Source organism: Dipodomys spectabilis, unplaced genomic scaffold (assembly GCF_019054845.1).
Source record: "Dipodomys spectabilis isolate Male_0828 unplaced genomic scaffold, ASM1905484v1 ptg000438l, whole genome shotgun sequence".
Classification (NCBI taxonomy): domain Eukaryota; kingdom Metazoa; phylum Chordata; class Mammalia; order Rodentia; family Heteromyidae; genus Dipodomys; species Dipodomys spectabilis.
The window spans coordinates 158608-229917 of record NW_024871115.1 but is presented as its reverse complement, the minus strand read 5'-3'; the positions used below and the strand labels follow the sequence as shown (position 1 = coordinate 229917).

The 71310-nt window shown below is 45.1% G+C and overlaps 1 protein-coding gene and 1 long non-coding RNA gene across 2 annotated transcripts in view; one reads left to right on the top strand and one right to left on the bottom strand.

Annotated features, from left to right (window-relative positions):
- The first annotated feature begins 58249 nt into the window (after positions 1-58249).
- LOC122097910 (kynurenine formamidase-like) lies at positions 58250-67617 on the top strand. The gene is made up of 10 exons (XM_042668488.1): positions 58250-59498; positions 62834-62938; positions 63034-63082; positions 65107-65192; positions 65292-65364; positions 65515-65612; positions 65811-65889; positions 65975-66116; positions 66277-66381; positions 67118-67617. Exons 1-10 carry the CDS (start codon positions 59273-59275, stop codon positions 67196-67198), a joined length of 1044 nt encoding a protein of 347 aa, XP_042524422.1. The 5' UTR covers positions 58250-59272; the 3' UTR covers positions 67199-67617.
- A 2671-nt stretch (positions 67618-70288) lies between these two features.
- The window catches only part of LOC122097908, a 2333-nt gene continuing 1311 nt past the window's right edge, over positions 70289-71310 (bottom strand). Inside the window, exons 2-3 of the long non-coding RNA XR_006145609.1 lie at positions 71105-71225; positions 70289-70609 (exon numbers count right to left, since the gene is read on the bottom strand). This is a non-coding gene — a long non-coding RNA (uncharacterized LOC122097908). The remainder of the gene's footprint in view (positions 70610-71104; positions 71226-71310) is intronic.

The following is a 71310-nucleotide window of genomic DNA, read 5'->3' as shown; positions in this document are numbered from 1 at the left end:
CTCTGTGGTGGTGGGAGTTCAAGTACTGGCTCTTGGGTCTGCCCAATGCTGTGGTTTTGGTCAGGAAATCTTTTCTGTGATATGTCTCTGATCTTGAGTGACTGCTAGGAGAACTTTGGGATGTGGTGCTTTGTAAAGGTCGTTGTTCCTTTTCAGTTACTTCAGTAAGGCTGAGTATCTGGAAATTTCCTCATGTACTTGGGCTGAATTACCTATGATGATTTCCATAGGAAATAATTCTAAGAAAAAAGTGCTCAGAGCAAATAGTGGGAAAGAAACTCGCTTCTGCAGTTGTATGCTGTTCTCTCCATAGATACTTTTTTTGGAGGGGGGGTGTGATTCTTCCACATCAAGAAACTTAGAAATCCTAAGCTGTATTCCTATGCATCCTTCTGTTATATGGGAAACTGATTGTGAGATACACAGGACCCATGTTTTGAGAGGTTGAATTGTGAGTTTTTATTAGAAAGCCAGTAATGCAAATGGACCTGTGTCCTCCAAAGAACTTGCAGCCTCCAGTACATTTAATACTCTTGGGAAACTGAGATATGAGGGTATTGAGCTATGAAGGTACTAAAGAAAGAGCAGAAAACAATCTCCGCAGACCAGATGAACTCTAATGGAGTGTTGAAGCAGAGGTAGAGAGGCTTAACTAGGGTCACGGTTAGGGGGCAGTTTCCCAGGGAGGTTGAGAGTTCAGAGTCTTGCACGTTCGTGGCACAGGTCTGGCAGGTTCCAGGACCTGTTGTCCAAGTCCCCCACCCCATCTGCCTCGAGGAATTCAAGTACCAATCACCCAGGGGTGAGGGCGGGGAAGTGGAACCCACCTCCAGAGTTTTTGGAAAGTCCACATCATCCACCAAGATGGCACTGAGGATGAGCTGGCAACACTGAACCGTGTCCATACTTCTAACATTGAGCTTGTAGTTCAAACACCTTGCAAACTACCAATTTGGTAGGATTCTTCAGCCTTTTTAATGCTGACATTTTGGGGCTGGATCTTTATCATGGTAGGTGTCCTCTGTGCACACTGTAGGGCATTTATCAGCAGCTATTGACTAAACTTCCTAAGGACTAGCAGTTTATACCTCCCTGGTATGGCAAAACGAGCTTCAGAAGTTGCAGGACTTGAGTGGTGTTTCAGAGGCCTGTTTGTCTCAGTCATTATCCTTTGGGATTTTATGACTGGCACTTTGGATTCTTTTACTCATGACGATTGAGTTCGAGGCAAGTAGCACATGCAAGATGGTTCCCTCCTCAGAGCTGTTGATCTTCCTTGGAGAGTTAGTTTGGTTCATCCTCTAAGCTAGTGGTCCTAGCTTACTGGGGACTTTTTGCATACAGAGACAATGTGTACTCACTAGTCCTTCCACCAGTAACTAGCAGACTAGCTCACTCAAAGGCTAAGCACTGGCGGGTTCAGAATCTTAGCTTCAGTAGTGTGGTCGGTCTACCTGACGCATACTGAAGCTGTGGGCGTTATAGAGGCCACACCTGAATAGCTAGTACTCGGAGCAAGACATTTTTCTTCAGCCCAAATGGTTCGATCATTTCCTTGAAGTATGAGAAGACATAGGTGGAATTCTTCATTAGGATATTACCAGAGGACCAGGGATGTCAGGACATTTGTTGTAAGGACTGTCTTCATGTGATAGAGAAAGAGGCGGAGGCAGGTGATCGGATAACGGGTCAATTGCATTTATTTCTATAGAAAATGCCTATAAATTGCCTATTTTAGCCATAGAATATGAATTTGTGTTGACTTGCCTTGAAAGAGCTAGTAAACCCATAGCAGCTGGTTATCAGGAACTATCTGCCTTGTGTTAGAGCAAGTGGCATGTCTTGTCCTATGATAGGCTCAGTGGCTTTGAGTTGAGACTGAACCCCGAGACTCATCTCAGATTGGATCAAGTAGATTCTATGTAGATACAGATGACTCCAGACATTGTCCTTAAAAATCTGTTTTCTTGATAGCTGTCATATGGTATTCCCCTTATGTTGAGCTGATGTGCAGGTTTTATATGTCCATCCTAGGTCAATGAGTACCATTGGGAATAACAGGAGAGGCCAGCCTGGCTAGATGTCTATAACATTGTCTTAGTATCTAGACCCTCATTTGATCTAGAAAAATATGGATGTTTTGGGGGTACTGCTGGTATTATTGGAGCATTATCACACCTAAAATGCTCAAAGCTCAAAGTCTACGCAAGCACCAAAGAGCTCTGTGGGCTTCACTTGCTGTTAAGAAATAATCCTATAGGCTCTTGTCTCATGAAGCCATCCCTATGTGCAGCCCCAGTGGCTCTCACACATGGCCTGACCTCTATTCTTTGGTGTCGCAGGATGTCCCTGTCATCCTGAAGCTGGCTGGAAGGAGGGCTTATGTCCGCTTTGTGTCCTGTCTAGGAGTTGTCCATTGGAAAGATGGACATGCTGATTGCCATGGCTCTGTGGTGGTGGGAGTTCAAGTACTGGCTCTTGGGTCTGCCCAATGCTGTGGTTTTGGTCAGGAAATCTTTTCTGTGATATGTCTCTGATCTTGAGTGACTGCTAGGAGAACTTTGGGATGTGGTGCTTTGTAAAGGTCGTTGTTCCTTTTCAGTTACTTCAGTAAGGCTGAGTATCTGGAAATTTCCTCATGTACTTGGGCTGAATTACCTATGATGGTTTCCATAGGAAATAATTCTAAGAAAAAAGTGCTCAGAGCAAATAGTGGGAAAGAAACTCGCTTCTGCAGTTGTATGCTGTTCTCTCCATAGATACTTTTTTTGGAGGGGGGGTGTGATTCTTCCACATCAAGAAACTTAGAAATCCTAAGCTGTATTCCTATGCATCCTTCTGTTATATGGGAAACTGATTGTGAGATACACAGGACCCATGTTTTGAGAGGTTGAATTGTGAGTTTTTATTAGAAAGCCAGTAATGCAAATGGACCTGTGTCCTCCAAAGAACTTGCAGCCTCCAGTACATTTAATACTCTTGGGAAACTGAGATATGAGGGTATTGAGCTATGAAGGTACTAAAGAAAGAGCAGAAAACAATCTCCGCAGACCAGATGAACTCTAATGGAGTGTTGAAGCAGAGGTAGAGAGGCTTAACTAGGGTCACGGTTAGGGGGCAGTTTCCCAGGGAGGTTGAGAGTTCAGAGTCTTGCACGTTCGTGGCACAGGTCTGGCAGGTTCCAGGACCTGTTGTCCAAGTCCCCCACCCCATCTGCCTCGAGGAATTCAAGTACCAATCACCCAGGGGTGAGGGCGGGGAAGTGGAACCCACCTCCAGAGTTTTTGGAAAGTCCACATCATCCACCAAGATGGCACTGAGGATGAGCTGGCAACACTGAACCGTGTCCATACTTCTAACATTGAGCTTGTAGTTCAAACACCTTGCAAACTACCAATTTGGTAGGATTCTTCAGCCTTTTTAATGCTGACATTTTGGGGCTGGATCTTTATCATGGTAGGTGTCCTCTGTGCACACTGTAGGGCATTTATCAGCAGCTATTGACGAAACTTCCTAAGGACTAGCAGTTTATACCTCCCTGGTATGGCAAAACGAGCTTCAGAAGTTGCAGGACTTGAGTGGTGTTTCAGAGGCCTGTTTGTCTCAGTCATTATCCTTTGGGATTTTATGACTGGCACTTTGGATTCTTTTACTCATGACGATTGAGTTCGAGGCAAGTAGCACATGCAAGATGGTTCCCTCCTCAGAGCTGTTGATCTTCCTTGGAGAGTTAGTTTAGTTTGGTTCATCCTCTAAGCTAGTGGTCCTAGCTTACTGGGGACTTTTTGCATACAGAGACAATGTGTACTCACTAGTCCTTCCACCAGTAACTAGCAGACTAGCTCACTCAAAGGCTAAGCACTGGCGGGTTCAGAATCTAAGCTTCAGTAGTGTGGTCGGTCTACCTGACGCATACTGAAGCTGTGGGCGTTATAGAGGCCACACCTGAATAGCTAGTACTCGGAGCAAGACATTTTTCTTCAGCCCAAATGGTTCGATCATTTCCTTGAAGTATGAGAAGACATAGGTGGAATTCTTCATTAGGATATTACCAGAGGACCAGGGATGTCAGGACATTTGTTGTAAGGACTGTCTTCATGTGATAGAGAAAGAGGCGGAGGCAGGTGATCGGATAACGGGTCAATTGCATTTATTTCTATAGAAAATGCCTATAAATTGCCTATTTTAGCCATAGAATATGAATTTGTGTTGACTTGCCTTGAAAGAGCTAGTAAACCCATAGCAGCTGGTTATCAGGAACTATCTGCCTTGTGTTAGAGCAAGTGGCATGTCTTGTCCTATGATAGGCTCAGTGGCTTTGAGTTGAGACTGAACCCCGAGACTCATCTCAGATTGGATCAAGTAGATTCTATGTAGATACAGATGACTCCAGACATTGTCCTTAAAAATCTGTTTTCTTGATAGCTGTCATATGGTATTCCCCTTATGTTGAGCTGATGTGCAGGTTTTATATGTCCATCCTAGGTCAATGAGTACCATTGGGAATAACAGGAGAGGCCAGCCTGGCTAGATGTCTATAACATTGTCTTAGTATCTAGACCCTCATTTGATCTAGAAAAATATGGATGTTTTGGGGGTACTGCTGGTATTATTGGAGCATTATCACACCTAAAATGCTCAAAGCTCAAAGTCTACGCAAGCACCAAAGAGCTCTGTGGGCTTCACTTGCTGTTAAGAAATAATCCTATAGGCTCTTGTCTCATGAAGCCATCCCTATGTGCAGCCCCAGTGGCTCTCACACATGGCCTGACCTCTATTCTTTGGTGTCGCAGGATGTCCCTGTCATCCTGAAGCTGGCTGGAAGGAGGGCTTATGTCCGCTTTGTGTCCTGTCTAGGAGTTGTCCATTGGAAAGATGGACATGCTGATTGCCATGGCTCTGTGGTGGTGGGAGTTCAAGTACTGGCTCTTGGGTCTGCCCAATGCTGTGGTTTTGGTCAGGAAATCTTTTCTGTGATATGTCTCTGATCTTGAGTGACTGCTAGGAGAACTTTGGGATGTGGTGCTTTGTAAAGGTCGTTGTTCCTTTTCAGTTACTTCAGTAAGGCTGAGTATCTGGAAATTTCCTCATGTACTTGGGCTGAATTACCTATGATGATTTCCATAGGAAATAATTCTAAGAAAAAAGTGCTCAGAGCAAATAGTGGGAAAGAAACTCGCTTCTGCAGTTGTATGCTGTTCTCTCCATAGATACTTTTTTTGGAGGGGGGGTGTGATTCTTCCACATCAAGAAACTTAGAAATCCTAAGCTGTATTCCTATGCATCCTTCTGTTATATGGGAAACTGATTGTGAGATACACAGGACCCATGTTTTGAGAGGTTGAATTGTGAGTTTTTATTAGAAAGCCAGTAATGCAAATGGACCTGTGTCCTCCAAAGAACTTGCAGCCTCCAGTACATTTAATACTCTTGGGAAACTGAGATATGAGGGTATTGAGCTATGAAGGTACTAAAGAAAGAGCAGAAAACAATCTCCGCAGACCAGATGAACTCTAATGGAGTGTTGAAGCAGAGGTAGAGAGGCTTAACTAGGGTCACGGTTAGGGGGCAGTTTCCCAGGGAGGTTGAGAGTTCAGAGTCTTGCACGTTCGTGGCACAGGTCTGGCAGGTTCCAGGACCTGTTGTCCAAGTCCCCCACCCCATCTGCCTCGAGGAATTCAAGTACCAATCACCCAGGGGTGAGGGCGGGGAAGTGGAACCCACCTCCAGAGTTTTTGGAAAGTCCACATCATCCACCAAGATGGCACTGAGGATGAGCTGGCAACACTGAACCGTGTCCATACTTCTAACATTGAGCTTGTAGTTCAAACACCTTGCAAACTACCAATTTGGTAGGATTCTTCAGCCTTTTTAATGCTGACATTTTGGGGCTGGATCTTTATCATGGTAGGTGTCCTCTGTGCACACTGTAGGGCATTTATCAGCAGCTATTGACGAAACTTCCTAAGGACTAGCAGTTTATACCTCCCTGGTATGGCAAAACGAGCTTCAGAAGTTGCAGGACTTGAGTGGTGTTTCAGAGGCCTGTTTGTCTCAGTCATTATCCTTTGGGATTTTATGACTGGCACTTTGGATTCTTTTACTCATGACGATTGAGTTCGAGGCAAGTAGCACATGCAAGATGGTTCCCTCCTCAGAGCTGTTGATCTTCCTTGGAGAGTTAGTTTAGTTTGGTTCATCCTCTAAGCTAGTGGTCCTTACTGGGGACTTTTTGCATACAGAGACAATGTGTACTCACTAGTCCTTCCACCAGTAACTAGCAGACTAGCTCACTCAAAGGCTAAGCACTGGCGGGTTCAGAATCTTAGCTTCAGTAGTGTGGTCGGTCTACCTGACGCATACTGAAGCTGTGGGCGTTATAGAGGCCACACCTGAATAGCTAGTACTCGGAGCAAGACATTTTTCTTCAGCCCAAATGGTTCGATCATTTCCTTGAAGTATGAGAAGACATAGGTGGAATTCTTCATTAGGATATTACCAGAGGACCAGGGATGTCAGGACATTTGTTGTAAGGACTGTCTTCATGTGATAGAGAAAGAGGCGGAGGCAGGTGATCGGATAACGGGTCAATTGCATTTATTTCTATAGAAAATGCCTATAAATTGCCTATTTTAGCCATAGAATATGAATTTGTGTTGACTTGCCTTGAAAGAGCTAGTAAACCCATAGCAGCTGGTTATCAGGAACTATCTGCCTTGTGTTAGAGCAAGTGGCATGTCTTGTCCTATGATAGGCTCAGTGGCTTTGAGTTGAGACTGAACCCCGAGACTCATCTCAGATTGGATCTAGTAGATTCTATGTAGATACAGATGACTCCAGACATTGTCCTTAAAAATCTGTTTTCTTGATAGCTGTCATATGGTATTCCCCTTATGTTGAGCTGATGTGCAGGTTTTATATGTCCATCCTAGGTCAATGAGTACCATTGGGAATAACAGGAGAGGCCAGCCTGGCTAGATGTCTATAACATTGTCTTAGTATCTAGACCCTCATTTGATCTAGAAAAATATGGATGTTTTGGGGGTACTGCTGGTATTATTGGAGCATTATCACACCTAAAATGCTCAAAGCTCAAAGTCTACGCAAGCACCAAAGAGCTCTGTGGGCTTCACTTGCTGTTAAGAAATAATCCTATAGGCTCTTGTCTCATGAAGCCATCCCTATGTGCAGCCCCAGCGGCTCTCACACATGGCCTGACCTCTATTCTTTGGTGTCGCAGGATGTCCCTGTCATCCTGAAGCTGGCTGGAAGGAGGGCTTATGTCCGCTTTGTGTCCTGTCTAGGAGTTGTCCATTGGAAAGATGGACATGCTGATTGCCATGGCTCTGTGGTGGTGGGAGTTCAAGTACTGGCTCTTGGGTCTGCCCAATGCTGTGGTTTTGGTCAGGAAATCTTTTCTGTGATATGTCTCTGATCTTGAGTGACTGCTAGGAGAACTTTGGGATGTGGTGCTTTGTAAAGGTCGTTGTTCCTTTTCAGTTACTTCAGTAAGGCTGAGTATCTGGAAATTTCCTCATGTACTTGGGCTGAATTACCTATGATGATTTCCATAGGAAATAATTCTAAGAAAAAAGTGCTCAGAGCAAATAGTGGGAAAGAAACTCGCTTCTGCAGTTGTATGCTGTTCTCTCCATAGATACTTTTTTTGGAGGGGGGGTGTGATTCTTCCACATCAAGAAACTTAGAAATCCTAAGCTGTATTCCTATGCATCCTTCTGTTATATGGGAAACTGATTGTGAGATACACAGGACCCATGTTTTGAGAGGTTGAATTGTGAGTTTTTATTAGAAAGCCAGTAATGCAAATGGACCTGTGTCCTCCAAAGAACTTGCAGCCTCCAGTACATTTAATACTCTTGGGAAACTGAGATATGAGGGTATTGAGCTATGAAGGTACTAAAGAAAGAGCAGAAAACAATCTCCGCAGACCAGATGAACTCTAATGGAGTGTTGAAGCAGAGGTAGAGAGGCTTAACTAGGGTCACGGTTAGGGGGCAGTTTCCCAGGGAGGTTGAGAGTTCAGAGTCTTGCACGTTCGTGGCACAGGTCTGGCAGGTTCCAGGACCTGTTGTCCAAGTCCCCCACCCCATCTGCCTCGAGGAATTCAAGTACCAATCACCCAGGGGTGAGGGCGGGGAAGTGGAACCCACCTCCAGAGTTTTTGGAAAGTCCACATCATCCACCAAGATGGCACTGAGGATGAGCTGGCAACACTGAACCGTGTCCATACTTCTAACATTGAGCTTGTAGTTCAAACACCTTGCAAACTACCAATTTGGTAGGATTCTTCAGCCTTTTTAATGCTGACATTTTGGGGCTGGATCTTTATCATGGTAGGTGTCCTCTGTGCACACTGTAGGGCATTTATCAGCAGCTATTGACGAAACTTCCTAAGGACTAGCAGTTTATACCTCCCTGGTATGGCAAAACGAGCTTCAGAAGTTGCAGGACTTGAGTGGTGTTTCAGAGGCCTGTTTGTCTCAGTCATTATCCTTTGGGATTTTATGACTGGCACTTTGGATTCTTTTACTCATGACGATTGAGTTCGAGGCAAGTAGCACATGCAAGATGGTTCCCTCCTCAGAGCTGTTGATCTTCCTTGGAGAGTTAGTTTAGTTTGGTTCATCCTCTAAGCTAGTGGTCCTTACTGGGGACTTTTTGCATACAGAGACAATGTGTACTCACTAGTCCTTCCACCAGTAACTAGCAGACTAGCTCACTCAAAGGCTAAGCACTGGCGGGTTCAGAATCTTAGCTTCAGTAGTGTGGTCGGTCTACCTGACGCATACTGAAGCTGTGGGCGTTATAGAGGCCACACCTGAATAGCTAGTACTCGGAGCAAGACATTTTTCTTCAGCCCAAATGGTTCGATCATTTCCTTGAAGTATGAGAAGACATAGGTGGAATTCTTCATTAGGATATTACCAGAGGACCAGGGATGTCAGGACATTTGTTGTAAGGACTGTCTTCATGTGATAGAGAAAGAGGCGGAGGCAGGTGATCGGATAACGGGTCAATTGCATTTATTTCTATAGAAAATGCCTATAAATTGCCTATTTTAGCCATAGAATATGAATTTGTGTTGACTTGCCTTGAAAGAGCTAGTAAACCCATAGCAGCTGGTTATCAGGAACTATCTGCCTTGTGTTAGAGCAAGTGGCATGTCTTGTCCTATGATAGGCTCAGTGGCTTTGAGTTGAGACTGAACCCCGAGACTCATCTCAGATTGGATCAAGTAGATTCTATGTAGATACAGATGACTCCAGACATTGTCCTTAAAAATCTGTTTTCTTGATAGCTGTCATATGGTATTCCCCTTATGTTGAGCTGATGTGCAGGTTTTATATGTCCATCCTAGGTCAATGAGTACCATTGGGAATAACAGGAGAGGCCAGCCTGGCTAGATGTCTATAACATTGTCTTAGTATCTAGACCCTCATTTGATCTAGAAAAATATGGATGTTTTGGGGGTACTGCTGGTATTATTGGAGCATTATCACACCTAAAATGCTCAAAGCTCAAAGTCTACGCAAGCACCAAAGAGCTCTGTGGGCTTCACTTGCTGTTAAGAAATAATCCTATAGGCTCTTGTCTCATGAAGCCATCCCTATGTGCAGCCCCAGTGGCTCTCACACATGGCCTGACCTCTATTCTTTGGTGTCGCAGGATGTCCCTGTCATCCTGAAGCTGGCTGGAAGGAGGGCTTATGTCCGCTTTGTGTCCTGTCTAGGAGTTGTCCATTGGAAAGATGGACATGCTGATTGCCATGGCTCTGTGGTGGTGGGAGTTCAAGTACTGGCTCTTGGGTCTGCCCAATGCTGTGGTTTTGGTCAGGAAATCTTTTCTGTGATATGTCTCTGATCTTGAGTGACTGCTAGGAGAACTTTGGGATGTGGTGCTTTGTAAAGGTCGTTGTTCCTTTTCAGTTACTTCAATAAGGCTGAGTATCTGGAAATTTCCTCATGTACTTGGGCTGAATTACCTATGATGGTTTCCATAGGAAATAATTCTAAGAAAAAAGTGCTCAGAGCAAATAGTGGGAAAGAAACTCGCTTCTGCAGTTGTATGCTGTTCTCTCCATAGATACTTTTTTTGGAGGGGGGGTGTGATTCTTCCACATCAAGAAACTTAGAAATCCTAAGCTGTATTCCTATGCATCCTTCTGTTATATGGGAAACTGATTGTGAGATACACAGGACCCATGTTTTGAGAGGTTGAATTGTGAGTTTTTATTAGAAAGCCAGTAATGCAAATGGACCTGTGTCCTCCAAAGAACTTGCAGCCTCCAGTACATTTAATACTCTTGGGAAACTGAGATATGAGGGTATTGAGCTATGAAGGTACTAAAGAAAGAGCAGAAAACAATCTCCGCAGACCAGATGAACTCTAATGGAGTGTTGAAGCAGAGGTAGAGAGGCTTAACTAGGGTCACGGTTAGGGGGCAGTTTCCCAGGGAGGTTGAGAGTTCAGAGTCTTGCACGTTCGTGGCACAGGTCTGGCAGGTTCCAGGACCTGTTGTCCAAGTCCCCCACCCCATCTGCCTCGAGGAATTCAAGTACCAATCACCCAGGGGTGAGGGCGGGGAAGTGGAACCCACCTCCAGAGTTTTTGGAAAGTCCACATCATCCACCAAGATGGCACTGAGGATGAGCTGGCAACACTGAACCGTGTCCATACTTCTAACATTGAGCTTGTAGTTCAAACACCTTGCAAACTACCAATTTGGTAGGATTCTTCAGCCTTTTTAATGCTGACATTTTGGGGCTGGATCTTTATCATGGTAGGTGTCCTCTGTGCACACTGTAGGGCATTTATCAGCAGCTATTGACGAAACTTCCTAAGGACTAGCAGTTTATACCTCCCTGGTATGGCAAAACGAGCTTCAGAAGTTGCAGGACTTGAGTGGTGTTTCAGAGGCCTGTTTGTCTCAGTCATTATCCTTTGGGATTTTATGACTGGCACTTTGGATTCTTTTACTCATGACGATTGAGTTCGAGGCAAGTAGCACATGCAAGATGGTTCCCTCCTCAGAGCTGTTGATCTTCCTTGGAGAGTTAGTTTAGTTTGGTTCATCCTCTAAGCTAGTGGTCCTTACTGGGGACTTTTTGCATACAGAGACAATGTGTACTCACTAGTCCTTCCACCAGTAACTAGCAGACTAGCTCACTCAAAGGCTAAGCACTGGCGGGTTCAGAATCTTAGCTTCAGTAGTGTGGTCGGTCTACCTGACGCATACTGAAGCTGTGGGCGTTATAGAGGCCACACCTGAATAGCTAGTACTCGGAGCAAGACATTTTTCTTCAGCCCAAATGGTTCGATCATTTCCTTGAAGTATGAGAAGACATAGGTGGAATTCTTCATTAGGATATTACCAGAGGACCAGGGATGTCAGGACATTTGTTGTAAGGACTGTCTTCATGTGATAGAGAAAGAGGCGGAGGCAGGTGATCGGATAACGGGTCAATTGCATTTATTTCTATAGAAAATGCCTATAAATTGCCTATTTTAGCCATAGAATATGAATTTGTGTTGACTTGCCTTGAAAGAGCTAGTAAACCCATAGCAGCTGGTTATCAGGAACTATCTGCCTTGTGTTAGAGCAAGTGGCATGTCTTGTCCTATGATAGGCTCAGTGGCTTTGAGTTGAGACTGAACCCCGAGACTCATCTCAGATTGGATCAAGTAGATTCTATGTAGATACAGATGACTCCAGACATTGTCCTTAAAAATCTGTTTTCTTGATAGCTGTCATATGGTATTCCCCTTATGTTGAGCTGATGTGCAGGTTTTATATGTCCATCCTAGGTCAATGAGTACCATTGGGAATAACAGGAGAGGCCAGCCTGGCTAGATGTCTATAACATTGTCTTAGTATCTAGACCCTCATTTGATCTAGAAAAATATGGATGTTTTGGGGGTACTGCTGGTATTATTGGAGCATTATCACACCTAAAATGCTCAAAGCTCAAAGTCTACGCAAGCACCAAAGAGCTCTGTGGGCTTCACTTGCTGTTAAGAAATAATCCTATAGGCTCTTGTCTCATGAAGCCATCCCTATGTGCAGCCCCAGTGGCTCTCACACATGGCCTGACCTCTATTCTTTGGTGTCGCAGGATGTCCCTGTCATCCTGAAGCTGGCTGGAAGGAGGGCTTATGTCCGCTTTGTGTCCTGTCTAGGAGTTGTCCATTGGAAAGATGGACATGCTGATTGCCATGGCTCTGTGGTGGTGGGAGTTCAAGTACTGGCTCTTGGGTCTGCCCAATGCTGTGGTTTTGGTCAGGAAATCTTTTCTGTGATATGTCTCTGATCTTGAGTGACTGCTAGGAGAACTTTGGGATGTGGTGCTTTGTAAAGGTCGTTGTTCCTTTTCAGTTACTTCAGTAAGGCTGAGTATCTGGAAATTTCCTCATGTACTTGGGCTGAATTACCTATGATGATTTCCATAGGAAATAATTCTAAGAAAAAAGTGCTCAGAGCAAATAGTGGGAAAGAAACTCGCTTCTGCAGTTGTATGCTGTTCTCTCCATAGATACTTTTTTTGGAGGGGGGGTGTGATTCTTCCACATCAAGAAACTTAGAAATCCTAAGCTGTATTCCTATGCATCCTTCTGTTATATGGGAAACTGATTGTGAGATACACAGGACCCATGTTTTGAGAGGTTGAATTGTGAGTTTTTATTAGAAAGCCAGTAATGCAAATGGACCTGTGTCCTCCAAAGAACTTGCAGCCTCCAGTACATTTAATACTCTTGGGAAACTGAGATATGAGGGTATTGAGCTATGAAGGTACTAAAGAAAGAGCAGAAAACAATCTCCGCAGACCAGATGAACTCTAATGGAGTGTTGAAGCAGAGGTAGAGAGGCTTAACTAGGGTCACGGTTAGGGGGCAGTTTCCCAGGGAGGTTGAGAGTTCAGAGTCTTGCACGTTCGTGGCACAGGTCTGGCAGGTTCCAGGACCTGTTGTCCAAGTCCCCCACCCCATCTGCCTCGAGGAATTCAAGTACCAATCACCCAGGGGTGAGGGCGGGGAAGTGGAACCCACCTCCAGAGTTTTTGGAAAGTCCACATCATCCACCAAGATGGCACTGAGGATGAGCTGGCAACACTGAACCGTGTCCATACTTCTAACATTGAGCTTGTAGTTCAAACACCTTGCAAACTACCAATTTGGTAGGATTCTTCAGCCTTTTTAATGCTGACATTTTGGGGCTGGATCTTTATCATGGTAGGTGTCCTCTGTGCACACTGTAGGGCATTTATCAGCAGCTATTGACGAAACTTCCTAAGGACTAGCAGTTTATACCTCCCTGGTATGGCAAAACGAGCTTCAGAAGTTGCAGGACTTGAGTGGTGTTTCAGAGGCCTGTTTGTCTCAGTCATTATCCTTTGGGATTTTATGACTGGCACTTTGGATTCTTTTACTCATGACGATTGAGTTCGAGGCAAGTAGCACATGCAAGATGGTTCCCTCCTCAGAGCTGTTGATCTTCCTTGGAGAGTTAGTTTAGTTTGGTTCATCCTCTAAGCTAGTGGTCCTAGCTTACTGGGGACTTTTTGCATACAGAGACAATGTGTACTCACTAGTCCTTCCACCAGTAACTAGCAGACTAGCTCACTCAAAGGCTAAGCACTGGCGGGTTCAGAATCTAAGCTTCAGTAGTGTGGTCGGTCTACCTGACGCATACTGAAGCTGTGGGCGTTATAGAGGCCACACCTGAATAGCTAGTACTCGGAGCAAGACATTTTTCTTCAGCCCAAATGGTTCGATCATTTCCTTGAAGTATGAGAAGACATAGGTGGAATTCTTCATTAGGATATTACCAGAGGACCAGGGATGTCAGGACATTTGTTGTAAGGACTGTCTTCATGTGATAGAGAAAGAGGCGGAGGCAGGTGATCGGATAACGGGTCAATTGCATTTATTTCTATAGAAAATGCCTATAAATTGCCTATTTTAGCCATAGAATATGAATTTGTGTTGACTTGCCTTGAAAGAGCTAGTAAACCCATAGCAGCTGGTTATCAGGAACTATCTGCCTTGTGTTAGAGCAAGTGGCATGTCTTGTCCTATGATAGGCTCAGTGGCTTTGAGTTGAGACTGAACCCCGAGACTCATCTCAGATTGGATCAAGTAGATTCTATGTAGATACAGATGACTCCAGACATTGTCCTTAAAAATCTGTTTTCTTGATAGCTGTCATATGGTATTCCCCTTATGTTGAGCTGATATGCAGGTTTTATATGTCCATCCTAGGTCAATGAGTACCATTGGGAATAACAGGAGAGGCCAGCCTGGCTAGATGTCTATAACATTGTCTTAGTATCTAGACCCTCATTTGATCTAGAAAAATATGGATGTTTTGGGGGTACTGCTGGTATTATTGGAGCATTATCACACCTAAAATGCTCAAAGCTCAAAGTCTACGCAAGCACCAAAGAGCTCTGTGGGCTTCACTTGCTGTTAAGAAATAATCCTATAGGCTCTTGTCTCATGAAGCCATCCCTATGTGCAGCCCCAGTGGCTCTCACACATGGCCTGACCTCTATTCTTTGGTGTCGCAGGATGTCCCTGTCATCCTGAAGCTGGCTGGAAGGAGGGCTTATGTCCGCTTTGTGTCCTGTCTAGGAGTTGTCCATTGGAAAGATGGACATGCTGATTGCCATGGCTCTGTGGTGGTGGGAGTTCAAGTACTGGCTCTTGGGTCTGCCCAATGCTGTGGTTTTGGTCAGGAAATCTTTTCTGTGATATGTCTCTGATCTTGAGTGACTGCTAGGAGAACTTTGGGATGTGGTGCTTTGTAAAGGTCGTTGTTCCTTTTCAGTTACTTCAGTAAGGCTGAGTATCTGGAAATTTCCTCATGTACTTGGGCTGAATTACCTATGATGATTTCCATAGGAAATAATTCTAAGAAAAAAGTGCTCAGAGCAAATAGTGGGAAAGAAACTCGCTTCTGCAGTTGTATGCTGTTCTCTCCATAGATACTTTTTTTGGAGGGGGGGTGTGATTCTTCCACATCAAGAAACTTAGAAATCCTAAGCTGTATTCCTATGCATCCTTCTGTTATATGGGAAACTGATTGTGAGATACACAGGACCCATGTTTTGAGAGGTTGAATTGTGAGTTTTTATTAGAAAGCCAGTAATGCAAATGGACCTGTGTCCTCCAAAGAACTTGCAGCCTCCAGTACATTTAATACTCTTGGGAAACTGAGATATGAGGGTATTGAGCTATGAAGGTACTAAAGAAAGAGCAGAAAACAATCTCCGCAGACCAGATGAACTCTAATGGAGTGTTGAAGCAGAGGTAGAGAGGCTTAACTAGGGTCACGGTTAGGGGGCAGTTTCCCAGGGAGGTTGAGAGTTCAGAGTCTTGCACGTTCATGGCACAGGTCTGGCAGGTTCCAGGACCTGTTGTCCAAGTCCCCCACCCCATCTGCCTCGAGGAATTCAAGTACCAATCACCCAGGGGTGAGGGCGGGGAAGTGGAACCCACCTCCAGAGTTTTTGGAAAGTCCACATCATCCACCAAGATGGCACTGAGGATGAGCTGGCAACACTGAACCGTGTCCATACTTCTAACATTGAGCTTGTAGTTCAAACACCTTGCAAACTACCAATTTGGTAGGATTCTTCAGCCTTTTTAATGCTGACATTTTGGGGCTGGATCTTTATCATGGTAGGTGTCCTCTGTGCACACTGTAGGGCATTTATCAGCAGCTATTGACTAAACTTCCTAAGGACTAGCAGTTTATACCTCCCTGGTATGGCAAAACGAGCTTCAGAAGTTGCAGGACTTGAGTGGTGTTTCAGAGGCCTGTTTGTCTCAGTCATTATCCTTTGGGATTTTATGACTGGCACTTTGGATTCTTTTACTCATGACGATTGAGTTCGAGGCAAGTAGCACATGCAAGATGGTTCCCTCCTCAGAGCTGTTGATCTTCCTTGGAGAGTTAGTTTAGTTTGGTTCATCCTCTAAGCTAGTGGTCCTAGCTTACTGGGGACTTTTTGCATACAGAGACAATGTGTACTCACTAGTCCTTCCACCAGTAACTAGCAGACTAGCTCACTCAAAGGCTAAGCACTGGCGGGTTCAGAATCTTAGCTTCAGTAGTGTGGTCGGTCTACCTGACGCATACTGAAGCTGTGGGCGTTATAGAGGCCACACCTGAATAGCTAGTACTCGGAGCAAGACATTTTTCTTCAGCCCAAATGGTTCGATCATTTCCTTGAAGTATGAGAAGACATAGGTGGAATTCTTCATTAGGATATTACCAGAGGACCAGGGATGTCAGGACATTTGTTGTAAGGACTGTCTTCATGTGATAGAGAAAGAGGCGGAGGCAGGTGATCGGATAACGGGTCAATTGCATTTATTTCTATAGAAAATGCCTATAAATTGCCTATTTTAGCCATAGAATATGAATTTGTGTTGACTTGCCTTGAAAGAGCTAGTAAACCCATAGCAGCTGGTTATCAGGAACTATCTGCCTTGTGTTAGAGCAAGTGGCATGTCTTGTCCTATGATAGGCTCAGTGGCTTTGAGTTGAGACTGAACCCCGAGACTCATCTCAGATTGGATCAAGTAGATTCTATGTAGATACAGATGACTCCAGACATTGTCCTTAAAAATCTGTTTTCTTGATAGCTGTCATATGGTATTCCCCTTATGTTGAGCTGATGTGCAGGTTTTATATGTCCATCCTAGGTCAATGAGTACCATTGGGAATAACAGGAGAGGCCAGCCTGGCTAGATGTCTATAACATTGTCTTAGTATCTAGACCCTCATTTGATCTAGAAAAATATGGATGTTTTGGGGGTACTGCTGGTATTATTGCAGCATTATCACACCTAAAATGCTCAAAGCTCAAAGTCTACGCAAGCACCAAAGAGCTCTATGGGCTTCACTTGCTGTTAAGAAATAATCCTATAGGCTCTTGTCTCATGAAGCCATCCCTATGTGCAGCCCCAGTGGCTCTCACACATGGCCTGACCTCTATTCTTTGGTGTCGCAGGATGTCCCTGTCATCCTGAAGCTGGCTGGAAGGAGGGCTTATGTCCGCTTTGTGTCCTGTCTAGGAGTTGTCCATTGGAAAGATGGACATGCTGATTGCCATGGCTCTGTGGTGGTGGGAGTTCAAGTACTGGCTCTTGGGTCTGCCCAATGCTGTGGTTTTGGTCAGGAAATCTTTTCTGTGATATGTCTCTGATCTTGAGTGACTGCTAGGAGAACTTTGGGATGTGGTGCTTTGTAAAGGTCGTTGTTCCTTTTCAGTTACTTCAGTAAGGCTGAGTATCTGGAAATTTCCTCATGTACTTGGGCTGAATTACCTATGATGATTTCCATAGGAAATAATTCTAAGAAAAAAGTGCTCAGAGCAAATAGTGGGAAAGAAACTCGCTTCTGCAGTTGTATGCTGTTCTCTCCATAGATACTTTTTTTGGAGGGGGGGTGTGATTCTTCCACATCAAGAAACTTAGAAATCCTAAGCTGTATTCCTATGCATCCTTCTGTTATATGGGAAACTGATTGTGAGATACACAGGACCCATGTTTTGAGAGGTTGAATTGTGAGTTTTTATTAGAAAGCCAGTAATGCAAATGGACCTGTGTCCTCCAAAGAACTTGCAGCCTCCAGTACATTTAATACTCTTGGGAAACTGAGATATGAGGGTATTGAGCTATGAAGGTACTAAAGAAAGAGCAGAAAACAATCTCCGCAGACCAGATGAACTCTAATGGAGTGTTGAAGCAGAGGTAGAGAGGCTTAACTAGGGTCACGGTTAGGGGGCAGTTTCCCAGGGAGGTTGAGAGTTCAGAGTCTTGCACGTTCGTGGCACAGGTCTGGCAGGTTCCAGGACCTGTTGTCCAAGTCCCCCACCCCATCTGCCTCGAGGAATTCAAGTACCAATCACCCAGGGGTGAGGGCGGGGAAGTGGAACCCACCTCCAGAGTTTTTGGAAAGTCCACATCATCCACCAAGATGGCACTGAGGATGAGCTGGCAACACTGAACCGTGTCCATACTTCTAACATTGAGCTTGTAGTTCAAACACCTTGCAAACTACCAATTTGGTAGGATTCTTCAGCCTTTTTAATGCTGACATTTTGGGGCTGGATCTTTATCATGGTAGGTGTCCTCTGTGCACACTGTAGGGCATTTATCAGCAGCTATTGACGAAACTTCCTAAGGACTAGCAGTTTATACCTCCCTGGTATGGCAAAACGAGCTTCAGAAGTTGCAGGACTTGAGTGGTGTTTCAGAGGCCTGTTTGTCTCAGTCATTATCCTTTGGGATTTTATGACTGGCACTTTGGATTCTTTTACTCATGACGATTGAGTTCGAGGCAAGTAGCACATGCAAGATGGTTCCCTCCTCAGAGCTGTTGATCTTCCTTGGAGAGTTAGTTTAGTTTGGTTCATCCTCTAAGCTAGTGGTCCTTACTGGGGACTTTTTGCATACAGAGACAATGTGTACTCACTAGTCCTTCCACCAGTAACTAGCAGACTAGCTCACTCAAAGGCTAAGCACTGGCGGGTTCAGAATCTTAGCTTCAGTAGTGTGGTCGGTCTACCTGACGCATACTGAAGCTGTGGGCGTTATAGAGGCCACACCTGAATAGCTAGTACTCGGAGCAAGACATTTTTCTTCAGCCCAAATGGTTCGATCATTTCCTTGAAGTATGAGAAGACATAGGTGGAATTCTTCATTAGGATATTACCAGAGGACCAGGGATGTCAGGACATTTGTTGTAAGGACTGTCTTCATGTGATAGAGAAAGAGGCAGAGGCAGGTGATCGGATAACGGGTCAATTGCATTTATTTCTATAGAAAATGCCTATAAATTGCCTATTTTAGCCATAGAATATGAATTTGTGTTGACTTGCCTTGAAAGAGCTAGTAAACCCATAGCAGCTGGTTATCAGGAACTATCTGCCTTGTGTTAGAGCAAGTGGCATGTCTTGTCCTATGATAGGCTCAGTGGCTTTGAGTTGAGACTGAACCCCGAGACTCATCTCAGATTGGATCAAGTAGATTCTATGTAGATACAGATGACTCCAGACATTGTCCTTAAAAATCTGTTTTCTTGATAGCTGTCATATGGTATTCCCCTTATGTTGAGCTGATGTGCAGGTTTTATATGTCCATCCTAGGTCAATGAGTACCATTGGGAATAACAGGAGAGGCCAGCCTGGCTAGATGTCTATAACATTGTCTTAGTATCTAGACCCTCATTTGATCTAGAAAAATATGGATGTTTTGGGGGTACTGCTGGTATTATTGGAGCATTATCACACCTAAAATGCTCAAAGCTCAAAGTCTACGCAAGCACCAAAGAGCTCTGTGGGCTTCACTTGCTGTTAAGAAATAATCCTATAGGCTCTTGTCTCATGAAGCTATCCCTATGTGCAGCCCCAGTGGCTCTCACACATGGCCTGACCTCTATTCTTTGGTGTCGCAGGATGTCCCTGTCATCCTGAAGCTGGCTGGAAGGAGGGCTTATGTCCGCTTTGTGTCCTGTCTAGGAGTTGTCCATTGGAAAGATGGACATGCTGATTGCCATGGCTCTGTGGTGGTGGGAGTTCAAGTACTGGCTCTTGGGTCTGCCCAATGCTGTGGTTTTGGTCAGGAAATCTTTTCTGTGATATGTCTCTGATCTTGAGTGACTGCTAGGAGAACTTTGGGATGTGGTGCTTTGTAAAGGTCGTTGTTCCTTTTCAGTTACTTCAGTAAGGCTGAGTATCTGGAAATTTCCTCATGTACTTGGGCTGAATTACCTATGATGATTTCCATAGGAAATAATTCTAAGAAAAAAGTGCTCAGAGCAAATAGTGGGAAAGAAACTCGCTTCTGCAGTTGTATGCTGTTCTCTCCATAGATACTTTTTTTGGAGGGGGGGTGTGATTCTTCCACATCAAGAAACTTAGAAATCCTAAGCTGTATTCCTATGCATCCTTCTGTTATATGGGAAACTGATTGTGAGATACACAGGACCCATGTTTTGAGAGGTTGAATTGTGAGTTTTTATTAGAAAGCCAGTAATGCAAATGGACCTGTGTCCTCCAAAGAACTTGCAGCCTCCAGTACATTTAATACTCTTGGGAAACTGAGATATGAGGGTATTGAGCTATGAAGGTACTAAAGAAAGAGCAGAAAACAATCTCCGCAGACCAGATGAACTCTAATGGAGTGTTGAAGCAGAGGTAGAGAGGCTTAACTAGGGTCACGGTTAGGGGGCAGTTTCCCAGGGAGGTTGAGAGTTCAGAGTCTTGCACGTTCGTGGCACAGGTCTGGCAGGTTCCAGGACCTGTTGTCCAAGTCCCCCACCCCATCTGCCTCGAGGAATTCAAGTACCAATCACCCAGGGGTGAGGGCGGGGAAGTGGAACCCACCTCCAGAGTTTTTGGAAAGTCCACATCATCCACCAAGATGGCACTGAGGATGAGCTGGCAACACTGAACCGTGTCCATACTTCTAACATTGAGCTTGTAGTTCAAACACCTTGCAAACTACCAATTTGGTAGGATTCTTCAGCCTTTTTAATGCTGACATTTTGGGGCTGGATCTTTATCATGGTAGGTGTCCTCTGTGCACACTGTAGGGCATTTATCAGCAGCTATTGACGAAACTTCCTAAGGACTAGCAGTTTATACCTCCCTGGTATGGCAAAACGAGCTTCAGAAGTTGCAGGACTTGAGTGGTGTTTCAGAGGCCTGTTTGTCTCAGTCATTATCCTTTGGGATTTTATGACTGGCACTTTGGATTCTTTTACTCATGACGATTGAGTTCGAGGCAAGTAGCACATGCAAGATGGTTCCCTCCTCAGAGCTGTTGATCTTCCTTGGAGAGTTAGTTTAGTTTGGTTCATCCTCTAAGCTAGTGGTCCTAGCTTACTGGGGACTTTTTGCATACAGAGACAATGTGTACTCACTAGTCCTTCCACCAGTAACTAGCAGACTAGCTCACTCAAAGGCTAAGCACTGGCGGGTTCAGAATCTAAGCTTCAGTAGTGTGGTCGGTCTACCTGACGCATACTGAAGCTGTGGGCGTTATAGAGGCCACACCTGAATAGCTAGTACTCGGAGCAAGACATTTTTCTTCAGCCCAAATGGTTCGATCATTTCCTTGAAGTATGAGAAGACATAGGTGGAATTCTTCATTAGGATATTACCAGAGGACCAGGGATGTCAGGACATTTGTTGTAAGGACTGTCTTCATGTGATAGAGAAAGAGGCGGAGGCAGGTGATCGGATAACGGGTCAATTGCATTTATTTCTATAGAAAATGCCTATAAATTGCCTATTTTAGCCATAGAATATGAATTTGTGTTGACTTGCCTTGAAAGAGCTAGTAAACCCATAGCAGCTGGTTATCAGGAACTATCTGCCTTGTGTTAGAGCAAGTGGCATGTCTTGTCCTATGATAGGCTCAGTGGCTTTGAGTTGAGACTGAACCCCGAGACTCATCTCAGATTGGATCAAGTAGATTCTATGTAGATACAGATGACTCCAGACATTGTCCTTAAAAATCTGTTTTCTTGATAGCTGTCATATGGTATTCCCCTTATGTTGAGCTGATGTGCAGGTTTTATATGTCCATCCTAGGTCAATGAGTACCATTGGGAATAACAGGAGAGGCCAGCCTGGCTAGATGTCTATAACATTGTCTTAGTATCTAGACCCTCATTTGATCTAGAAAAATATGGATGTTTTGGGGGTACTGCTGGTATTATTGGAGCATTATCACACCTAAAATGCTCAAAGCTCAAAGTCTACGCAAGCACCAAAGAGCTCTGTGGGCTTCACTTGCTGTTAAGAAATAATCCTATAGGCTCTTGTCTCATGAAGCCATCCCTATGTGCAGCCCCAGTGGCTCTCACACATGGCCTGACCTCTATTCTTTGGTGTCGCAGGATGTCCCTGTCATCCTGAAGCTGGCTGGAAGGAGGGCTTATGTCCGCTTTGTGTCCTGTCTAGGAGTTGTCCATTGGAAAGATGGACATGCTGATTGCCATGGCTCTGTGGTGGTGGGAGTTCAAGTACTGGCTCTTGGGTCTGCCCAATGCTGTGGTTTTGGTCAGGAAATCTTTTCTGTGATATGTCTCTGATCTTGAGTGACTGCTAGGAGAACTTTGGGATGTGGTGCTTTGTAAAGGTCGTTGTTCCTTTTCAGTTACTTCAGTAAGGCTGAGTATCTGGAAATTTCCTCATGTACTTGGGCTGAATTACCTATGATGATTTCCATAGGAAATAATTCTAAGAAAAAAGTGCTCAGAGCAAATAGTGGGAAAGAAACTCGCTTCTGCAGTTGTATGCTGTTCTCTCCATAGATACTTTTTTTGGAGGGGGGGTGTGATTCTTCCACATCAAGAAACTTAGAAATCCTAAGCTGTATTCCTATGCATCCTTCTGTTATATGGGAAACTGATTGTGAGATACACAGGACCCATGTTTTGAGAGGTTGAATTGTGAGTTTTTATTAGAAAGCCAGTAATGCAAATGGACCTGTGTCCTCCAAAGAACTTGCAGCCTCCAGTACATTTAATACTCTTGGGAAACTGAGATATGAGGGTATTGAGCTATGAAGGTACTAAAGAAAGAGCAGAAAACAATCTCTGCAGACCAGATGAACTCTAATGGAGTGTTGAAGCAGAGGTAGAGAGGCTTAACTAGGGTCACGGTTAGGGGGCAGTTTCCCAGGGAGGTTGAGAGTTCAGAGTCTTGCACGTTCATGGCACAGGTCTGGCAGGTTCCAGGACCTGTTGTCCAAGTCCCCCACCCCATCTGCCTCGAGGAATTCAAGTACCAATCACCCAGGGGTGAGGGCGGGGAAGTGGAACCCACCTCCAGAGTTTTTGGAAAGTCCACATCATCCACCAAGATGGCACTGAGGATGAGCTGGCAACACTGAACCGTGTCCATACTTCTAACATTGAGCTTGTAGTTCAAACACCTTGCAAACTACCAATTTGGTAGGATTCTTCAGCCTTTTTAATGCTGACATTTTGGGGCTGGATCTTTATCATGGTAGGTGTCCTCTGTGCACACTGTAGGGCATTTATCAGCAGCTATTGACTAAACTTCCTAAGGACTAGCAGTTTATACCTCCCTGGTATGGCAAAACGAGCTTCAGAAGTTGCAGGACTTGAGTGGTGTTTCAGAGGCCTGTTTGTCTCAGTCATTATCCTTTGGGATTTTATGACTGGCACTTTGGATTCTTTTACTCATGACGATTGAGTTCGAGGCAAGTAGCACATGCAAGATGGTTCCCTCCTCAGAGCTGTTGATCTTCCTTGGAGAGTTAGTTTAGTTTGGTTCATCCTCTAAGCTAGTGGTCCTAGCTTACTGGGGACTTTTTGCATACAGAGACAATGTGTACTCACTAGTCCTTCCACCAGTAACTAGCAGACTAGCTCACTCAAAGGCTAAGCACTGGCGGGTTCAGAATCTTAGCTTCAGTAGTGTGGTCGGTCTACCTGACGCATACTGAAGCTGTGGGCGTTATAGAGGCCACACCTGAATAGCTAGTACTCGGAGCAAGACATTTTTCTTCAGCCCAAATGGTTCGATCATTTCCTTGAAGTATGAGAAGACATAGGTGGAATTCTTCATTAGGATATTACCAGAGGACCAGGGATGTCAGGACATTTGTTGTAAGGACTGTCTTCATGTGATAGAGAAAGAGGCGGAGGCAGGTGATCGGATAACGGGTCAATTGCATTTATTTCTATAGAAAATGCCTATAAATTGCCTATTTTAGCCATAGAATATGAATTTGTGTTGACTTGCCTTGAAAGAGCTAGTAAACCCATAGCAGCTGGTTATCAGGAACTATCTGCCTTGTGTTAGAGCAAGTGGCATGTCTTGTCCTATGATAGGCTCAGTGGCTTTGAGTTGAGACTGAACCCCGAGACTCATCTCAGATTGGATCAAGTAGATTCTATGTAGATACAGATGACTCCAGACATTGTCCTTAAAAATCTGTTTTCTTGATAGCTGTCATATGGTATTCCCCTTATGTTGAGCTGATGTGCAGGTTTTATATGTCCATCCTAGGTCAATGAGTACCATTGGGAATAACAGGAGAGGCCAGCCTGGCTAGATGTCTATAACATTGTCTTAGTATCTAGACCCTCATTTGATCTAGAAAAATATGGATGTTTTGGGGGTACTGCTGGTATTATTGCAGCATTATCACACCTAAAATGCTCAAAGCTCAAAGTCTACGCAAGCACCAAAGAGCTCTATGGGCTTCACTTGCTGTTAAGAAATAATCCTATAGGCTCTTGTCTCATGAAGCCATCCCTATGTGCAGCCCCAGTGGCTCTCACACATGGCCTGACCTCTATTCTTTGGTGTCGCAGGATGTCCCTGTCATCCTGAAGCTGGCTGGAAGGAGGGCTTATGTCCGCTTTGTGTCCTGTCTAGGAGTTGTCCATTGGAAAGATGGACATGCTGATTGCCATGGCTCTGTGGTGGTGGGAGTTCAAGTACTGGCTCTTGGGTCTGCCCAATGCTGTGGTTTTGGTCAGGAAATCTTTTCTGTGATATGTCTCTGATCTTGAGTGACTGCTAGGAGAACTTTGGGATGTGGTGCTTTGTAAAGGTCGTTGTTCCTTTTCAGTTACTTCAGTAAGGCTGAGTATCTGGAAATTTCCTCATGTACTTGGGCTGAATTACCTATGATGATTTCCATAGGAAATAATTCTAAGAAAAAAGTGCTCAGAGCAAATAGTGGGAAAGAAACTCGCTTCTGCAGTTGTATGCTGTTCTCTCCATAGATACTTTTTTTGGAGGGGGGGTGTGATTCTTCCACATCAAGAAACTTAGAAATCCTAAGCTGTATTCCTATGCATCCTTCTGTTATATGGGAAACTGATTGTGAGATACACAGGACCCATGTTTTGAGAGGTTGAATTGTGAGTTTTTATTAGAAAGCCAGTAATGCAAATGGACCTGTGTCCTCCAAAGAACTTGCAGCCTCCAGTACATTTAATACTCTTGGAAAACTGAGATATGAGGGTATTGAGCTATGAAGGTACTAAAGAAAGAGCAGAAAACAATCTCCGCAGACCAGATGAACTCTAATGGAGTGTTGAAGCAGAGGTAGAGAGGCTTAACTAGGGTCACGGTTAGGGGGCAGTTTCCCAGGGAGGTTGAGAGTTCAGAGTCTTGCACGTTCGTGGCACAGGTCTGGCAGGTTCCAGGACCTGTTGTCCAAGTCCCCCACCCCATCTGCCTCGAGGAATTCAAGTACCAATCACCCAGGGGTGAGGGCGGGGAAGTGGAACCCACCTCCAGAGTTTTTGGAAAGTCCACATCATCCACCAAGATGGCACTGAGGATGAGCTGGCAACACTGAACCGTGTCCATACTTCTAACATTGAGCTTGTAGTTCAAACACCTTGCAAACTACCAATTTGGTAGGATTCTTCAGCCTTTTTAATGCTGACATTTTGGGGCTGGATCTTTATCATGGTAGGTGTCCTCTGTGCACACTGTAGGGCATTTATCAGCAGCTATTGACGAAACTTCCTAAGGACTAGCAGTTTATACCTCCCTGGTATGGCAAAACGAGCTTCAGAAGTTGCAGGACTTGAGTGGTGTTTCAGAGGCCTGTTTGTCTCAGTCATTATCCTTTGGGATTTTATGACTGGCACTTTGGATTCTTTTACTCATGACGATTGAGTTCGAGGCAAGTAGCACATGCAAGATGGTTCCCTCCTCAGAGCTGTTGATCTTCCTTGGAGAGTTAGTTTAGTTTGGTTCATCCTCTAAGCTAGTGGTCCTTACTGGGGACTTTTTGCATACAGAGACAATGTGTACTCACTAGTCCTTCCACCAGTAACTAGCAGACTAGCTCACTCAAAGGCTAAGCACTGGCGGGTTCAGAATCTTAGCTTCAGTAGTGTGGTCGGTCTACCTGACGCATACTGAAGCTGTGGGCGTTATAGAGGCCACACCTGAATAGCTAGTACTCGGAGCAAGACATTTTTCTTCAGCCCAAATGGTTCGATCATTTCCTTGAAGTATGAGAAGACATAGGTGGAATTCTTCATTAGGATATTACCAGAGGACCAGGGATGTCAGGACATTTGTTGTAAGGACTGTCTTCATGTGATAGAGAAAGAGGCAGAGGCAGGTGATCGGATAACGGGTCAATTGCATTTATTTCTATAGAAAATGCCTATAAATTGCCTATTTTAGCCATAGAATATGAATTTGTGTTGACTTGCCTTGAAAGAGCTAGTAAACCCATAGCAGCTGGTTATCAGGAACTATCTGCCTTGTGTTAGAGCAAGTGGCATGTCTTGTCCTATGATAGGCTCAGTGGCTTTGAGTTGAGACTGAACCCCGAGACTCATCTCAGATTGGATCAAGTAGATTCTATGTAGATACAGATGACTCCAGACATTGTCCTTAAAAATCTGTTTTCTTGATAGCTGTCATATGGTATTCCCCTTATGTTGAGCTGATGTGCAGGTTTTATATGTCCATCCTAGGTCAATGAGTACCATTGGGAATAACAGGAGAGGCCAGCCTGGCTAGATGTCTATAACATTGTCTTAGTATCTAGACCCTCATTTGATCTAGAAAAATATGGATGTTTTGGGGGTACTGCTGGTATTATTGGAGCATTATCACACCTAAAATGCTCAAAGCTCAAAGTCTACGCAAGCACCAAAGAGCTCTGTGGGCTTCACTTGCTGTTAAGAAATAATCCTATAGGCTCTTGTCTCATGAAGCTATCCCTATGTGCAGCCCCAGTGGCTCTCACACATGGCCTGACCTCTATTCTTTGGTGTCGCAGGATGTCCCTGTCATCCTGAAGCTGGCTGGAAGGAGGGCTTATGTCCGCTTTGTGTCCTGTCTAGGAGTTGTCCATTGGAAAGATGGACATGCTGATTGCCATGGCTCTGTGGTGGTGGGAGTTCAAGTACTGGCTCTTGGGTCTGCCCAATGCTGTGGTTTTGGTCAGGAAATCTTTTCTGTGATATGTCTCTGATCTTGAGTGACTGCTAGGAGAACTTTGGGATGTGGTGCTTTGTAAAGGTCGTTGTTCCTTTTCAGTTACTTCAGTAAGGCTGAGTATCTGGAAATTTCCTCATGTACTTGGGCTGAATTACCTATGATGATTTCCATAGGAAATAATTCTAAGAAAAAAGTGCTCAGAGCAAATAGTGGGAAAGAAACTCGCTTCTGCAGTTGTATGCTGTTCTCTCCATAGATACTTTTTTTGGAGGGGGGGTGTGATTCTTCCACATCAAGAAACTTAGAAATCCTAAGCTGTATTCCTATGCATCCTTCTGTTATATGGGAAACTGATTGTGAGATACACAGGACCCATGTTTTGAGAGGTTGAATTGTGAGTTTTTATTAGAAAGCCAGTAATGCAAATGGACCTGTGTCCTCCAAAGAACTTGCAGCCTCCAGTACATTTAATACTCTTGGGAAACTGAGATATGAGGGTATTGAGCTATGAAGGTACTAAAGAAAGAGCAGAAAACAATCTCCGCAGACCAGATGAACTCTAATGGAGTGTTGAAGCAGAGGTAGAGAGGCTTAACTAGGGTCACGGTTAGGGGGCAGTTTCCCAGGGAGGTTGAGAGTTCAGAGTCTTGCACGTTCGTGGCACAGGTCTGGCAGGTTCCAGGACCTGTTGTCCAAGTCCCCCACCCCATCTGCCTCGAGGAATTCAAGTACCAATCACCCAGGGGTGAGGGCGGGGAAGTGGAACCCACCTCCAGAGTTTTTGGAAAGTCCACATCATCCACCAAGATGGCACTGAGGATGAGCTGGCAACACTGAACCGTGTCCATACTTCTAACATTGAGCTTGTAGTTCAAACACCTTGCAAACTACCAATTTGGTAGGATTCTTCAGCCTTTTTAATGCTGACATTTTGGGGCTGGATCTTTATCATGGTAGGTGTCCTCTGTGCACACTGTAGGGCATTTATCAGCAGCTATTGACTAAACTTCCTAAGGACTAGCAGTTTATACCTCCCTGGTATGGCAAAACGAGCTTCAGAAGTTGCAGGACTTGAGTGGTGTTTCAGAGGCCTGTTTGTCTCAGTCATTATCCTTTGGGATTTTATGACTGGCACTTTGGATTCTTTTACTCATGACGATTGAGTTCGAGGCAAGTAGCACATGCAAGATGGTTCCCTCCTCAGAGCTGTTGATCTTCCTTGGAGAGTTAGTTTAGTTTGGTTCATCCTCTAAGCTAGTGGTCCTTACTGGGGACTTTTTGCATACAGAGACAATGTGTACTCACTAGTCCTTCCACCAGTAACTAGCAGACTAGCTCACTCAAAGGCTAAGCACTGGCGGGTTCAGAATCTTAGCTTCAGTAGTGTGGTCGGTCTACCTGACGCATACTGAAGCTGTGGGCGTTATAGAGGCCACACCTGAATAGCTAGTACTCGGAGCAAGACATTTTTCTTCAGCCCAAATGGTTCGATCATTTCCTTGAAGTATGAGAAGACATAGGTGGAATTCTTCATTAGGATATTACCAGAGGACCAGGGATGTCAGGACATTTGTTGTAAGGACTGTCTTCATGTGATAGAGAAAGAGGCAGAGGCAGGTGATCGGATAACGGGTCAATTGCATTTATTTCTATAGAAAATGCCTATAAATTGCCTATTTTAGCCATAGAATATGAATTTGTGTTGACTTGCCTTGAAAGAGCTAGTAAACCCATAGCAGCTGGTTATCAGGAACTATCTGCCTTGTGTTAGAGCAAGTGGCATGTCTTGTCCTATGATAGGCTCAGTGGCTTTGAGTTGAGACTGAACCCCGAGACTCATCTCAGATTGGATCAAGTAGATTCTATGTAGATACAGATGACTCCAGACATTGTCCTTAAAAATCTGTTTTCTTGATAGCTGTCATATGGTATTCCCCTTATGTTGAGCTGATGTGCAGGTTTTATATGTCCATCCTAGGTCAATGAGTACCATTGGGAATAACAGGAGAGGCCAGCCTGGCTAGATGTCTATAACATTGTCTTAGTATCTAGACCCTCATTTGATCTAGAAAAATATGGATGTTTTGGGGGTACTGCTGGTATTATTGGAGCATTATCACACCTAAAATGCTCAAAGCTCAAAGTCTACGCAAGCACCAAAGAGCTCTGTGGGCTTCACTTGCTGTTAAGAAATAATCCTATAGGCTCTTGTCTCATGAAGCTATCCCTATGTGCAGCCCCAGTGGCTCTCACACATGGCCTGACCTCTATTCTTTGGTGTCGCAGGATGTCCCTGTCATCCTGAAGCTGGCTGGAAGGAGGGCTTATGTCCGCTTTGTGTCCTGTCTAGGAGTTGTCCATTGGAAAGATGGACATGCTGATTGCCATGGCTCTGTGGTGGTGGGAGTTCAAGTACTGGCTCTTGGGTCTGCCCAATGCTGTGGTTTTGGTCAGGAAATCTTTTCTGTGATATGTCTCTGATCTTGAGTGACTGCTAGGAGAACTTTGGGATGTGGTGCTTTGTAAAGGTCGTTGTTCCTTTTCAGTTACTTCAGTAAGGCTGAGTATCTGGAAATTTCCTCATGTACTTGGGCTGAATTACCTATGATGATTTCCATAGGAAATAATTCTAAGAAAAAAGTGCTCAGAGCAAATAGTGGGAAAGAAACTCGCTTCTGCAGTTGTATGCTGTTCTCTCCATAGATACTTTTTTTGGAGGGGGGGTGTGATTCTTCCACATCAAGAAACTTAGAAATCCTAAGCTGTATTCCTATGCATCCTTCTGTTATATGGGAAACTGATTGTGAGATACACAGGACCCATGTTTTGAGAGGTTGAATTGTGAGTTTTTATTAGAAAGCCAGTAATGCAAATGGACCTGTGTCCTCCAAAGAACTTGCAGCCTCCAGTACATTTAATACTCTTGGGAAACTGAGATATGAGGGTATTGAGCTATGAAGGTACTAAAGAAAGAGCAGAAAACAATCTCCGCAGACCAGATGAACTCTAATGGAGTGTTGAAGCAGAGGTAGAGAGGCTTAACTAGGGTCACGGTTAGGGGGCAGTTTCCCAGGGAGGTTGAGAGTTCAGAGCCTTGCACGTTCGTGGCACAGGTCTGGCAGGTTCCAGGACCTGTTGTCCAAGTCCCCCACCCCATCTGCCTCGAGGAATTCAAGTACCAATCACCCAGGGGTGAGGGCGGGGAAGTGGAACCCACCTCCAGAGTTTTTGGAAAGTCCACATCATCCACCAAGATGGCACTGAGGATGAGCTGGCAACACTGAACCGTGTCCATACTTCTAACATTGAGCTTGTAGTTCAAACACCTTGCAAACTACCAATTTGGTAGGATTCTTCAGCCTTTTTAATGCTGACATTTTGGGGCTGGATCTTTATCATGGTAGGTGTCCTCTGTGCACACTGTAGGGCATTTATCAGCAGCTATTGACGAAACTTCCTAAGGACTAGCAGTTTATACCTCCCTGGTATGGCAAAACGAGCTTCAGAAGTTGCAGGACTTGAGTGGTGTTTCAGAGGCCTGTTTGTCTCAGTCATTATCCTTTGGGATTTTATGACTGGCACTTTGGATTCTTTTACTCATGACGATTGAGTTCGAGGCAAGTAGCACATGCAAGATGGTTCCCTCCTCAGAGCTGTTGATCTTCCTTGGAGAGTTAGTTTAGTTTGGTTCATCCTCTAAGCTAGTGGTCCTTACTGGGGACTTTTTGCATACAGAGACAATGTGTACTCACTAGTCCTTCCACCAGTAACTAGCAGACTAGCTCACTCAAAGGCTAAGCACTGGCGGGTTCAGAATCTTAGCTTCAGTAGTGTGGTCGGTCTACCTGACGCATACTGAAGCTGTGGGCGTTATAGAGGCCACACCTGAATAGCTAGTACTCGGAGCAAGACATTTTTCTTCAGCCCAAATGGTTCGATCATTTCCTTGAAGTATGAGAAGACATAGGTGGAATTCTTCATTAGGATATTACCAGAGGACCAGGGATGTCAGGACATTTGTTGTAAGGACTGTCTTCATGTGATAGAGAAAGAGGCGGAGGCAGGTGATCGGATAACGGGTCAATTGCATTTATTTCTATAGAAAATGCCTATAAATTGCCTATTTTAGCCATAGAATATGAATTTGTGTTGACTTGCCTTGAAAGAGCTAGTAAACCCATAGCAGCTGGTTATCAGGAACTATCTGCCTTGTGTTAGAGCAAGTGGCATGTCTTGTCCTATGATAGGCTCAGTGGCTTTGAGTTGAGACTGAACCCCGAGACTCATCTCAGATTGGATCAAGTAGATTCTATGTAGATACAGATGACTCCAGACATTGTCCTTAAAAATCTGTTTTCTTGATAGCTGTCATATGGTATTCCCCTTATGTTGAGCTGATGTGCAGGTTTTATATGTCCATCCTAGGTCAATGAGTACCATTGGGAATAACAGGAGAGGCCAGCCTGGCTAGATGTCTATAACATTGTCTTAGTATCTAGACCCTCATTTGATCTAGAAAAATATGGATGTTTTGGGGGTACTGCTGGTATTATTGGAGCATTATCACACCTAAAATGCTCAAAGCTCAAAGTCTACGCAAGCACCAAAGAGCTCTGTGGGCTTCACTTGCTGTTAAGAAATAATCCTATAGGCTCTTGTCTCATGAAGCCATCCCTATGTGCAGCCCCAGTGGCTCTCACACATGGCCTGACCTCTATTCTTTGGTGTCGCAGGATGTCCCTGTCATCCTGAAGCTGGCTGGAAGGAGGGCTTATGTCCGCTTTGTGTCCTGTCTAGGAGTTGTCCATTGGAAAGATGGACATGCTGATTGCCATGGCTCTGTGGTGGTGGGAGTTCAAGTACTGGCTCTTGGGTCTGCCCAATGCTGTGGTTTTGGTCAGGAAATCTTTTCTGTGATATGTCTCTGATCTTGAGTGACTGCTAGGAGAACTTTGGGATGTGGTGCTTTGTAAAGGTCGTTGTTCCTTTTCAGTTACTTCAGTAAGGCTGAGTATCTGGAAATTTCCTCATGTACTTGGGCTGAATTACCTATGATGATTTCCATAGGAAATAATTCTAAGAAAAAAGTGCTCAGAGCAAATAGTGGGAAAGAAACTCGCTTCTGCAGTTGTATGCTGTTCTCTCCATAGATACTTTTTTTGGAGGGGGGGTGTGATTCTTCCACATCAAGAAACTTAGAAATCCTAAGCTGTATTCCTATGCATCCTTCTGTTATATGGGAAACTGATTGTGAGATACACAGGACCCATGTTTTGAGAGGTTGAATTGTGAGTTTTTATTAGAAAGCCAGTAATGCAAATGGACCTGTGTCCTCCAAAGAACTTGCAGCCTCCAGTACATTTAATACTCTTGGGAAACTGAGATATGAGGGTATTGAGCTATGAAGGTACTAAAGAAAGAGCAGAAAACAATCTCCGCAGACCAGATGAACTCTAATGGAGTGTTGAAGCAGAGGTAGAGAGGCTTAACTAGGGTCACGGTTAGGGGGCAGTTTCCCAGGGAGGTTGAGAGTTCAGAGCCTTGCACGTTCGTGGCACAGGTCTGGCAGGTTCCAGGACCTGTTGTCCAAGTCCCCCACCCCATCTGCCTCGAGGAATTCAAGTACCAATCACCCAGGGGTGAGGGCGGGGAAGTGGAACCCACCTCCAGAGTTTTTGGAAAGTCCACATCATCCACCAAGATGGCACTGAGGATGAGCTGGCAACACTGAACCGTGTCCATACTTCTAACATTGAGCTTGTAGTTCAAACACCTTGCAAACTACCAATTTGGTAGGATTCTTCAGCCTTTTTAATGCTGACATTTTGGGGCTGGATCTTTATCATGGTAGGTGTCCTCTGTGCACACTGTAGGGCATTTATCAGCAGCTATTGACGAAACTTCCTAAGGACTAGCAGTTTATACCTCCCTGGTATGGCAAAACGAGCTTCAGAAGTTGCAGGACTTGAGTGGTGTTTCAGAGGCCTGTTTGTCTCAGTCATTATCCTTTGGGATTTTATGACTGGCACTTTGGATTCTTTTACTCATGACGATTGAGTTCGAGGCAAGTAGCACATGCAAGATGGTTCCCTCCTCAGAGCTGTTGATCTTCCTTGGAGAGTTAGTTTAGTTTGGTTCATCCTCTAAGCTAGTGGTCCTTACTGGGGACTTTTTGCATACAGAGACAATGTGTACTCACTAGTCCTTCCACCAGTAACTAGCAGACTAGCTCACTCAAAGGCTAAGCACTGGCGGGTTCAGAATCTTAGCTTCAGTAGTGTGGTCGGTCTACCTGACGCATACTGAAGCTGTGGGCGTTATAGAGGCCACACCTGAATAGCTAGTACTCGGAGCAAGACATTTTTCTTCAGCCCAAATGGTTCGATCATTTCCTTGAAGTATGAGAAGACATAGGTGGAATTCTTCATTAGGATATTACCAGAGGACCAGGGATGTCAGGACATTTGTTGTAAGGACTGTCTTCATGTGATAGAGAAAGAGGCGGAGGCAGGTGATCGGATAACGGGTCAATTGCATTTATTTCTATAGAAAATGCCTATAAATTGCCTATTTTAGCCATAGAATATGAATTTGTGTTGACTTGCCTTGAAAGAGCTAGTAAACCCATAGCAGCTGGTTATCAGGAACTATCTGCCTTGTGTTAGAGCAAGTGGCATGTCTTGTCCTATGATAGGCTCAGTGGCTTTGAGTTGAGACTGAACCCCGAGACTCATCTCAGATTGGATCAAGTAGATTCTATGTAGATACAGATGACTCCAGACATTGTCCTTAAAAATCTGTTTTCTTGATAGCTGTCATATGGTATTCCCCTTATGTTGAGCTGATGTGCAGGTTTTATATGTCCATCCTAGGTCAATGAGTACCATTGGGAATAACAGGAGAGGCCAGCCTGGCTAGATGTCTATAACATTGTCTTAGTATCTAGACCCTCATTTGATCTAGAAAAATATGGATGTTTTGGGGGTACTGCTGGTATTATTGGAGCATTATCACACCTAAAATGCTCAAAGCTCAAAGTCTACGCAAGCACCAAAGAGCTCTGTGGGCTTCACTTGCTGTTAAGAAATAATCCTATAGGCTCTTGTCTCATGAAGCCATCCCTATGTGCAGCCCCAGTGGCTCTCACACATGGCCTGACCTCTATTCTTTGGTGTCGCAGGATGTCCCTGTCATCCTGAAGCTGGCTGGAAGGAGGGCTTATGTCCGCTTTGTGTCCTGTCTAGGAGTTGTCCATTGGAAAGATGGACATGCTGATTGCCATGGCTCTGTGGTGGTGGGAGTTCAAGTACTGGCTCTTGGGTCTGCCCAATGCTGTGGTTTTGGTCAGGAAATCTTTTCTGTGATATGTCTCTGATCTTGAGTGACTGCTAGGAGAACTTTGGGATGTGGTGCTTTGTAAAGGTCGTTGTTCCTTTTCAGTTACTTCAGTAAGGCTGAGTATCTGGAAATTTCCTCATGTACTTGGGCTGAATTACCTATGATGATTTCCATAGGAAATAATTCTAAGAAAAAAGTGCTCAGAGCAAATAGTGGGAAAGAAACTCGCTTCTGCAGTTGTATGCTGTTCTCTCCATAGATACTTTTTTTGGAGGGGGGGTGTGATTCTTCCACATCAAGAAACTTAGAAATCCTAAGCTGTATTCCTATGCATCCTTCTGTTATATGGGAAACTGATTGTGAGATACACAGGACCCATGTTTTGAGAGGTTGAATTGTGAGTTTTTATTAGAAAGCCAGTAATGCAAATGGACCTGTGTCCTCCAAAGAACTTGCAGCCTCCAGTACATTTAATACTCTTGGGAAACTGAGATATGAGGGTATTGAGCTATGAAGGTACTAAAGAAAGAGCAGAAAACAATCTCCGCAGACCAGATGAACTCTAATGGAGTGTTGAAGCAGAGGTAGAGAGGCTTAACTAGGGTCACGGTTAGGGGGCAGTTTCCCAGGGAGGTTGAGAGTTCAGAGTCTTGCACGTTCGTGGCACAGGTCTGGCAGGTTCCAGGACCTGTTGTCCAAGTCCCCCACCCCATCTGCCTCGAGGAATTCAAGTACCAATCACCCAGGGGTGAGGGCGGGGAAGTGGAACCCACCTCCAGAGTTTTTGGAAAGTCCACATCATCCACCAAGATGGCACTGAGGATGAGCTGGCAACACTGAACCGTGTCCATACTTCTAACATTGAGCTTGTAGTTCAAACACCTTGCAAACTACCAATTTGGTAGGATTCTTCAGCCTTTTTAATGCTGACATTTTGGGGCTGGATCTTTATCATGGTAGGTGTCCTCTGTGCACACTGTAGGGCATTTATCAGCAGCTATTGACGAAACTTCCTAAGGACTAGCAGTTTATACCTCCCTGGTATGGCAAAACGAGCTTCAGAAGTTGCAGGACTTGAGTGGTGTTTCAGAGGCCTGTTTGTCTCAGTCATTATCCTTTGGGATTTTATGACTGGCACTTTGGATTCTTTTACTCATGACGATTGAGTTCGAGGCAAGTAGCACATGCAAGATGGTTCCCTCCTCAGAGCTGTTGATCTTCCTTGGAGAGTTAGTTTAGTTTGGTTCATCCTCTAAGCTAGTGGTCCTAGCTTACTGGGGACTTTTTGCATACAGAGACAATGTGTACTCACTAGTCCTTCCACCAGTAACTAGCAGACTAGCTCACTCAAAGGCTAAGCACTGGCGGGTTCAGAATCTAAGCTTCAGTAGTGTGGTCGGTCTACCTGACGCATACTGAAGCTGTGGGCGTTATAGAGGCCACACCTGAATAGCTAGTACTCGGAGCAAGACATTTTTCTTCAGCCCAAATGGTTCGATCATTTCCTTGAAGTATGAGAAGACATAGGTGGAATTCTTCATTAGGATATTACCAGAGGACCAGGGATGTCAGGACATTTGTTGTAAGGACTGTCTTCATGTGATAGAGAAAGAGGCGGAGGCAGGTGATCGGATAACGGGTCAATTGCATTTATTTCTATAGAAAATGCCTATAAATTGCCTATTTTAGCCATAGAATATGAATTTGTGTTGACTTGCCTTGAAAGAGCTAGTAAACCCATAGCAGCTGGTTATCAGGAACTATCTGCCTTGTGTTAGAGCAAGTGGCATGTCTTGTCCTATGATAGGCTCAGTGGCTTTGAGTTGAGACTGAACCCCGAGACTCATCTCAGATTGGATCAAGTAGATTCTATGTAGATACAGATGACTCCACACATTGTCCTTAAAAATCTGTTTTCTTGATAGCTGTCATATGGTATTCCCCTTATGTTGAGCTGATGTGCAGGTTTTATATGTCCATCCTAGGTCAATGAGTACCATTGGGAATAACAGGAGAGGCCAGCCTGGCTAGATGTCTATAACATTGTCTTAGTATCTAGACCCTCATTTGATCTAGAAAAATATGGATGTTTTGGGGGTACTGCTGGTATTATTGGAGCATTATCACACCTAAAATGCTCAAAGCTCAAAGTCTACGCAAGCACCAAAGAGCTCTGTGGGCTTCACTTGCTGTTAAGAAATAATCCTATAGGCTCTTGTCTCATGAAGCCATCCCTATGTGCAGCCCCAGTGGCTCTCACACATGGCCTGACCTCTATTCTTTGGTGTCGCAGGATGTCCCTGTCATCCTGAAGCTGGCTGGAAGGAGGGCTTATGTCCGCTTTGTGTCCTGTCTAGGAGTTGTCCATTGGAAAGATGGACATGCTGATTGCCATGGCTCTGTGGTGGTGGGAGTTCAAGTACTGGCTCTTGGGTCTGCCCAATGCTGTGGTTTTGGTCAGGAAATCTTTTCTGTGATATGTCTCTGATCTTGAGTGACTGCTAGGAGAACTTTGGGATGTGGTGCTTTGTAAAGGTCGTTGTTCCTTTTCAGTTACTTCAGTAAGGCTGAGTATCTGGAAATTTCCTCATGTACTTGGGCTGAATTACCTATGATGATTTCCATAGGAAATAATTCTAAGAAAAAAGTGCTCAGAGCAAATAGTGGGAAAGAAACTCGCTTCTGCAGTTGTATGCTGTTCTCTCCATAGATACCTTTTTTGGAGGGGGTTGTGATTCTTCCACATCAAGAAACTTAGAAATCCTAAGCTGTATTCCTATGCATCCTTCTGTTATATGGGAAACTGATTGTGAGATACACAGGACCCATGTTTTGAGAGGTTGAATTGTGAGTTTTTATTAGAAAGCCAGTAATGCAAATGGACCTGTGTCCTCCAAAGAACTTGCAGCCTCCAGTACATTTAATACTCTTGGGAAACTGAGATATGAGGGTATTGAGCTATGAAGGTACTAAAGAAAGAGCAGAAAACAATCTCCGCAGACCAGATGAACTCTAATGGAGTGTTGAAGCAGAGGTAGAGAGGCTTAACTAGGGTCACGGTTAGGGGGCAGTTTCCCAGGGAGGTTGAGAGTTCAGAGTCTTGCACGTTCGTGGCACAGGTCTGGCAGGTTCCAGGACCTGTTGTCCAAGTCCCCCACCCCATCTGCCTCGAGGAATTCAAGTACCAATCACCCAGGGGTGAGGGCGGGGAAGTGGAACCCACCTCCAGAGTTTTTGGAAAGTCCACATCATCCACCAAGATGGCACTGAGGATGAGCTGGCAACACTGAACCGTGTCCATACTTCTAACATTGAGCTTGTAGTTCAAACACCTTGCAAACTACCAATTTGGTAGGATTCTTCAGCCTTTTTAATGCTGACATTTTGGGGCTGGATCTTTATCATGGTAGGTGTCCTCTGTGCACACTGTAGGGCATTTATCAGCAGCTATTGACGAAACTTCCTAAGGACTAGCAGTTTATACCTCCCTGGTATGGCAAAACGAGCTTCAGAAGTTGCAGGACTTGAGTGGTGTTTCAGAGGCCTGTTTGTCTCAGTCATTATCCTTTGGGATTTTATGACTGGCACTTTGGATTCTTTTACTCATGACGATTGAGTTCGAGGCAAGTAGCACATGCAAGATGGTTCCCTCCTCAGAGCTGTTGATCTTCCTTGGAGAGTTAGTTTAGTTTGGTTCATCCTCTAAGCTAGTGGTCCTTACTGGGGACTTTTTGCATACAGAGACAATGTGTACTCACTAGTCCTTCCACCAGTAACTAGCAGACTAGCTCACTCAAAGGCTAAGCACTGGTGGGTTCAGAATCTTAGCTTCAGTAGTGTGGTCGGTCTACCTGACGCATACTGAAGCTGTGGGCGTTATAGAGGCCACACCTGAATAGCTAGTACTCGGAGCAAGACATTTTTCTTCAGCCCAAATGGTTCGATCATTTCCTTGAAGTATGAGAAGACATAGGTGGAATTCTTCATTAGGATATTACCAGAGGACCAGGGATGTCAGGACATTTGTTGTAAGGACTGTCTTCATGTGATAGAGAAAGAGGCAGAGGCAGGTGATCGGATAACGGGTCAATTGCATTTATTTCTATAGAAAATGCCTATAAATTGCCTATTTTAGCCATAGAATATGAATTTGTGTTGACTTGCCTTGAAAGAGCTAGTAAACCCATAGCAGCTGGTTATCAGGAACTATCTGCCTTGTGTTAGAGCAAGTGGCATGTCTTGTCCTATGATAGGCTTAGTGGCTTTGAGTTGAGACTGAACCCCGAGACTCATCTCAGATTGGATCAAGTAGATTCTATGTAGATACAGATGACTCCAGACATTGTCCTTAAAAATCTGTTTTCTTGATAGCTGTCATATGGTATTCCCCTTATGTTGAGCTGATGTGCAGGTTTTATATGTCCATCCTAGGTCAATGAGTACCATTGGGAATAACAGGAGAGGCCAGCCTGGCTAGATGTCTATAACATTGTCTTAGTATCTAGACCCTCATTTGATCTAGAAAAATATGGATGTTTTGGGGGTACTGCTGGTATTATTGGAGCATTATCACACCTAAAATGCTCAAAGCTCAAAGTCTACGCAAGCACCAAAGAGCTCTGTGGGCTTCACTTGCTGTTAAGAAATAATCCTATAGGCTCTTGTCTCATGAAGCTATCCCTATGTGCAGCCCCAGTGGCTCTCACACATGGCCTGACCTCTATTCTTTGGTGTCGCAGGATGTCCCTGTCATCCTGAAGCTGGCTGGAAGGAGGGCTTATGTCCGCTTTGTGTCCTGTCTAGGAGTTGTCCATTGGAAAGATGGACATGCTGATTGCCATGGCTCTGTGGTGGTGGGAGTTCAAGTACTGGCTCTTGGGTCTGCCCAATGCTGTGGTTTTGGTCAGGAAATCTTTTCTGTGATATGTCTCTGATCTTGAGTGACTGCTAGGAGAACTTTGGGATGTGGTGCTTTGTAAAGGTCGTTGTTCCTTTTCAGTTACTTCAGTAAGGCTGAGTATCTGGAAATTTCCTCATGTACTTGGGCTGAATTACCTATGATGATTTCCATAGGAAATAATTCTAAGAAAAAAGTGCTCAGAGCAAATAGTGGGAAAGAAACTCGCTTCTGCAGTTGTATGCTGTTCTCTCCATAGATACTTTTTTTGGAGGGGGGGTGTGATTCTTCCACATCAAGAAACTTAGAAATCCTAAGCTGTATTCCTATGCATCCTTCTGTTATATGGGAAACTGATTGTGAGATACACAGGACCCATGTTTTGAGAGGTTGAATTGTGAGTTTTTATTAGAAAGCCAGTAATGCAAATGGACCTGTGTCCTCCAAAGAACTTGCAGCCTCCAGTACATTTAATACTCTTGGGAAACTGAGATATGAGGGTATTGAGCTATGAAGGTACTAAAGAAAGAGCAGAAAACAATCTCCGCAGACCAGATGAACTCTAATGGAGTGTTGAAGCAGAGGTAGAGAGGCTTAACTAGGGTCACGGTTAGGGGGCAGTTTCCCAGGGAGGTTGAGAGTTCAGAGTCTTGCACGTTCGTGGCACAGGTCTGGCAGGTTCCAGGACCTGTTGTCCAAGTCCCCCACCCCATCTGCCTCGAGGAATTCAAGTACCAATCACCCAGGGGTGAGGGCGGGGAAGTGGAACCCACCTCCAGAGTTTTTGGAAAGTCCACATCATCCACCAAGATGGCACTGAGGATGAGCTGGCAACACTGAACCGTGTCCATACTTCTAACATTGAGCTTGTAGTTCAAACACCTTGCAAACTACCAATTTGGTAGGATTCTTCAGCCTTTTTAATGCTGACATTTTGGGGCTGGATCTTTATCATGGTAGGTGTCCTCTGTGCACACTGTAGGGCATTTATCAGCAGCTATTGACGAAACTTCCTAAGGACTAGCAGTTTATACCTCCCTGGTATGGCAAAACGAGCTTCAGAAGTTGCAGGACTTGAGTGGTGTTTCAGAGGCCTGTTTGTCTCAGTCATTATCCTTTGGGATTTTATGACTGGCACTTTGGATTCTTTTACTCATGACGATTGAGTTCGAGGCAAGTAGCACATGCAAGATGGTTCCCTCCTCAGAGCTGTTGATCTTCCTTGGAGAGTTAGTTTAGTTTGGTTCATCCTCTAAGCTAGTGGTCCTTACTGGGGACTTTTTGCATACAGAGACAATGTGTACTCACTAGTCCTTCCACCAGTAACTAGCAGACTAGCTCACTCAAAGGCTAAGCACTGGCGGGTTCAGAATCTTAGCTTCAGTAGTGTGGTCGGTCTACCTGACGCATACTGAAGCTGTGGGCGTTATAGAGGCCACACCTGAATAGCTAGTACTCGGAGCAAGACATTTTTCTTCAGCCCAAATGGTTCGATCATTTCCTTGAAGTATGAGAAGACATAGGTGGAATTCTTCATTAGGATATTACCAGAGGACCAGGGATGTCAGGACATTTGTTGTAAGGACTGTCTTCATGTGATAGAGAAAGAGGCAGAGGCAGGTGATCGGATAACGGGTCAATTGCATTTATTTCTATAGAAAATGCCTATAAATTGCCTATTTTAGCCATAGAATATGAATTTGTGTTGACTTGCCTTGAAAGAGCTAGTAAACCCATAGCAGCTGGTTATCAGGAACTATCTGCCTTGTGTTAGAGCAAGTGGCATGTCTTGTCCTATGATAGGCTCTTTGAGTTGAGACTGAACCCCGAGACTCATCTCAGATTGGATCAAGTAGATTCTATGTAGATACAGATGACTCCAGACATTGTCCTTAAAAATCTGTTTTCTTGATAGCTGTCATATGGTATTCCCCTTATGTTGAGCTGATGTGCAGGTTTTATATGTCCATCCTAGGTCAATGAGTACCATTGGGAATAACAGGAGAGGCCAGCCTGGCTAGATGTCTATAACATTGTCTTAGTATCTAGACCCTCATTTGATCTAGAAAAATATGGATGTTTTGGGGGTACTGCTGGTATTATTGGAGCATTATCACACCTAAAATGCTCAAAGCTCAAAGTCTACGCAAGCACCAAAGAGCTCTGTGGGCTTCACTTGCTGTTAAGAAATAATCCTATAGGCTCTTGTCTCATGAAGCTATCCCTATGTGCAGCCCCAGTGGCTCTCACACATGGCCTGACCTCTATTCTTTGGTGTCGCAGGATGTCCCTGTCATCCTGAAGCTGGCTGGAAGGAGGGCTTATGTCCGCTTTGTGTCCTGTCTAGGAGTTGTCCATTGGAAAGATGGACATGCTGATTGCCATGGCTCTGTGGTGGTGGGAGTTCAAGTACTGGCTCTTGGGTCTGCCCAATGCTGTGGTTTTGGTCAGGAAATCTTTTCTGTGATATGTCTCTGATCTTGAGTGACTGCTAGGAGAACTTTGGGATGTGGTGCTTTGTAAAGGTCGTTGTTCCTTTTCAGTTACTTCAGTAAGGCTGAGTATCTGGAAATTTCCTCATGTACTTGGGCTGAATTACCTATGATGATTTCCATAGGAAATAATTCTAAGAAAAAAGTGCTCAGAGCAAATAGTGGGAAAGAAACTCGCTTCTGCAGTTGTATGCTGTTCTCTCCATAGATACTTTTTTTGGAGGGGGGGTGTGATTCTTCCACATCAAGAAACTTAGAAATCCTAAGCTGTATTCCTATGCATCCTTCTGTTATATGGGAAACTGATTGTGAGATACACAGGACCCATGTTTTGAGAGGTTGAATTGTGAGTTTTTATTAGAAAGCCAGTAATGCAAATGGACCTGTGTCCTCCAAAGAACTTGCAGCCTCCAGTACATTTAATACTCTTGGGAAACTGAGATATGAGGGTATTGAGCTATGAAGGTACTAAAGAAAGAGCAGAAAACAATCTCCGCAGACCAGATGAACTCTAATGGAGTGTTGAAGCAGAGGTAGAGAGGCTTAACTAGGGTCACGGTTAGGGGGCAGTTTCCCAGGGAGGTTGAGAGTTCAGAGCCTTGCACGTTCGTGGCACAGGTCTGGCAGGTTCCAGGACCTGTTGTCCAAGTCCCCCACCCCATCTGCCTCGAGGAATTCAAGTACCAATCACCCAGGGGTGAGGGCGGGGAAGTGGAACCCACCTCCAGAGTTTTTGGAAAGTCCACATCATCCACCAAGATGGCACTGAGGATGAGCTGGCAACACTGAACCGTGTCCATACTTCTAACATTGAGCTTGTAGTTCAAACACCTTGCAAACTACCAATTTGGTAGGATTCTTCAGCCTTTTTAATGCTGACATTTTGGGGCTGGATCTTTATCATGGTAGGTGTCCTCTGTGCACACTGTAGGGCATTTATCAGCAGCTATTGACGAAACTTCCTAAGGACTAGCAGTTTATACCTCCCTGGTATGGCAAAACGAGCTTCAGAAGTTGCAGGACTTGAGTGGTGTTTCAGAGGCCTGTTTGTCTCAGTCATTATCCTTTGGGATTTTATGACTGGCACTTTGGATTCTTTTACTCATGACGATTGAGTTCGAGGCAAGTAGCACATGCAAGATGGTTCCCTCCTCAGAGCTGTTGATCTTCCTTGGAGAGTTAGTTTAGTTTGGTTCATCCTCTAAGCTAGTGGTCCTTACTGGGGACTTTTTGCATACAGAGACAATGTGTACTCACTAGTCCTTCCACCAGTAACTAGCAGACTAGCTCACTCAAAGGCTAAGCACTGGCGGGTTCAGAATCTTAGCTTCAGTAGTGTGGTCGGTCTACCTGACGCATACTGAAGCTGTGGGCGTTATAGAGGCCACACCTGAATAGCTAGTACTCGGAGCAAGACATTTTTCTTCAGCCCAAATGGTTCGATCATTTCCTTGAAGTATGAGAAGACATAGGTGGAATTCTTCATTAGGATATTACCAGAGGACCAGGGATGTCAGGACATTTGTTGTAAGGACTGTCTTCATGTGATAGAGAAAGAGGCGGAGGCAGGTGATCGGATAACGGGTCAATTGCATTTATTTCTATAGAAAATGCCTATAAATTGCCTATTTTAGCCATAGAATATGAATTTGTGTTGACTTGCCTTGAAAGAGCTAGTAAACCCATAGCAGCTGGTTATCAGGAACTATCTGCCTTGTGTTAGAGCAAGTGGCATGTCTTGTCCTATGATAGGCTCAGTGGCTTTGAGTTGAGACTGAACCCCGAGACTCATCTCAGATTGGATCAAGTAGATTCTATGTAGATACAGATGACTCCAGACATTGTCCTTAAAAATCTGTTTTCTTGATAGCTGTCATATGGTATTCCCCTTATGTTGAGCTGATGTGCAGGTTTTATATGTCCATCCTAGGTCAATGAGTACCATTGGGAATAACAGGAGAGGCCAGCCTGGCTAGATGTCTATAACATTGTCTTAGTATCTAGACCCTCATTTGATCTAGAAAAATATGGATGTTTTGGGGGTACTGCTGGTATTATTGGAGCATTATCACACCTAAAATGCTCAAAGCTCAAAGTCTACGCAAGCACCAAAGAGCTCTGTGGGCTTCACTTGCTGTTAAGAAATAATCCTATAGGCTCTTGTCTCATGAAGCCATCCCTATGTGCAGCCCCAGTGGCTCTCACACATGGCCTGACCTCTATTCTTTGGTGTCGCAGGATGTCCCTGTCATCCTGAAGCTGGCTGGAAGGAGGGCTTATGTCCGCTTTGTGTCCTGTCTAGGAGTTGTCCATTGGAAAGATGGACATGCTGATTGCCATGGCTCTGTGGTGGTGGGAGTTCAAGTACTGGCTCTTGGGTCTGCCCAATGCTGTGGTTTTGGTCAGGAAATCTTTTCTGTGATATGTCTCTGATCTTGAGTGACTGCTAGGAGAACTTTGGGATGTGGTGCTTTGTAAAGGTCGTTGTTCCTTTTCAGTTACTTCAGTAAGGCTGAGTATCTGGAAATTTCCTCATGTACTTGGGCTGAATTACCTATGATGATTTCCATAGGAAATAATTCTAAGAAAAAAGTGCTCAGAGCAAATAGTGGGAAAGAAACTCGCTTCTGCAGTTGTATGCTGTTCTCTCCATAGATACTTTTTTTGGAGGGGGGGTGTGATTCTTCCACATCAAGAAACTTAGAAATCCTAAGCTGTATTCCTATGCATCCTTCTGTTATATGGGAAACTGATTGTGAGATACACAGGACCCATGTTTTGAGAGGTTGAATTGTGAGTTTTTATTAGAAAGCCAGTAATGCAAATGGACCTGTGTCCTCCAAAGAACTTGCAGCCTCCAGTACATTTAATACTCTTGGGAAACTGAGATATGAGGGTATTGAGCTATGAAGGTACTAAAGAAAGAGCAGAAAACAATCTCCGCAGACCAGATGAACTCTAATGGAGTGTTGAAGCAGAGGTAGAGAGGCTTAACTAGGGTCACGGTTAGGGGGCAGTTTCCCAGGGAGGTTGAGAGTTCAGAGCCTTGCACGTTCGTGGCACAGGTCTGGCAGGTTCCAGGACCTGTTGTCCAAGTCCCCCACCCCATCTGCCTCGAGGAATTCAAGTACCAATCACCCAGGGGTGAGGGCGGGGAAGTGGAACCCACCTCCAGAGTTTTTGGAAAGTCCACATCATCCACCAAGATGGCACTGAGGATGAGCTGGCAACACTGAACCGTGTCCATACTTCTAACATTGAGCTTGTAGTTCAAACACCTTGCAAACTACCAATTTGGTAGGATTCTTCAGCCTTTTTAATGCTGACATTTTGGGGCTGGATCTTTATCATGGTAGGTGTCCTCTGTGCACACTGTAGGGCATTTATCAGCAGCTATTGACGAAACTTCCTAAGGACTAGCAGTTTATACCTCCCTGGTATGGCAAAACGAGCTTCAGAAGTTGCAGGACTTGAGTGGTGTTTCAGAGGCCTGTTTGTCTCAGTCATTATCCTTTGGGATTTTATGACTGGCACTTTGGATTCTTTTACTCATGACGATTGAGTTCGAGGCAAGTAGCACATGCAAGATGGTTCCCTCCTCAGAGCTGTTGATCTTCCTTGGAGAGTTAGTTTAGTTTGGTTCATCCTCTAAGCTAGTGGTCCTTACTGGGGACTTTTTGCATACAGAGACAATGTGTACTCACTAGTCCTTCCACCAGTAACTAGCAGACTAGCTCACTCAAAGGCTAAGCACTGGCGGGTTCAGAATCTTAGCTTCAGTAGTGTGGTCGGTCTACCTGACGCATACTGAAGCTGTGGGCGTTATAGAGGCCACACCTGAATAGCTAGTACTCGGAGCAAGACATTTTTCTTCAGCCCAAATGGTTCGATCATTTCCTTGAAGTATGAGAAGACATAGGTGGAATTCTTCATTAGGATATTACCAGAGGACCAGGGATGTCAGGACATTTGTTGTAAGGACTGTCTTCATGTGATAGAGAAAGAGGCGGAGGCAGGTGATCGGATAACGGGTCAATTGCATTTATTTCTATAGAAAATGCCTATAAATTGCCTATTTTAGCCATAGAATATGAATTTGTGTTGACTTGCCTTGAAAGAGCTAGTAAACCCATAGCAGCTGGTTATCAGGAACTATCTGCCTTGTGTTAGAGCAAGTGGCATGTCTTGTCCTATGATAGGCTCAGTGGCTTTGAGTTGAGACTGAACCCCGAGACTCATCTCAGATTGGATCAAGTAGATTCTATGTAGATACAGATGACTCCAGACATTGTCCTTAAAAATCTGTTTTCTTGATAGCTGTCATATGGTATTCCCCTTATGTTGAGCTGATGTGCAGGTTTTATATGTCCATCCTAGGTCAATGAGTACCATTGGGAATAACAGGAGAGGCCAGCCTGGCTAGATGTCTATAACATTGTCTTAGTATCTAGACCCTCATTTGATCTAGAAAAATATGGATGTTTTGGGGGTACTGCTGGTATTATTGGAGCATTATCACACCTAAAATGCTCAAAGCTCAAAGTCTACGCAAGCACCAAAGAGCTCTGTGGGCTTCACTTGCTGTTAAGAAATAATCCTATAGGCTCTTGTCTCATGAAGCCATCCCTATGTGCAGCCCCAGTGGCTCTCACACATGGCCTGACCTCTATTCTTTGGTGTCGCAGGATGTCCCTGTCATCCTGAAGCTGGCTGGAAGGAGGGCTTATGTCCGCTTTGTGTCCTGTCTAGGAGTTGTCCATTGGAAAGATGGACATGCTGATTGCCATGGCTCTGTGGTGGTGGGAGTTCAAGTACTGGCTCTTGGGTCTGCCCAATGCTGTGGTTTTGGTCAGGAAATCTTTTCTGTGATATGTCTCTGATCTTGAGTGACTGCTAGGAGAACTTTGGGATGTGGTGCTTTGTAAAGGTCGTTGTTCCTTTTCAGTTACTTCAGTAAGGCTGAGTATCTGGAAATTTCCTCATGTACTTGGGCTGAATTACCTATGATGATTTCCATAGGAAATAATTCTAAGAAAAAAGTGCTCAGAGCAAATAGTGGGAAAGAAACTCGCTTCTGCAGTTGTATGCTGTTCTCTCCATAGATACTTTTTTTGGAGGGGGGGTGTGATTCTTCCACATCAAGAAACTTAGAAATCCTAAGCTGTATTCCTATGCATCCTTCTGTTATATGGGAAACTGATTGTGAGATACACAGGACCCATGTTTTGAGAGGTTGAATTGTGAGTTTTTATTAGAAAGCCAGTAATGCAAATGGACCTGTGTCCTCCAAAGAACTTGCAGCCTCCAGTACATTTAATACTCTTGGGAAACTGAGATATGAGGGTATTGAGCTATGAAGGTACTAAAGAAAGAGCAGAAAACAATCTCCGCAGACCAGATGAACTCTAATGGAGTGTTGAAGCAGAGGTAGAGAGGCTTAACTAGGGTCACGGTTAGGGGGCAGTTTCCCAGGGAGGTTGAGAGTTCAGAGTCTTGCACGTTCGTGGCACAGGTCTGGCAGGTTCCAGGACCTGTTGTCCAAGTCCCCCACCCCATCTGCCTCGAGGAATTCAAGTACCAATCACCCAGGGGTGAGGGCGGGGAAGTGGAACCCACCTCCAGAGTTTTTGGAAAGTCCACATCATCCACCAAGATGGCACTGAGGATGAGCTGGCAACACTGAACCGTGTCCATACTTCTAACATTGAGCTTGTAGTTCAAACACCTTGCAAACTACCAATTTGGTAGGATTCTTCAGCCTTTTTAATGCTGACATTTTGGGGCTGGATCTTTATCATGGTAGGTGTCCTCTGTGCACACTGTAGGGCATTTATCAGCAGCTATTGACGAAACTTCCTAAGGACTAGCAGTTTATACCTCCCTGGTATGGCAAAACGAGCTTCAGAAGTTGCAGGACTTGAGTGGTGTTTCAGAGGCCTGTTTGTCTCAGTCATTATCCTTTGGGATTTTATGACTGGCACTTTGGATTCTTTTACTCATGACGATTGAGTTCGAGGCAAGTAGCACATGCAAGATGGTTCCCTCCTCAGAGCTGTTGATCTTCCTTGGAGAGTTAGTTTAGTTTGGTTCATCCTCTAAGCTAGTGGTCCTAGCTTACTGGGGACTTTTTGCATACAGAGACAATGTGTACTCACTAGTCCTTCCACCAGTAACTAGCAGACTAGCTCACTCAAAGGCTAAGCACTGGCGGGTTCAGAATCTTAGCTTCAGTAGTGTGGTCGGTCTACCTGACTCATACTGAAGCTGTGGGCGTTATAGAGGCCACACCTGAATAGCTAGTACTCGGAGCAAGACATTTTTCTTCAGCCCAAATGGTTCGATCATTTCCTTGAAGTATGAGAAGACATAGGTGGAATTCTTCATTAGGATATTACCAGAGGACCAGGGATGTCAGGACATTTGTTGTAAGGACTGTCTTCATGTGATAGAGAAAGAGGCGGAGGCAGGTGATCGGATAACGGGTCAATTGCATTTATTTCTATAGAAAATGCCTATAAATTGCCTATTTTAGCCATAGAATATGAATTTGTGTTGACTTGCCTTGAAAGAGCTAGTAAACCCATAGCAGCTGGTTATCAGGAACTATCTGCCTTGTGTTAGAGCAAGTGGCATGTCTTGTCCTATGATAGGCTCAGTGGCTTTGAGTTGAGACTGAACCCCGAGACTCATCTCAGATTGGATCAAGTAGATTCTATGTAGATACAGATGACTCCAGACATTGTCCTTAAAAATCTGTTTTCTTGATAGCTGTCATATGGTATTCCCCTTATGTTGAGCTGATGTGCAGGTTTTATATGTCCATCCTAGGTCAATGAGTACCATTGGGAATAACAGGAGAGGCCAGCCTGGCTAGATGTCTATAACATTGTCTTAGTATCTAGACCCTCATTTGATCTAGAAAAATATGGATGTTTTGGGGGTACTGCTGGTATTATTGGAGCATTATCACACCTAAAATGCTCAAAGCTCAAAGTCTACGCAAGCACCAAAGAGCTCTGTGGGCTTCACTTGCTGTTAAGAAATAATCCTATAGGCTCTTGTCTCATGAAGCCATCCCTATGTGCAGCCCCAGTGGCTCTCACACATGGCCTGACCTCTATTCTTTGGTGTCGCAGGATGTCCCTGTCATCCTGAAGCTGGCTGGAAGGAGGGCTTATGTCCGCTTTGTGTCCTGTCTAGGAGTTGTCCATTGGAAAGATGGACATGCTGATTGCCATGGCTCTGTGGTGGTGGGAGTTCAAGTACTGGCTCTTGGGTCTGCCCAATGCTGTGGTTTTGGTCAGGAAATCTTTTCTGTGATATGTCTCTGATCTTGAGTGACTGCTAGGAGAACTTTGGGATGTGGTGCTTTGTAAAGGTCGTTGTTCCTTTTCAGTTACTTCAGTAAGGCTGAGTATCTGGAAATTTCCTCATGTACTTGGGCTGAATTACCTATGATGATTTCCATAGGAAATAATTCTAAGAAAAAAGTGCTCAGAGCAAATAGTGGGAAAGAAACTCGCTTCTGCAGTTGTATGCTGTTCTCTCCATAGATACTTTTTTTGGAGGGGGGGTGTGATTCTTCCACATCAAGAAACTTAGAAATCCTAAGCTGTATTCCTATGCATCCTTCTGTTATATGGGAAACTGATTGTGAGATACACAGGACCCATGTTTTGAGAGGTTGAATTGTGAGTTTTTATTAGAAAGCCAGTAATGCAAATGGACCTGTGTCCTCCAAAGAACTTGCAGCCTCCAGTACATTTAATACTCTTGGGAAACTGAGATATGAGGGTATTGAGCTATGAAGGTACTAAAGAAAGAGCAGAAAACAATCTCCGCAGACCAGATGAACTCTAATGGAGTGTTGAAGCAGAGGTAGAGAGGCTTAACTAGGGTCACGGTTAGGGGGCAGTTTCCCAGGGAGGTTGAGAGTTCAGAGTCTTGCACGTTCATGGCACAGGTCTGGCAGGTTCCAGGACCTGTTGTCCAAGTCCCCCACCCCATCTGCCTCGAGGAATTCAAGTACCAATCACCCAGGGGTGAGGGCGGGGAAGTGGAACCCACCTCCAGAGTTTTTGGAAAGTCACATCATCCACCAAGATGGCACTGAGGATGAGCTGGCAACACTGAACCGTGTCCATACTTCTAACATTGAGCTTGTAGTTCAAACACCTTGCAAACTACCAATTTGGTAGGATTCTTCAGCCTTTTTAATGCTGACATTTTGGGGCTGGATCTTTATCATGGTAGGTGTCCTCTGTGCACACTGTAGGGCATTTATCAGCAGCTATTGACGAAACTTCCTAAGGACTAGCAGTTTATACCTCCCTGGTATGGCAAAACGAGCTTCAGAAGTTGCAGGACTTGAGTGGTGTTTCAGAGGCCTGTTTGTCTCAGTCATTATCCTTTGGGATTTTATGACTGGCACTTTGGATTCTTTTACTCATGACGATTGAGTTCGAGGCAAGTAGCACATGCAAGATGGTTCCCTCCTCAGAGCTGTTGATCTTCCTTGGAGAGTTAGTTTAGTTTGGTTCATCCTCTAAGCTAGTGGTCCTTACTGGGGACTTTTTGCATACAGAGACAATGTGTACTCACTAGTCCTTCCACCAGTAACTAGCAGACTAGCTCACTCAAAGGCTAAGCACTGGCGGGTTCAGAATCTTAGCTTCAGTAGTGTGGTCGGTCTACCTGACGCATACTGAAGCTGTGGGCGTTATAGAGGCCACACCTGAATAGCTAGTACTCGGAGCAAGACATTTTTCTTCAGCCCAAATGGTTCGATCATTTCCTTGAAGTATGAGAAGACATAGGTGGAATTCTTCATTAGGATATTACCAGAGGACCAGGGATGTCAGGACATTTGTTGTAAGGACTGTCTTCATGTGATAGAGAAAGAGGCAGAGGCAGGTGATCGGATAACGGGTCAATTGCATTTATTTCTATAGAAAATGCCTATAAATTGCCTATTTTAGCCATAGAATATGAATTTGTGTTGACTTGCCTTGAAAGAGCTAGTAAACCCATAGCAGCTGGTTATCAGGAACTATCTGCCTTGTGTTAGAGCAAGTGGCATGTCTTGTCCTATGATAGGCTCAGTGGCTTTGAGTTGAGACTGAACCCCGAGACTCATCTCAGATTGGATCAAGTAGATTCTATGTAGATACAGATGACTCCAGACATTGTCCTTAAAAATCTGTTTTCTTGATAGCTGTCATATGGTATTCCCCTTATGTTGAGCTGATGTGCAGGTTTTATATGTCCATCCTAGGTCAATGAGTACCATTGGGAATAACAGGAGAGGCCAGCCTGGCTAGATGTCTATAACATTGTCTTAGTATCTAGACCCTCATTTGATCTAGAAAAATATGGATGTTTTGGGGGTACTGCTGGTATTATTGGAGCATTATCACACCTAAACTGCTCAAAGCTCAAAGTCTACGCAAGCACCAAAGAGCTCTGTGGGCTTCACTTGCTGTTAAGAAATAATCCTATAGGCTCTTGTCTCATGAAGCCATCCCTATGTGCAGCCCCAGTGGCTCTCACACATGGCCTGACCTCTATTCTTTGGTGTCGCAGGATGTCCCTGTCATCCTGAAGCTGGCTGGAAGGAGGGCTTATGTCCGCTTTGTGTCCTGTCTAGGAGTTGTCCATTGGAAAGATGGACATGCTGATTGCCATGGCTCTGTGGTGGTGGGAGTTCAAGTACTGGCTCTTGGGTCTGCCCAATGCTGTGGTTTTGGTCAGGAAATCTTTTCTGTGATATGTCTCTGATCTTGAGTGACTGCTAGGAGAACTTTGGGATGTGGTGCTTTGTAAAGGTCGTTGTTCCTTTTCAGTTACTTCAGTAAGGCTGAGTATCTGGAAATTTCCTCATGTACTTGGGCTGAATTACCTATGATGATTTCCATAGGAAGGTCAAGCAGGTTCTCACTAGCAAGAAGGTCAGACTAGTATTCATGTGCTGGACAGAATTAACCACATTTTTCCCTTGCTTGTAATGAACAAACTGTGCATCTCTGTCTGATGTTGCACAAAGGGAGTATTGTGAACAGCTTATGGGTTTCTTGGGTTCATGAAGAGTATCCTGTTGGTGGAACTGAGTCTCTTCAGAGAAGTGTCCCCTAGAGTTGTTCATGCTCTTACAGTGAGCAAATCCTCATGATGATGAGCTGCATTACAAGTGCCTTCTGCACTCTGAGGGCCCTACATCCACTGTGAAATGCTTACATGGGGGAAGACATCCAGTTTCCATAAAGGACTTGCTATTTCTCCATAGTCAAAGATGCGGCTGTTGACAGTCTGTTTTGTTTGGATTTTAACAAAGGTAACAGAAGTATCTTTTCAGCTTCCTGATTCCATGCAGGTGGCGAACCTGCTCTTCAGGGTCTAATGACCTCAGCTCATGTTAGCTGGCAGCAGCCTGGCTATTGTATTTTCAGGACATTATCAAGCATGTATTCTGTAATGTGCTACATTGCCAATCTTGTAACCATGTCAGCATCTTGAATTCTGCGTGAAGCGAAAGAATCATTTCACTTGCAAAGTGCCATTGAAGTATTCCTTAATTTCCTGAATGCTTGAACTATGAAAGGCAGAAGTGACCTTACTGTTCAGAAGCTCTTGAACTAAGATGTCCTACTGATTGTTGGATAAAACAGATTTGCAGAGAAAAGGCCGTTGGTTAAGACTGCAGAGCTTGCATTCCTGGGGTCTAAGACTTGTCCTAACACTAAGGAGTAGCCCAGATGGAAAGCATGATGGGAAATGGTCCCTCATCATAGCTTGTAAAGACATCACTGTTTGGTCACTGCATTGTACACATTCCTAGAAGAACACAGAACACTAAGCTCACAATTATGTGCAGTGTCCAGAGGACAGCACTCTATAGCTGAGGGAACTGTTGAAGCAACTTTTGCTCATTTTCCTTGAACTGTTATTCATCTCTCAACCCCAGAAGCATAAGCCTCAGCAAACTGAGTGGGGCTGTGTTACCTTTGTGAACTCCCTTAATGCCTCCTATTCATGCAAAGTAGCACGGCTTCAAGGAAATAACAAAAGCTGTTGCTCTGAATGACCGTGGCTTAGGAACAGATTCAAGTTAGGAATGATAGTCTTCCTTGGCAAAGGGTACTTGAGCTTTTGAAGTCATAAAAAAGTAGGTGGGCACGCCAAAGAGGGATTCTGATAATTGCCTTTACAAGGCCCGAAAATCTATAGGACTTAACAGATTTTGTCTTTACAGGGTGAAGAAATCGTTTACCTAAGTTGGATGTTCTTCAGTAGAAGATCTGGCTTTTTCCCCAGAGAACTCTGCTCACAATACTGGTAATCAGAGTTTGAAGGAGCTGCCTGTGGTCCTATGCAGCAAAGACCTCAGAGTATTTGGCCTTTCTGTGTGAAAACTGACAGCTATGTCAGGACCCTTCTACCTCATTAGTGCTGGGCTACCCTTTACCATTGGGACCTGTCCTAAGCATTAGTTTAATTCACATCTTCTGGATAATGGAGGTATATTCCATTGTGACAAAATGTCTATAGACATCTAACTGGTGGAGGGGTGAGTGTTTGCAGAGAACTGAGTGAGATACTTCTGGAGCACCTCTGTGGTAAGACATGCTGCACAGCTCTCGTATGGTGCTAGATGAGGTACTAGAATGTAAGCATTTCCTCTATAAATTAGGAAGGAAAGTCTAATATTCTAGAGAGGATGTGTCAGTTTCTCCACTGAAAATAATTTAGACCCCCTTGGAAATACTTTCTCTAGTTGGGCCTGAGAGTTATTTCCTCTTCCAGTTTCCCATTCACTGCTAATTCTTGTGGAACTTGTTACTCATGTCATGTTTTCTGGACTGGGCTATGCACAAATATACCTACTAAGGGATCTGAATGGCCATGAACTTCATAGCCTTGTGTGGGCTACTTTTGCTCATATCATCTGCCTACAGGATCTAGATAAGAGGTGCTGGGCCTTATTAATGTTTTTCTCTGCCTGAGTGACATGAGAACTGCTTCTTAACTACCTTGCCCAAGCCAGCTTCACACTTTTTCACTCCTCTCGAGTCGTGGTGCTACTTCTGTATTGTGCCAGAGGAGCAAACATCAGGCAACTTGCTTCAGGGAGCTGTTTGATAGTTGTGGGGGCTTCTTAGCACATGTTTGACATACTGGGACTGGGGGGCATTCCTTGCTGGAAAGGGCTTAATTATTGCAGTAGCTTCCCCCCTTCCCCTTACAAGATATCTGTGGCCTGAATCGATTTATTTGGACCTCAGAGTATGAGAATGAACCATGAAGTTCTAGTGTTATTAAGAGTTCCCTTCAGGTAGAGACGGATGTCTTTGGACCTGTGCCTCATTGTGAGAAGGTCGAGCATACATTCTTGGTTTGTTGTATGCCTGTAAGTGTTCCCTTGAACATTCTGGTTGGAAGAATTCCATCCTGTCTCTCACCAGGACAGGCTACTGTGGCCGGTGATAACAGAAATAGGTAACAAACTGGTTGTGTGTAGATGTGAGCTTGGGTGCATTTGTCAGACTCCTTGACTGAAATGGCACATCTCTCTAGGGTAGGATGTTTCCCTGCCCTGTAACTTCCAGAACATGGCCCAGGTGAGGGCTGCCCTGTGAGAAGGTTTGGGATTCCATGCTCCTTTTTCCACTGCCGCCTTGGTTGATTGCTATGGAGCTGAAATGTCTTCCTGTGCTAGGCTTGCTATATGTGCTGTGCTATTTTGAAGGAGAATGTCTTTTGTCAGGCATGTGATGATTTTTTAAATAAGTTTTTTTATTGTGAAAATACTGTACAGAAGGTTTACAGTTACATTAGAAGGTAATGAGTACATTTCTTATCAAGGATTTTTGCCTCCTCCTTTGTTTTTTCCCCTACCATCCTTTCCCTCCCACCTCCACAACTTGTGATGTTTTTATATTAATGCTGCTAGGTGCCTCTTGAGTTTCCTATCACAGGATTAGGGCTTCACGTGCTCATCAGGTTGTGTTGCTTTGTGAAACCATTCTCCTGTGCTCCAGTGTATCCAAACAGAACATGACTCATTCTTGGTGCTGGAAACCCAGCTTTGTATTAAGGACATCTTTTGGAGTCCTCCTTTTGCCATTCAGTATGACAGATCTGGTTCCAGGTTTGATGAAAACTTGGAACTCAGTATTCTCTCTTTTAGGATGTGTCTGATTTTTGAGCACATGGCCAGTTCAGGCTCCATTGATCTCACTCCAGCCCTCTAGACGCAGGCTTTATTTGAAACAGGGAGTAGTATAGCCAGATCGATTATCAGGCCAGCTACTTCCACCAACACAATTAGCCAGGGGGATCTATGGTCTCTGCTTGGGTGTTGTCACCTCAGCTGTGACCCTCCAAAGTCAGACTTCGCATGATGTGGATGCTACTCCAGACTTTTAGCTTCGTTGATACTTCAGGCACACGAGATGTTGTAATGGTATTGAGAGAATAAAACACAAAATGGCAACAGCCATTTTGAAGGATGGAGGACTGCTGAGGTTAGAAACTGAGGAGCCTTTTGTTCTGGGTGTTTCTAGGACCTGATCATCTACATCAAGGAAAGGGAAGACTTGGTCAGGCTTGAGGTTGTTGCTAAAGACAGCTTCTAGTGAGTACATGGGATATTTAGTGTCTTCCATACTGATCTGTTACCACTGCTATTCAAAGGGTTATGATTTACTGCATGGTAGGAGACAATTGCAGCTTCTGGAGGTGGCCCATTCAGTTCAGCTTGGCATAAAATGGTTTGAACCTTATCAGAATGAGGAGGATATTGTCACCTGACTTTGTAATTTTTGACCAATGTTGGCCAGTGAAGTTGGCCGATTGAGGCCATTTCATCTGTGCCGTCCAGCACATCTATAGGATTTGCAGGATGGCAGCTATAGAGAGGCATAAAAGATCTCTCCTTCCACCAACGTAGCAAGACCCAGTACTGCATTTGATGTTACCTTGCATGAAAGAGAATGATTTTCCAATTACAGTGGAGCATTGTGAAAACTGCAGAAGTACCCTGGTCTACTGAAGCTTAGAATTTGAATCGCCCTTAAAGAAGCCATGGTTGGAAGTGGCACTGTGGCTCAAAGCGTTAGAGTGCAAGTTTTGAGCAAAAAGAGCTCAGGGGCAGTGGACAGGTATAAGCGCTATGACTGACAAAAAAAAAATGCCTTGGTCAGTACCTGTCTGCCTCCAGTTGGGGAAGAGAGACAATAAACACAAATCTCAGCACAGAAAGGGCACCTGATTGGGTCTGGGTCTAGCCTGTGGTGGATGAGTGACTTGGTCCCCTTTGATTTCTAGATGGCATAGAGGTCTCTATAGGCTGAAGAGGGTAGCAGGGAGCACAGTTTTCATGATCAACTCTGATTTGTTTGTCAATTGTTGAAGGCAGCAGTGGATAGCACAGAAGAGTCTTCAAACTTGGTGTAGAGATAGGCAGGAGGCCTTATCTTGCTGCTCTGACCAAAACCGGTTTCGGCATTTGGTTGTAGAATTCTCTATATTACTCTCCTGATTTTTAAGTAATATTTCAAAAATCGAAAGGTTTTCTTGGTCTCTGGACAGACTGAAAAGTTGGAATTGTTTAGATTTTCTCTTAAAGAACCAGTTTGTCTATCCCACTACTGAGCTGCTCGGCCTGCCCAGTCTTGTCTTTTAGGCTCTATGGTTTCTGTGGAGATGTTACAAATGACAGGATTTTTAGCAACATGGTCCTCTTCTTCCTGATGCCATTATGTAGATGTTGTACTAAAACAATATCCCTCTGGAATCAAGACAGTCTGTGCAGTGGAGTTGATGTCAGTGCATTGTTTTAAAAGGCCATGTCGGGGCTGAGAAGGTGGCTCAGTGGTTAAAGCGCTTGCCTTGCATGCCTGAGGCCCTGGGTTCGATTCCTCAGCACCACATAAGCAAAAAGAAAAAAGCCAGAAGTGGCGCTGTGGCTCCAGTGGTAGAGCGCTAGCCTTGAGCTGAAGAGCTGAGGGACCGCGCCCAGGCCCAGAGTTCAGGCCCCACGACCGGACCCCAAAAAAAAAAAAAAAAAAAAAGGCCATGTCATGGGCAGAAGCTGGATAGAAATTTCCAATAATTTCTAGTAATGAGAAAGTCCATGTAGCTTTGGTCAGATGCCAGGGGAGTTCCCCAAGACAACAGGTTCTCCATCTCCTTTGCTGGTTTACCTAAATGTCTAAGGGCTGATTTTTCTCCCCCTTCTCAATTTGAGGGAAATCTCTGAAGCTGTTGAATGTGACTAACAACTGGAAGTCCTTATCCTCCTGCAGGTGACTTGTGCATGGTTTAAGTGCCCTGGTTTCCTTTGTTTGCATGCATATGTTCAGACACATTTGGATATCTCAGTGGCTATGTGACTCCCAGTTGGCTTTTGAGCAGAACAGATGCAAGTGTTTTCATGCAAGTCAGAACAAAGGAGTAATGGGGCTATCCTTTGTCATTGTTTAAGCATTTTGGTACACCCCTTCCCCAAATGAGATAAACGTATATACAAGACAGAGTACGGAAATCAAAGACTGATTGCCAGGGATAGGCCAATGGAAAAAGAAAAATGAAATAAAATTAAAAAAAAAAAAAACTAGATACAGCACGCTGGTTACAAGTTCAACCAAATAAAGACAAAGGAGTGGGTAACAATGTTTGACAAGAAGTATCTTACTCATGCAACTTCATGTAACCGTAACCCTTTCTTAGCACATATTTCCAATTAAAAAGAAAAAGTGAAGGAACATCAAGCACTGAACAACTTGAGTTGAGCAGGGTTTTTTCCTTCTGGTGTTCAGATGGCATCTTTTGTTCAAAGGGAGACAAGAAATGGGAAAGGGCACATGAATCTTCTCATGAATCTTTCAGCTTTTACAAACAATTACTCTAGATCATTCCTCGGGTCATCTAGCAAACCCTTGGCTGATTCTAGATTGTTCTAGTTGGTTTCCATTTTGAGAGGATGTGCCCAGGCTGCGGGGCTGAGTGGAGCCAAAGAGGCGGGTGAGGGCTCAGCCAGCTCACGTCCACTTGGGATGTTATAACTGTTCCCTGGAGATGGGATGTTATTGCTGTTTTCAGACAACTCTTCAGGCTTTATTAGCACATTAATTGTACAGTGGAGCTTCATCTATTCTGTGCCTACATCCATAAAAAAGGTTCTTTGGTAGAATTCACTATTTTTTTTTCAATCCTTCCACCTCTCCCTTTCTGTTGCTGTTTTGGTCATACTGGGCCATCTGCTTACAGGCCCCACTTCCAGCCCTTATTCCTTTAGTTTGTCAGATAAAGTCTGAACAGTCTCAGCTCAGTCCTCCCAAGCCTCAGCCTCCTGCATAGCCGACATTACAGATGTGTGCTATAATGCTCGAGTTTGGGACCCTAAAGAGACCACAAGAGACCAAGATCGATGTAATCAGCAGCGAGGTGTTTATTGTGAGCTAGCCGGTCCTCTGTGCACACAGCACACAACCGGTGACGCTGAGAGGCCCCAACCTAGTGTTTGCAGCAGTTTTATACACTTTTGGCAAGGCTGGGGCTTTGCACTCATCATCATCATCATATCATTTCTTGACAAATCAACACACACTTCGAGAGAATCATAAAACATCTCTAAAACATGATTTGCGTGTCCAATGGCGGGAAGGAATCTAGAAAGGATTATTGGTCAGATCAAGGGGTTGATGCACTTTAAAATTTTTGGTTAAGTCACAAGGGTGGTGCAAGGGAGTACCTGCAGAACTGCAGGACTTTTTTGTTAGATTTTGGTCACCACTCCTATATCTGGAATCACAGACAATTCCACCTCCGGCTTATCTTAGGTAAACATCACCTGCAGTTTTCCAAGTACTGTTTGCACATAGCTTTTTGGAATTTTCTGGCTTTAGGACTGCAGTAGTTCAGAGGTTAAATTCCAGAATAAAATGAGGTCCCTGGTAAACTAATGGTCAGGTCTTTCAGTGCCTCCTTCCGTTCTCTTCAAGATTTTGTGTGTGTGTTCTCCAGTGCCAGTGCTGGGGCTTGAACTCAGGGCCTAGATACTGTCCCCTAGATTTCTTGAGCTACTGCTCTACCCCGTAAGCCACAGCTCCACTTTTGGCTTTTTGCTGTTTAACTGGGGATAAAGAGCTTTACCAACTTCTGCACGGGCTGACTTCAAACCATGAATCCTCAGAAATCAGCCTTCTCATTAGCTAGGATTACAGGTGTAAGCCACCCACACCTGGCTAGTCAAAATTCATTTTACAGTAAAGAAAAATATACATCTATAACTATAATCAAAATAGGGATATATAAATAAGGATATAGACATATAGATTCTAGATGCAAATGGGTAAGTACTATGGTTCTTCTGTATTTCTAGGTTCTTAAAGTAATCATGTTTACCTGGTGTAGGAGGGCTGGCAGGGGCGGGGCAGGAGGAATGGGGAGTTAATGTTTAATGGGAAGAGGAAGTTCTGGAGGTGGAAGCTATGTGGATTACAGACAATGTAAGTTAAGTGGATATTACCTGATTGAACTTAAAGCAGGTTAAAATGGAAGCATGTTATGCGTATTTTCCCACAATTGAAAATACTGTACGTCCATCGGAGCTTCGGCCTACTCCATCTAGCCCCTGGGAGCTCCAGTTCTTGCAAGTTTTGGCCTTGGCGGTGCTGGGCTCCGAGCGTGCCCCGTGCCTGGCAGCCATACTCTGGAGTATGTCAACTCTTGAAGCATGGAGAGCTCCTAGCAAACACCCTAAATCCCAGCCCACATGCAGTTCCTGTCCCAATGACTCCTATCTTCCCTTGCCTGACCAATCACCAGTGTAGATTGGTTGGTGGGACCTTGTGACTGGCAGCCACTGCCTGTCCCTGCCCAGCTGGCCTATATAAGCTAGTTGGCTCTGTAATTAGGATTTTCCCCTATTCACTGCAGGAGAGGGAGGAGAAAGTGGGGAGGGGGGGAAGGGGGAAAGATAATGGGCACACAGAATACAAACCCAATCTTTTTTTTTTTTTTGCCAGCCCTGGGGCTTGAACTGGGACTGGGCACTGTCCCTAAGCTTTTCATGCTCTCAGCTGGCACTGTACCACTGGAGCCACAGCTCCACTTAGGCACTTTTGGTGGTTAATTGGAGATGAGAGTTTCGTGAACTTTCCTGTCTGGGCTAGCTTCAAACTATGAACCTCAGATCTCAGCCCTCTGAGTAGTTGGGATTACCGGCCTGAGCAACCAGTGCCCGGCTTACCTTGTCATTTTAATGTGTTCAGTTTGGTAGCTTTTGTGTATGTATGTGCCAAAACTGAGGCTTGAAGTCCGGGACTTGAGCTCTTGTTTGGCTTTCTCTTTTTTGCTCACAGCTGTCTGTAGTATTTTGAATACTCAAATGTTGCCAGACCAACGCTGCCATCTTCCTAAACCTTATTGTCATTCATTCCAAAAGGAACCCCTATCCCTTTAGCAGTGACTTCTATTCCTCCTCCTGCTAATCCCTACTGCCTTTCCTTTGAGGAGGTTCTCTGTAGACAGTCATACCATAGGGGTCCTTTGGTGTCTGGCTCTTTTACTTAGCTGTCTTCTAGATTCATTTGTGCTGTCGCAGGTATTAGAACTAGATTCCTTTTTTTTTTTTTTTTTGTCGGTCATGGGGCTTGAACTCAGGTCCTGGGCATTTTTACTCAAATTTTGCTCTCTATTACTTTGATCCACAGTTCCACTTCCGGTTTTCTGGTGGCTAATTGGAGATAGAGAATCGTGGACTTCCTGCCTGGCCTGGCTTTGGACCTAGATCCTCATGGATCCTCAAATCTCAGCCTCCTGAGTAGGATTACAGGCATAAGCCACCAGCACCCAGCTAGATTCCTTTTTTTTTTTTTTTTTTTTGGGTCCAGTCGTGGGGCCTAAACTCTGGGCCTGGGTGCTGTCCCTCAGCTCTTCAGCTCAAGGCTAGCACTCTACCACTTGAGCCACAGCGCCACTTCCGGCTTTTTTTCTTTTTGCTTATGTGGTGCTGAGGAATTGAACCCAGGGCCTCATGCATTCAAGGCAAGCACTCTACCACTGAGCTACCTTCCCAGCCCTAGATTCCTTTTTTATGCCCCAATAATATTCTGTTGAAGTGCACAATTTGTTGATCCATTCATGCACTGGCTACTTTGACCCATGAATATTCTAAGCAAAACCACTTGGCCAGATGTGAGCTAATGTCTCACCTGTTGTCCAGAGCTCCTCATGGTCCAGCAAAGAACCCAGCCAGCCTGGTCCTTTACCACACTTTTTTTTTTGCCAGTCCTGGAGCTTGAACTTAGGACCTAGGCACTGTCTCTGAGTCTCTCTGTGCCCAAGGCTAGTGCTCTACCACTTGAGCCACAATACCACTTCTGGCTTAGTTTCTGAGTCTTTTATTGGAGATAAGAGTCTCACAGAGCCGGGCGCCAATGGTTCAAGCCTGTAATCCTGGCTACTCAGGAGGCTGAGATCTGAGGATCTCGGTTCAAAGCCAGCCCAGGCAGGAAAGTCTGTGAGACTCTTATCTCCAGTAATCCACTAGAAAACCGGAAGTAGTGCTGTGGCTCAAGTGGTAGAGCACTCACCTTGAGCTGAGGGACAGTGCTCAAGCCCAGAGTTCAAGCCCCACGACCGACCAAAAAAAAAGAAAATAAAAGCGTCTCACAGACTTTCCTGCCCTGGGCTGGCTTCTGTGATGCTCAGATCTCAGCCTCCTGAGTAGCTAGGACTATAGGTGTGAGCCACTAGCACCCAGTTTTTACCATACTTTGAGTCTATTAGGTAATAATTGAAAATAGCCAGGCACCAGTGGCTCACACCTATAATCCTAGCTACTTTGGAGGGTGAGATCTGAGGATCATGGTTCAAAGCCAGCCCTGGCAGGGAACTCCACAATACTCTTATCTCCAAGTAGAGTTGTGGATCAAAATGATAGAGTACTAGCCTTGAGCAAAAGAGCTCAAGGACAGTGCCTGGCTTGAGTTCAAGCCCCACCTCCAACAACAAAATAAAAGACTAAATGCTAAGCTGAAGAGGTTAAGTGTTTGCCTAGCAGGATAGCAGCCCTGGGTTCAATCCACAGTAGCCCCCTTCCCCCACAAAAGGGCATATTTGATCCCCAGTACCATAAAGAAAGAAAGGAGTATTTTTTTTCTTTTTTTCTTTTTTTTGTCTTTTGTTTTTTGGTACTGGGGCTTGAACCCAGGATGTTGTACTTGCTAGGCAAGTGCTTTGCCACTAAGCTACATCCCAGCCCAGGAGTATTTTTTTTTTCTTTTTGTCAGTCCTGGGGCCTGAACTCTGGACCTGGGCCCTGTCCCTGAGCTTTTCAGCTCAAGGCTAGCACTCTACCATTTGAGCCACAGCACCACTTCCAACTTTTTCTGCTTATGTGGTGCTGAGGAATCAAGCCCAGGGCCTCTGCATGCAAGGCAAGTGCTCTACCACTGAGCCACCTTCCCAGCCCCAATTTTCTGAAAAATATTCTTAAAAACAAGATTCAAAATTCTGTACTTATCATTCACAGTTTTTAAAAGATTCTCCTATTTTCTTTTTTTCTCGTAGGAAAAAACTTTCTGTGTAACAGAAATAGCATAAACAGCATTAAACATTCTAACCTAAAAGAATGACAGATAGGTGGTTAAGGCTCATACCTGTAATCCTACCTACTCAGGAGGCTAAGATATGAGAACTGAGGTTCAAAGCCAAGAGCCAATGAAACTTATGGCTAACCACCAAAAGCCAGAAGTGGAGCTAAGGCTTAATTGGTAGAGCACTGACCTTGAATGAAAAAGCCAGGGGACAGTGCCCAGTCCTTGAGTTCAAGCCTCAGTACTGGCACACACAAAAAAGTCTACCCAAATTCTTTAAGGTAGGCAGGTACCTAATGGTCTTTAAGAAGCCTTCTGGCCAGAAGTGGTGGCTCAGGACTGTAATCCTAGCTACACAGGGAGCGGAGGAAGGAGAATCAAGGTCAGTCTGGTCAAAAAGCAAAGGTAGTAAAGCAAAAGGGTCTGGAGGCGTGGGTCAAGTGGTCCAGCAAGTGTAAGGAGGCCCTGGGTTCATCGAGCTTCTAACAATCCCTTGTCCATTTCCCGAGGCAGCCACCAGCAAAGCCCGGGCCACCAGGAAGAGCCAGCTGGATGTCCCCTATGGAGATGGGGAAGGGGAGAAAGTAGACATTTACTTTCCTGATGTGGTATCTGAAGGTAAGCAAAGTGGGCTGCTAGCCTGTGGCCGCCCCCCAGGGCCCAGCCTGGCCCAGGGCCCAGCCCCACCCAGGACCCTCTGTTTATTCTTGCAGCTTTGCCTTTCTTCGTATTTTTTCATGGAGGATACTGGCAGAGTGGAAGGTGAGCTGGCAGGTTCAGATGAATGCAGATTGGGTCTCGCAGGAGCAAGGTTTAGCACATGGCCAGTGCGCCATCAGAAGCGAGGCCTCTGGGCTCAATGCTTTCTCAAAACTTTCTTCAATGTTTGGGCTTTTATAAACTTGTGTTCCTTACCCCTCACTGCACATGTACAGGCTGTAACTCAGCAAGCCTGGTTCCAACCACACCAGTGTATGCACTCACACCTCAGAGGCTAGGAGTCAGGCATGGGGCGCCGCGGGGGTCAGGCTGTCAGGGTGGGGTCTTTCCAGCCCCTATCGCTTCTAGTGGTCTCTTGGGTCCTCTGCCCACAGCCCACAGTGTCTGGGTCTTAAGTCTCCCTCTCTTTTTTTTTTCTTCATTGTGGGCGTCATTCACACTTGTATATAATATAGTCACCGATTTCGCACTCTTTCCTGGGGTTCCCCCACCCCTGTACCTCTATTGCTCCCTTGCCTTCAGTGAGTTCATCTTCATAGACACCATGGGTTTCCATATTATGTGTCCTCCACCATTCTTACCCCTCCTCCTCCCTCTTGTCTCTTGTCCCCCCCCCAGTAGTCCTGTTATGCTTACGTTCTCTTCTTCCTCCCTACACACACACACACACACACACACACACACACACACACACACACACGAATATATAACTGTATCTTTTACAGTCTGTATTTTGCAAATGAATGGAAAATATTCAGTATTTAGCTTCTTGGCCTAGGTGCTTGTTTTTGCTCAGTGCTAGCACTCTACTACTCGAGCCACAGTACCACTTCCAGTTTTCTCAGTGGTTCACTGGAGATCAGAGTCTCACAGACTTTCCTGCCAGGGCTGGCTCTGCACTGCGATCCTTAGCTCTCAGCCTCCTGAGTAGCTAGGATGACAGGCATGAGCCACCGCCACCTGGCTTGGACATACTTTTTTGGGGAAACACTATTCACACCACACCCACCCAGAGGGAGATGGATTTGGCCAACTGCTGATCAAGAAAACCAGAGTGGCCAGCTGTCTCAGTAGTGTGCTCAGGAGCAAGAGGACACGGGGCTTTCAGTGCTCAAAGAGGAACGGCACAGCCAGGTGCTGGTAGTTTACGCCTATGGTCCTAGCTTGGTTCAAAGCCAGCCCAAGGACAGAAAGCCAAGCCTGAGAGACTCTTACCTCCAGCTACTCACCAAAAAAAGCTGGAAATGGAGCTGTGGATCTGTGGTAGAGCACTAGCCTTAAGCAAAAAAGCTCAGGGACAATGCCTAATCCTGAGTTCAAGCCCCAGGACTGGCACATAGCTAAAAAGGTAGCCCTTAGATAAAAAGGCAATGTTTGCCTCTGTTGTTCTAGCACTTTCTTTTTTTTTTTTTTTTTATTGTAAAGCTACTATACAGAGGGTTACAGTTACATGAATGATGTTCTAGCACTTTCTGAGGGAGTCCTGCCTCCTGATTGTAGCTGGGATTACAGATATGAGCCACTGCTTCTGGCCAACATATTCACCTTACTGCAGAGATCTTTGAACCCCTCATCTGAAGCTCTCAAAAGCAGGGAACATTATAAGAAGGCACATAGTTGGGCACCAGAGGCTTATGCCTGTAATCCTAGCTACTCAGGAGGCTGAGATCTGAAAATCACAGTTCAGATTAAAAGCCAGTCTGGGCAAAAAAGTCCCTGAGACTCTTATCTCCAATTAACCATAAAAAGACTGGAAGTGGGGCTATGGCTCAAGTGATAGAGCACTAGCCTTGAGCCAAAAAGCTCAGGGACAGTGTCCAAGCCCTGAGTTCAAGCCTCAGTACCGGCGTGTGCGCACATATGCACACAGGGGACATAACTGTTGGGATTTTACTGGCAAGGGAACCAGGCTTAGAAGTTAAAGTCCCAGAGTTCCCTTGGCTAACATACAACATGATGAGGACGCAGCTTTCCCCCTATCCTACCATGACACGCAGTGTGTCCTGGACTTAGGGGGGACAGGACCAAGGCCAAGTGGCCTCCACTGTTACCTCTTGTCTCTGCAGTAAAGACCAGTCTGCCTTCATGGTCAACCCACTGACAGCACATGGGGTGGCCGTGGTCATCGTGGCTTATGACATTGCCCCCAAAGGTACCAAGGGTGGGCTTTGCCAGTTCAAGGGCCAGGGGGCTCCTTTGCAGGGAGACAACTTCCCAGTGGATCCTGACTCGGCCCCTGCTCTTTGTTCAGGCACCATAGACAAGATGGTGGACCAGGTGGCCCGCAGCATCGCCTTCGTGCAGAAGAGGTTTCCAGAGAACAAGTGGGTGTCACCGCAGCGCTCTGCTGGGCTGTGCCAGGCGGGTGGAAGCAGCCATGCTGCCCCTGTGGCCTGCGGTCCACGGGCAAATCCGGGCCGCTGATGCCTTGGGGAAAGAAATACAAACCCACCTCTCTGTCTGACCTATCCTAGAGGCATTTTCCTGTGTGGACACTCAGCCGGGGCTCAGCTGGCTGCCATGATGCTCTTGGTTAACTGGTCCACGCATGGAGTCACACCCAGTCTCAAAGGTTTCTGTGGGGACTGCAGGCGCCCTTGGGCCATCAGCTCCAAGTCCTCATAGTCACGAGTGGCTTGATCCTGGAGCTTTGAGCCGCAGGAGTGTCTTTGCCTTCTCTCTGTCCCCTCCCCGCCCCGCCCCCAAGCTTGCCTCTCTGACCTGAAGGCTCACCTGGTCCCTGTCCCCAAGCCTTCCTTTACCTCCGTAGGGTTTTTCCTGATGAGTGGAATCTATGATCTGGAACCTCTCCTGTCCACCTCCCAGAATGCCCCTCTCCACATGACACCGTGAGTCACCTGCCTTTCCTTCCCTGCTGACCTAGGGGCTGGCTGTGCCTCTGTCCTGACCCTGGTCCCCCTCCCAACCCACCAGGGAGGATGCTCGGAGGAACAGCCCACAGCAGCACCTGGAGGTGGCCCCGGTGAAGCCTGGGAATTCTACCTGCCCTGTGCTGGTGATTGTGGGTCAGCACGACTCCCCAGAATTCCACCGGCAGTCCTGGGAGTTCTATGAGGTATCTGGCTGGCGGTCAAGCTCATGTGACCTCATTACTTTCCCTGTTAAATACTTCCTGTGTCCTGACCTGCCAGGCACTGTGGGAACCATCTCCCCACGCCTACCCTCCCCCACCCCAGCCTCAGACAGCCCTCATCTCCCTCGTCTCTCCTACCCAGACACTGTGCCAAACAGGGTGGAAAGCCTCATTTGAAGAACTGCCCAGCGTGGATCACTTCGAAATCATTTGGAATCTGACCCGGGAGGAGGACAGACTCAACCAGGTAGGGCCAGGCCCTCCCACAGGAACGGCAAGGGGCCCCATCTCCAAAGTTAAAGGTAAATGAGAGCAACACTTGCCATGAAATTGGCAAATGTAGAGGTAATCTTTTGCCTTTTTGCTTTTTTCTGCGTAAGGGGCATTCGTTAGCTTGTTTTTGTCTTGGTTTTTCAGCGTGTTTTTTTTTGTTTGTTTTGCCAGTCCTAGGACTTGAACTCAGGGCCTGGACGCTGTCCCTGGGGTTCTTTTGCTCAAGGCTAGCACTCTACCTGCCCCTTGAGCTACAGCACCACTGGGTTTTTTGTTGCTTTGTTTTTTTGTTTTTTTTGTAGTGTGGTACTGAGGCTAGATGCCAGGGCCATGCCAGGCTAGTGCTCTATACTGAGCTACACTCTTAGCCAACTACTTTATTTTGGGGGAGCCCGGTCCTGGAGCTTGAACTCAGGACCTGGGCACTCTACCACTTGAGCCACAACTCCACTTCTGGCTTTGTTGTTGGCTAATTGGAGAGAAGAGTCCCATGAACTTTCCTGCCCAGGGTAGCTTCAAACTGTGATCCTCACATCTCAAGTCTCCTAAGCTGTGATTGCAGGTGTGAGACAGCAGTGCCCAGCTTTCTTTTCTTTTTCCTTCTTTCACAGGATAAACACCCATAAAAACTTAAAACCCTAAGAAACAATACCCCATGTCTTTAAGCTGTTACTCCAGTTCCAGGGCTCTCGTCTTTTCTTGTACTGTAGATCATTCTGAAAACCATCTTCAGTAGGGCTGCAAGCCCTCTGCTTCCCAGAAAGCCTTTGGAGGTAAAGGCACAGCACTGACCTGCGCACCTGGCTCTGAGGTTCTGCTCCCTGCTGTGAATGTGGCTAATGTTCTTCCAAGTTCCCCTGGCCCCAGCCTTGAAGAAGCTTCAGGCAATATCCACAGTTCAATCTGAGATGCCTGAAGCCACCACTTGGCCATGTCTGGCCCTTCTGCCTACTGACAGGGTGTGTGTGACAAAATGACTTCTCTCTGGAGTGACTTGTGGAAGCTATGAATACCAAAAACGGAGCTGCTGGGGCCAGGAAGAGGATGAGTGTTTGCTCAGCATATGTGAGGCCAAGTTCCATCCCCAGCACTTGGGAAAAAAGTGAATAAGGAGTCTTAAACTAGGAACTGGTTGTTGATGCCTTGATCCTAGCTAGTGAGGAGTCTGAGATTTGAGGATCATGGTTTGAAACCAGCCTAGAGAGGAAAGCCTATGAGATGCTTATCTCCAATTAAGCACCAGAAAGGCAGAAGTAGAACTGTGGCTCAAGTGGCAGAGCACTAGCCGTGAACTTTTGCCCAAGCCCCAGGAACAAAAGGAGCCTTCCCGCCTGTGTGCCTCTAAACTACTGCCATGAAGTCCTTGAGTCAAAAGCATTCCAGACAAGTAGCACGCACCAGCACTTGTGTGAATGTTTTCTCCACCAGACCCAGCCAACCTCTGTGACAAGCTCTGCAAACAGTCGTTTCCCAACAGCTGGTGTGAGTCAGGTACTAGTGGTTCATACTAATCCTAGCTACTCAGCAGACTGATATTTAGTGGATGATGGTTCAAGTCCAGCCCGACAGGAAAGTCTGAGGAACTCCTAAAATAACCAGCAATAAGCTGGGCTAGAAATGAGGCTTAAGTGGTAGAGTGACAGACAAGTGATCGTAAGGCCCTGAGTTCAAATCTGTGCCAGCAATAGCTGGTGTGGATTCTTCCTTTTTTGCCAGTCGTGGGGGCTGGGCGCTGTCCCCCAGCTCTTCAGCTCAAGGCTAGAACCCTACCACTTGAGTCACAGCACCACTTCCAGCTTTTTTTCTCCTTATGTGGTGCTAAGGAATCGAACCCAGGGCCTTATGCATGCAAGGCATGCGTTCTACCACTGAGCCACCTTCCCAGCCCCCCTTTACTTCTTTTTTTTCTATTCAAGGCTTTCCTGTCACAACTGGCAGGTCTTCCCCTCACTCTCCTGTGAGCCTGCCATGGTGGTGGCCTGGCCCCCGTCTTCTGGGGGCAAAAGGGGGCTCTCCTGGAGACCCAGGCCTCAGCACGCAGTAGTGTCAGCTGTGTCTCTGCTCTCCTTCCATAATTACAAATTGTATTTGTATTTTCATTTTTGCTTTTATGCAGAGGTAGGGCCAAATCAAACTGCTTTCTAGCTGTAGCAGGACATGCTATGGCCTGCTGGAAGTTCTTTGGCTGCCCAGCATCCTGAACCCACCCACCCCACCCCTGGATTGATCCTAACACTTGACGGCACCCTGACTTCTGTACCTTCCAGGTTTCCTCCTAAGGCTTTGGGCCTTCATTTGTTCAGCTATCAAATCCTCTGGCAGGTATCTCAACAGACAGAGTCCAGCATGTCGACATAGGTCCAACCACGTAAAGAAATTTATTGAATAAACAACATGGGAGTAACTGGCTAGACCTGGGAAAACATAAATCTGAACCCTTTCCACAGCTCTTTCTCGTTGACTTTCTTCCCCAGGGGGCCAAGACTTCAGTATAAAAACCCAGACCATGGAAAAAACCCAAATCTTTTAGGAATATCTTTGTAAATCACCTTAGAGTGTAAAAAGCTTTTCAGAGCACACAAAAACTTGAGGTCAGAAAGGAAATAAATATGACTGTAAAAATCTCAAATTTGCCATGTGTTGGTGGCTTATGCCTGTAATCTTAGCTGAGATTTGAGGATTATGGTGCTAAGCTAACCCAGGCAGGAAAGTCCATGAGATTCTTGATTCCCAATTCACTACCAAAAAACCAAAAATGGCACTGTGATAGAGTGCTAGTCTTGAGCAAAAACAAACCCCCAGACAGCATCCAGGCCCTGAATTAAAGCCCCAGGACTGGCACCAAAAAACAACCCTCAATCTTTTTCTGGACAAAAAAAGATGCCAGGATGTCAAAAGACAAAGAACAATGAATGTGTATGCCTGTGAGGCTGGGTGCCTCAAATCTAAGACCCTTCCCAACCAAAAGGAAGCCACCAGGAAGGACAGCACAGGACTAGCAGGCTTGGGCAAATCCCAGGCAAGAAATCACATTGACCCCAAGAGGTGCTCCACTTCCATCAGACAGACCAATGAAAACAAGCTATTGTGTACTCTGGTGGGCAAAGATCAAAATGGATGCTGTTATTCAGTGCTGTGGGTAAACAAGACCTCTGGGAACATCAAATAGTCTTGACCTTTCTGCACGACAATAGGCAATCAAAGCAGCACAACCTTACACTAGCCCCCCATTCCACCCCGTGGTCTTTGATAGTCTCTGAGCATGTAAGGCTCAGATTTTCCCCCACCAGTAAGTGGGAGGAGTTGATGACATATATGTCACTCTGGAGTGATACATCTGGTTCCCCAGTGCTGACCACCTCCATGTCCTCAGACTCCAACAGAAGCCTGAGGTCTTGGGACCTCCAGCTGAGCTCCTTCCTAAGCCTGTTCACTGTCCTCTCCAGAGAGCATTTCTGCTCTGCTTTGACTTGACATTAATAAGCTTCCTCCTCTGTGTCCTTGAATTCTTTCTTGAACAAGACCAAGAACTTTCTGGCTGGGATCCATGGACCTAAATCCAGTGAGAGGTTCACAAAATTGACAATGTTCTTGTTAATCTGAAAAATAAACCCAAGCTACCAGCTTATCAAATTCATGCTGTTGGCAGATGAACAAAAACAAAATTTGTTAACAGCTAAAGCTGCATAGTAATGTCTGCTAAACTTGATACAAGCCTCAGGTGTTTCTAAGTTTTTATTTTTTGCTGGTCCTGAGGCCTGGACTCAGGGCCTGGGTGCTGTCCCTGAGCATCTTTTGCTCAAGGCTAGTACTCTACCACTGGAGCTACAGCTCCACTTCTGTCTTTTCTGATGGTTAAGTGACTAAGTTTCATGGCATTTCCTGCCTAGGCTGACTTTGAACCACAATCCTTAGATCATGGCCTCCTGAGTGGCTAGGATTACAGGAGTAAGCTAACAGCACCTAGCAAGACATTTTGGTAAACAGTTTACCAATGTTAAATGTTACTGTTGTATAGAAGTAACAATAAAACTTTTTAATTTAAAGTAAAAGATCTAAGCAACTCAAGTTTTCAGTGAAAGATGAAAAAACTTTGGAATTTACTTGTGTCAAACAGGAAATGATGACAGGAATCCATTTGCTTGATGGGAGTTGATTCTGGATGGTAACTTTTTTGCAATAAATGTCAGTATTGGTGGGTGCTAGGGAGGAAAGAGGCAGGGTCAGCACCCGTAGGGACAAGAAGGCAGAGCAAGCTGTGTTCCCTGATTATGGCTGAGATGGGTGTAGTTTACACAATCTCTTTGGAGGACAGATTAACTGTGCACAAACACTTTGAAAAGGAGTACATGCATTTTCTAGCCATCTCCAACAAAGTGTATCCTACTCAGAGTTGCACATTTGCATATGCTTATCTCCTGCTGTTCAAGTCCCATAGTAAAAGGAGCTGGAGGAAAATGGGTTAAAGTCAGTAGGCATGTCAGAGTTTGAGTTCTCTGTGATTTCCTGCTACCTGAGTAGGCAAGGTACCAAATAAGAGCATAGAGTATATCCCTACTCATATACACGTATCTGTAAGGACATATAAGTTGCTGAAGCCAGATGCCAGGGACTCATTCCTGTAATTCTAGCTACTCAGGAAGCTGAGATAAGGACCAAGGTAGAAACCTGCCAGGGTAGAAAAGTGTGAGACTTACCTTCAATTGCCAGGGAAAAAGAAGCTGGACTACAGATATGTCTCAAGTGGTTTAGTACCAGCCATGATCCAAAAAGACAAATGAGAACTGTCCCAAGTTCCTTGTTCAAGCCCCAATGTCGCTACAAAAAAAAAAAAAAGTTGCTGAAAAGCCTTTGAAGACGAGCTAGAGGTTCTGAGTAACACATTTCTGCCTTTCCTATGCAA

Excerpts from the sequence above, each read along its gene's own strand:
- LOC122097910 (XM_042668488.1), top strand. The coding sequence starts at position 59,273 with ATGGAAGCATGTTATGCGTATTTTCCCACAATTGAAAATACTGTACGT. Across the intron at positions 63,083-65,106 it reads GGATACTGGCAGAGTGGAAG|TAAAGACCAGTCTGCCTTCA; the intron begins GTGAGCTGGCAG and ends TTGTCTCTGCAG. Across the intron at positions 66,117-66,276 it reads AGTCCTGGGAGTTCTATGAG|ACACTGTGCCAAACAGGGTG; the intron begins GTATCTGGCTGG and ends TCTCCTACCCAG.